Source organism: Lissotriton helveticus, chromosome 5_1 (genome assembly GCF_964261635.1).
Source record: "Lissotriton helveticus chromosome 5_1, aLisHel1.1, whole genome shotgun sequence".
Taxonomy (NCBI): domain Eukaryota; kingdom Metazoa; phylum Chordata; class Amphibia; order Caudata; family Salamandridae; genus Lissotriton; species Lissotriton helveticus.
Window position 1 is genome coordinate 1,757,206,179 of NC_136065.1, and position 72,089 is coordinate 1,757,278,267.

Here is a 72,089-nt window from a genome sequence, read left to right on the forward strand (position 1 = left end):
TCTCCTTTCTGTCTTCACTTAGATGGTGAAAGCACTGCCTACTCACGGCATGAAAACACCCAGATCCAAAATCCTAGAATGTAGACATTACACACGTTACCAGGCATCTACACGTGTGCAGATGTAGAGAGTGCACCAGCAGCCACTGATTAATGGTGAACTCCTAGTAATGAACACGTGTTACCATTTACATGTCAGTATACATAGAAGGTTCACCAGCAGCCACAGAGTAATGGTGAACTCCCTGTTCTGTGATTAAAAGGTTGGTTTACAAGTGAAAGCCAGGCCCCTGACACCTCAGCTGACCTTGGGCGCACAGATATCTTAGTGATTGAGGCCTCAAGAGTGTCGGCTGCCCTGGAAACAGTTAATCTGCATAAAGTAAACATTCCCAATTTTCATTTTTATTTTATAGTGCAATTCATAATGGTATTGTCTTGAATACGTGATCCACCTGAGGTGGATTGGCCTGCATGGAAATCAAAATATTTAGTGATAGATCAAAACGGAATAAGACAGAAAAACTGTGACAAAGAAAAAAAGTAGACCTGAGAAGGAACCTGCAAGAGTGATATAAAGTGGCAGGGAGAGTTTTAGGGGTGAATTGAAAAGGCATGAGGTGGATTCAAGAATATGCAGCCTTAATAGAAACAGCCAAAAAAAGACCCACACACTTGACCTGTCAGACCATCCCATTGGTCACTACCTAATTGCCCTGTAGGTCATTCCAACCCTTGTATCTTTGTCATTCTGCACGTCGACATTCAGTAGCACTGGCCATTCTATTCTAAGTAAAACTTTGAGACTTGGCACTTACAGTTTCAAACATTAAGACAGGGTCTCTGGGGCTAGAGAAGTCTGGGTCTGTGGATAAGTAAGCGGTCCAAGGACCTTGTGGTTACAGAGGACGATGGTGTATCAGGCACCTTGGGACAGTGAGTGTTATCAGAGGAGACCTATGGAAAAGAAATGTGCCACCTGCCCTTAACACAGAGGCAGGGCCGGACTGGCTATCGGGCGATTTGGCATGCTGCTGAACTGAGGGCTGATTTAGTTGATGGGGACCTGCGTGTGCTGAACAAAATTCATTTTGCTTTGTTTATTTCGAAGCACACGCAGGTCTCCATCAACAAAATTAGCCCCCACAGCAGTGACATCAGCCCCCAGCTCGTCAGCATGCCAAAACGCCTGGTAGCCAGTACGGCCTTACACAGAGGCCACCCACCTTCCTCAAATGCAGAGACGGTGTCAGCTGTCCTTACTGCACACATTGTGCTTCTTTTCCACAAAACCAAATGGTGGCAGACTACTCTTTGCTGCACAGAGTGAGCTACTTGTCCTTCATGTATAGACTGTGACACTTCCCTTTAGCACAGACTTCCATCTGTCCTTAATACTTGATCTACATTAAGGCAGTTGAAGCTGTACCGGGATGGGGGTGGGGGCACTTTTGTTGCGGCGCATTAGTTTTAAAAGCACTCCAGAGTTCTTTGTATATCGAAAGCACTGCAGAGTTTTTTGTATATGCAACAGTTTTCAGGCAACAATGAGCCATGATAGCTCTGGTAATTAATGTACCTGCCAGTGCCGGAGAGAGTTCAGAGTTTTGTCTAGTGACAGTTTTGACTCATCTATGGTAGTGCAGAGGGTTAATATGCCTGCTACAAAGAATGTGTACCATGCAGATTACAGAACAGTATTTCATGTGCATAGTTCAGTGGGATGCTGATTTTGCCACAGAGATCTTTTTGTTACTGTGCAATTCATATGTTACAATCATGATCTAGAGCGAAAAGTAACAACCAAGGCACTTGAAAGACAAATTGATAATATTGATGAAGGATTACACAAACGGAGGAAGGAATGTAGGTAGGTCTGAATACAAATTGTATTAATGATTCGATTAAAAAAGGGAATTCACATACAATAATACAAATTATATATAACACAAGGACTTTAAAAAGAAAGAAGAATTTTTTTTAATATAAAAAAACCAATGAAATCAGAAAAAGAAACATTCAAAACATATTCATAAAATCTCAAACAAATTGATTCTCAAACATAAAATGGGAAAACTTTATAAAACTGTGGCATTAGCTAATAATTTCTCTACGCGCGTTTCGGCGACCAGCGCCTTCTTCTGGAGTAGCCACTTGTATCCTGGTTAGTGAAAAACAAAATAAGGGGGAAGAAATAACCAGATTAAAAAATATAATACTAACCTATAACATATTCATAAAAGGTTATCATCTTTAAACAAATTAATAAACCCATTATGTAAATCGACCTACATTTTACATCACTTTCATATTGTCAAACATATACATTTTATTTGTGCCTCTTCGTTGAGGACCTTCATTTCTTTGTGCATTTCACACCCAACGTACCCGGAGTGGGCGGGGGGGGGGAGCGTGGGTGGGGGACGGTTTGTTTTGAGGCTTGATATTAAACTGGAAATTTCTTAGATGGTGTCCGTGTTACAGGAGGGTGGTTTTTTTTTTAAAGATGGGCACCTATTCTTAAGAACATACTTACATAAATAAAACACCCACGTCACAGGGTAAAGTCATCAAATGCAGACTCGTTTCTTTGTATGACAATGATCTAAATAAGAATATAAGGAATGAGATACCAAAATTCTATAATTTATAAATAAAATGTTTACAGACAAGATGTCAGAGAATGATTGTACTATGCAATTAATATTCTTTACCTAATGATAATTCAGTAAGGTTCTGAAGCCGTAGATAATTGCTTCAAATTTATAGCCAGGGAATTTGCGTTGCTATATTGAACAAGAGAAACATATTTTAGGCGGTTGGATGGACATTAATTAGGCTTCACTATTCACAAATTTATAGCCAGGGAATTTGCGTTGCTATATTGAACAACAGAAACATATTTTAGGCGGTTGGATGGGCATTAAATGGGCTTCACTACATTGAGCAGAGAGTCTAAGGCTGTATTTCTTTAAAAAAAATAGGCAGGTGATTAAGAAAGGGGCTAATACATATAGTAGTACCTTGATAAAACCACTATGTACCGCAGTTGACGGTTCATATAATTTTAAAAGATCAGTCAGATTCCTATGACAAAACATGACATAAGACTGATTAAACTCGGAGTTATTGGTAATCATAAGTCAGAAAAATATACAAGAATACTTTTAAATGAGTACCTGATCATGTATAAAAACTTGCAACACTCGCTCTTCAAAACATATTAGTGGAATCTATAAATAATGGAGCAGAAGATTACTCACAAGATCTCAATAATTGCTAGCTAAGTACCTGATTTTACCGTGTTTATAAGAGGCATAGAACATACCTCATAGAATTAAAGGATAGTTCCCAGTTCATATTTAGCAGAGGAGCCTTCTTGATAAAGAGATCTCCTGTTTGGCGGTGCAGTGCTGTGATTAGAAAAAAATATATACCAAACGTTCAAGAGTTTAGCTTAACACTATCCTTAGAAGCTTCTGATTAAAAAGCTGCAAAGACAGCAGGCGCTTACCGTGTAAATCTGTCCCAACCAACTGAAAGGTTTCAAGAGCGAGGCGCGGGTTCTCTGGCTTCTCCGATATGCAGCAGCAAGTAACTGATCTGCTCGCGGTAAATATACTGCGCGCGGCTCACTAATTACGGTGCAAATGCGTGCACCTGGGGATGAAAGGAGGTCCTAAACAGAATAGACGGACTGATGATCCCTACACATTTGTGTGCCTCTCAGTGGAAGACGCAGATAATGGACAGCGTCAAGGGGCAGGCGCTCCCTATACTAAACCTAAAAAGGGGGCAATTTCGTTCTGTATGTATTTGCTTTCAAAAGCAGCCATATAAATGTTGGCGACCGATGGAGCAACTGATGCCCCCATACTTACTCCTTTAGTTTGACGATAAATATGGGATCCAAAACCAAAAATATTTTCCGTAAGCACAATTTTTAGACATGCCAGTAAAAAGGTAGATGGACATTCTATACGATGTTCTTCAATGAACCAAGCGGTAGTTTCTAAGGCACCTGAAATTGGTATATTGCTATACAAGGACTCTACATCCATGGTGACCAATAAGTCACATGCAGAATTAAAAGTAAGGCCCTCTATTTTGGAGATCATATGACCAGTGTCTCGTACATATGATTTTATTTTAGGAATATGAGGGCGAAGATAATTGTCCACATATTTCGACAGCGGTTCTGTCACAGTTCCTATAGTAGAGACTATCGGACGATACGGAGGGTTGTTTGAATCCTTGTGTATTTTGGGTAGGCCATACACACAGGCTAATTTACCTTGATTGAAATATAGGTAGTCATATTCTTTATTTGAAATGTGACCATTGTCAAGGGCTTGGTCAGTCAAGACTCGTATATCTTTTGAGATTGTCAACGTGGAATATGATTGTACAGGGCTATAAAACAAAGGATCTTGTAGCATTTCTAGCATTTTTGTTTCATATAATTTGGAGTCAATGATAGCAATGCCTCCACCTTTATCGCAGCCTTTTATAGTAAGGTTTTTATTTTGTGCAAGGGAATTTAAGGCTTGATGTTCATCTTTACTTAAATTGTAAAGGGGTTTTGGTATAAAACGGAGGGCTTGATCTAGTTTCTTTAAAACTACCAATTCAAAGGTGGCTACCTCAGGACCCAATTGTTCAAGTGCAGGGCTAAAAGTGGAAGGGAGACTGAGACTAGTTTGTATATCAGCATCTGTATGCTCCTCTAAGGTACAAGAGGCAAAATATTTTTTCAAGCGAATCTTTCTGAAAAAGGAAATAACATCTCGATGTAATTCAAACAGATTGACTGATGAATGGGGCACAAAGGAAAGACCTTTTGATAGCAATTTAACACAAGAATCATCTAAATCAGACGTTGTTAAGTTGAAAACAGGGATTATACTCCCTGTTTCCAATATTGTCTGCTCCTCGTTTCGCGGACAAATTGGGGCTCCTCCTGTTGTTGATGGTGTTGGGGCTGATAACTCCCCCTGTTGTGAGGTTGAAAGTGAACTCTCGGACGTCCTCTGCCCATCCCGCGATTCCCTAAAAAAGGTTGCCGTAAATTACGCCTACCTTGATTGGGATTATAACCAACATCTGGTTCATAGTAAGGTTCATTATTCTCATTTTCAGAATCTGTGGTGTCTGAAAAGGTTTTGACACGCTGTTGTTGATTTTTATGTTCTTCTGAATAGTGATTATGCTGATAAAAATCAACATTCAGGTATGGGTAGGTATTTTCTATTGTGCCAAATCTCTTATCTTTTAGGAGCTTGTCATTCTTCCGTTTTTCTAAATAATTGGAGAAGGACTCGAGTTCCTTGTTGCATTCTTCTATCCCTTTCATTGCTTCATCTATGTCTCCTAACTTTTTAATTTTGTCTTCTAATTCATCTATTTCTAGTCTGACCTCTGCCGCTAATTCTTTTGCTGTCTCTATGATCAACATCATTAAATCACGTGAACATCTGCTGGCAATCATGCTCCACTTTTCTAGGAAGCTTCTATAATGTACAAATAGGCCAGGTATATTTCGTACACGTAGGCCCATTGGGATAATTCCTAATCGGAGGTATGCCAACATGAACTCTCCATGGGCCTCTATACGTTTCAATTTCTTTTTAAGATCTAAAAGATTCTTGATGTCATCATTATTGCGGCTTGAATTATTGGGACGGCTACCAAAGGGGACAGATATGCCTACTAATGTAGCAAAATCTTCATCACTGAAGCCAAAGGTTTTTTGCAAAGCCATTCTAGAGGTGATGGATCAAAAATGAGGGAGGGCGGGGGGCCGGTTGTCGGAGGGGGTCGCTAGAAGGAAGATGCACAAAGAAAATGAATTACAAAAAAGTGTTCAAACAATATTTTTACTGTGAATTAACAAGATTAAATGGCCCTACACAGACAAGCTGTGGGAAAATGGCGTAAAGGTATCAAGGACCCCCTGAACGAATTGATACTGTAAGTCCTAGGTCAGGGATTAACAGAGCGAAAAGTAACAACCAAGGCACTTGAAAGACAAATTGATAATATTGATGAAGGATTACACAAACGGAGGAAGGAATGTAGGTAGGTCTGAATACAAATTTTATTAATGATTCGATTAAAAAAGGGAATTCACATACAATAATACAAATTATATATAACACAAGGACTTTAAAAAGGAAGAAGAATTTTTTTTAATATAAAAAAACCAATGAAATCAGAAAAAGAAACATTCAAAACATATTCATAAAATCTCAAACAAATTGATTCTCAAACATAAAATGGGAAAACTTTATAAAACTGTGGCATTAGCTAATAATTTCTCTACGCGCGTTTCGGCGACCAGCGCCTTCTTCTGGAGTAGCCACTTGTATCCTGGTTAGTGAAAAACAAAATAAGGGGGAAGAAATAACCAGATTAAAAAATATAATACTAACCTATAACATATTCATAAAAGGTTATCATCTTTAAACAAATTAATAAACCCATTATGTAAATCGACCTACATTTTACATCACTTTCATATTGTCAAACATATACATTTTATTTGTGCCTCTTCGTTGAGGACCTTCATTTCTTTGTGCATTTCACACCCAACGTACCCGGAGTGGGCAGGGGGGGGGCGTGGGGGGGGGGTTTGTTTTGATGCTTGATATTAAACTGGAAATTTCTTAGATGGTGTCGGTGTTACAGGAGGGTGGGTTTTTTGAAAGATGGGCACCTATTCTTAAGAATATACTTACATAAATAAAACACCCACGTCACAGGGTAAAGTCATCAAATGCAGACTCGTTTCTTTGTATGACAATGATCTAAATAAGAATATAAGGAATGAGATACCAAAATTCTATAATTTATAAATAAAATGTTTACAGACAAGATGTCAGAGAATGATTGTACTATGCAATTAATATTCTTTACCTAATGATAATTCAGTAAGGTTCTGAAGCCGTAGATAATTGCTTCAAATTTATAGCCAGGGAATTTGCGTTGCTATGTTGAACAAGAGAAACATATTTTAGGCGGTTGGATGGACATTAATTAGGCTTCACTATTCACAAATTTATAGCCAGGCTATTTGCGTTGCTATATTGAACAAGAGAAACATATTTTAGGCGGTTGGATGGGCATTAAATGGGCTTCACTACATTGAGCAGAGAATCTAAGGCTGTATTTCTTTAAAAAAAATAGGCAGGTGATTAAGAAAGGGGCTAATACATATAGTAGTACCTTGATAAAACCACTATGTACCGCAGTTGACGGTTCATATAATTTTAAAAGATCAGTCAGATTCCTATGACAAAACATGACATAAGACTGATTAAACTCGGAGTTATTGGTAATCATAAGTCAGAAAAATATACAAGAATACTTTTAAATGAGTACCTGATCATGTATAAAAACTTGCAACACTCGCTCTTCAAAACATATTAGTGGAATCTATAAATAATGGAGCAGAAGATTACTCACAAGATCTCAATAATTGCTAGCTAAGTACCTGATTTTACCGTGTTTATAAGAGGCATAGAACATACCTCATAGAATTAAAGGATAGTTCCCAGTTCATATTTAGCAGAGGAGCCTTCTTGATAAAGAGATCTCCTGTTTGGCGGTGCAGTGCTGTGATTAGAAAAAAATATATACCAAACGTTCAAGAGTTTAGCTTAACACTATCCTTAGAAGCTTCTGATTAAAAAGCTGCAAAGACAGCAGGCGCTTACCGTGTAAATCTGTCCCAACCAACTGAAAGGTTTCAAGAGCGAGGCGCGGGTTCTCTGGCTTCTCCGATATGCAGCAGCAAGTAACTGATCTGCTCGCGGTAAATATACTGCGCGCGGCTCACTAATTACGGTGCAAATGCGTGCACCTGGGGATGAAAGGAGGTCCTAAACAGAATAGACGGACTGATGATCCCTACACATTTGTGTGCCTCTCAGTGGAAGACGCAGATAATGGACAGCGTCAAGGGGCAGGCGCTCCCTATACTAAACCTAAAAAACGGACTGTCAGATAAACAGACAGATTCCTAAGCACTTATGGATCGTAAGCGGTAGTAAACAAAATAAAAAGACCCACCCTCCTGTAACACCGACACCATCTAAGAAATTTCCAGTTTAATATCAAGCATCAAAACAAACCCCCCCCCACCCCCCCCCCCGCCCACTCCGGGTACGTTGGGTGTGAAATGCACAAAGAAATGAAGGTCCTCAACGAAGAGGCACAAATAAAATGTATATGTTTGACAATATGAAAGTGATGTAAAATGTAGGTCGATTTACATAATGGGTTTATTAATTTGTTTAAAGATGATAACCTTTTATGAATATGTTATAGGTTAGTATTATATTTTTTAATCTGGTTATTTCTTCCCCCTTATTTTGTTTTTCACTAACCAGGATACAAGTGGCTACTCTAGAAGAAGGCGCTGGTCGCCGAAACACGCGTAGAGAAATTATTAGCTAATGCCACGGTTTTATAAAGTTTTCCCATTTTATGTTTGAGAATCAATTTGTTTGAGATTTTATGAATATGTTTTGAATGTTTCTTTTTCTGATTTCATTGGTTTTTTTATATTAAAAAAAATTCTTCTTCCTTTTTAAAGTCCTTGTGTTATATATAATTTGTATTATTGTATGTGAATTCCCTTTTTTAATCGAATCATTAATAAAATTTGTATTCAGACCTACCTACATTCCTTCCTCCGTTTGTGTAATCCTTCATCAATATTATCAATTTGTCTTTCAAGTGCCTTGGTTGTTACTTTTCGCTCTGTTAATCCCTGACCTAGGACTTACAGTATCAATTCGTTCAGGGGGTCCTTGATACCTTTACGCCATTTTCCCACAGCTTGTCTGTGTAGGGCCGTTTAATCTTGTTAATTCACAGTAAAAATATTGTTTGAACACTTTTTTGTAATTCATTTTCTTTGTGCATCTTCCTTCTAGCGACCCCCTCCGACAACCGGCCCCCCCGCCCTCCCTCATTTTTGATCCATCACCTCTAGAATGGCCTTGCAAAAAACCTTTGGCTTCAGTGATGCAGATTTTGCTACATTAGTAGGCATATCTGTCCCCTTTGGTAGCCGTCCCAATAATTCAAGCCGCAATAATGATGACATCAAGAATCTTTTAGATCTTAAAAAGAAATTGAAACGTATAGAGGCCCATGGAGAGTTCATGTTGGCATACCTCCGATTAGGAATTATCCCAATGGGCCTACGTGTACGAAATATACCTGGCCTATTTGTACATTATAGAAGCTTCCTAGAAAAGTGGAGCATGATTGCCAGCAGATGTTCACGTGATTTAATGATGTTGATCATAGAGACAGCAAAAGAATTAGCGGCAGAGGTCAGACTAGAAATAGATGAATTAGAAGACAAAATTAAAAAGTTAGGAGACATAGATGAAGCAATGAAAGGGATAGAAGAATGCAACAAGGAACTCGAGTCCTTCTCCAATTATTTAGAAAAACGGAAGAATGACAAGCTCCTAAAAGATAAGAGATTTGGCACAATAGAAAATACCTACCCATACCTGAATGTTGATTTTTATCAGCATAATCACTATTCAGAAGAACATAAAAATCAACAACAGCGTATCAAAACCTTTTCAGACACCACAGATTCTGAAAATGAGAATAATGAACCTTACTATGAACCAGATGTTGGTTATAATCCCAATCAAGGTAGGCGTAATTTACGGCAACCTTTTTTAGGGAATCGCGGGATGGGCAGAGGACGTCCGAGAGTTCACTTTCAACCTCACAACAGGGGGAGTTATCAGCCCCAACACCATCAACAACAGGAGGAGCCCCAATTTGTCCGCGAAACGAGGAGCAGACAATATTGGAAACAGGGAATATAATCCCTGTTTTCAACTTAACAACGTCTGATTTAGATGATTCTTGTGTTAAATTGCTATCAAAAGGTCTTTCCTTTGTGCCCCATTCATCAGTCAATCTGTTTGAATTACATCGAGATGTTATTTCCTTTTTCAGAAAGATTCGCTTGAAAAAATATTTTGCCTCCTGTACCTTAGAGGAGCATACAGATGCTGATATACAAACTAGTCTCAGTCTCCCACCCACTTTTAGCCCTGCACTTGAACAATTGGGTCCTGAGGTAGCCACCTTTGAATTGGTAGTTTTAAAGAAACTAGATCAAGCCCTCCGTTTTATACCAAAACCCCTTTACAATTTAAGTAAAGATGAACATCAAGCCTTAAATTCCCTTGCACAAAATAAAAACCTTACTATAAAAGGCTGCGATAAAGGTGGAGGCATTGCTATCATTGACTCCAAATTATATGAAACAAAAATGCTAGAAATGCTACAAGATCCTTTGTTTTATAGCCCTGTACAATCATATTCCACGTTGACAATCTCAAAAGATATACGAGTCTTGACTGACCAAGCCCTTGACAATGGTCACATTTCAAATAAAGAATATGACTACCTAAATTTCAATCAAGGTAAATTAGCCTGTGTGTATGGCCTACCCAAAATACACAAGGATTCAAACAACCCTCCGTATCGTCCGATAGTCTCTACTATAGGAACTGTGACAGAACCGCTGTCGAAATATGTGGACAATTATCTTCGCCCTCATATTCCTAAAATAAAATCATATGTACGAGACACTGGTCATATGATCTCCAAAATAGAGGGCCTTACTTTTAATTCTGCATGTGACTTATTGGTCACCATGGATGTAGAGTCCTTGTATAGCAATATACCAATTTCAGGTGCCTTAGAAACTACCGCTTGGTTCATTGAAGAACATCGTATAGAATGTCCATCTACCTTTTTACTGGCATGTCTAAAAATTGTGCTTACGGAAAATATTTTTGGTTTTGGATCCCATATTTATCGTCAAACTAAAGGAGTAAGTATGGGGGCATCAGTTGCTCCATCGGTCGCCAACATTTATATGGCGGCTTTTGAAAGCAAATACATACAGAACGAAATTGCCCCTTTCTTTGAATCCATCTCCCATTGGTCCAGATATATAGACGACATCTTTTTTATCTGGACTGATGGGAGAGAATCCCTCAAGGAATTTATATCCTGGATCAATGAAGCAGACACTAATCTGCGATTTACCACACATGTGAGTTCAGATCAAGTCGAATTTCTGGACATATTGATAAAGATTAATCAAAATAAACTTAAAGTGGATCTCCATGTGAAACCAACGTCTAGGAACACACTCCTACATTATAGGAGTTTCCACCCTAGAACGCAAAAGGATAGTATTCCCTTCTCGCAATTTTTGCGAGTAAGACGTAATTGTACGGACCTTGCGGATTTTGACAAGCAGGCCGCAGTCATGAGATCCAAATTCTTGGAGAGAGGTTATCCTCACCGGCTGGTGAGGAACTCCTACAAGAGGGCCAGATATTATGACCGTGACCATCTTTTAAGAGAAAAATCTACTGACAATAACAAACAATTGGTTTGCATCACCAAGCATTCCACCATTAATGCAAAGGTGAAACAGATCATTAGCTCAAACTGGCACATACTCAATAGTAATTGCACAGCACAAACGAAACTTGAGAAGCCATTGTTCGCCTATAGAAGAAATAAAAACATTAAGGATTATGTTGTGCATTCCCGATTTCCCAATTGTCATGACCAATCGAAAACTGTACAAAGATCCATTCTAACAAATAACCCGATCAAAGGAACTTTTCCGTGCTCCACTTGCTTATCTTGTAAATGTATCATTACGGGCGAGGAATTTAGCTGTAATGGACATACCACCAAAGCACAAGAAATGTGGAACTGCAAAACCAGTAACGTCATTTATTTTATACAATGCCCCTGTCAACTAGGTTATATAGGGGAAACATCCAGAATGATACAAACGCGTCTGACCGAACATCGTTCTGCTATCAGAACAAAGAAAATGGTTGCACCAATGGTCAAGCATTTTTTAGACCTGAATCACAGCCCAGAAGATATAAGATGGCGTGTACTGGAAAAAATTCAAACACCGGATTCCAAGGGTGGATCTGCAATAAGAAAGAAAAGGGAGGTATACTGGATTTTTACTTTTGACACCTTTCGACGAGGTCTTAATAGTGACCTTCCTTGGGAAAATGCGATTTGCTAGTGTACCTATACTTGCATTAAGCCCCAAATATAGTAGGGATCATTCTGAATTCGGCACTAACTAAAAAACCTTGAGGTGAGAATACCCATATGATTTGCCTCCCTCTCACTTGAAGGTTAAGAAGAAATGTTTGAAGCTTGACAGTAGTAACATCTAGTTTGGAATAAATTAATTTGCGTTAAATTAATCTGTAATAGGGATAAATAAATAAAATATTAATTAACATGATTAATAATATTATGCGCTACATAATAATTGATTGGAGTAACATATTTCCCATAAATTCTTTGGTTATGCGAATATATAGATCCTCTCTTTACCAATACTTCAGATGGCCACGTAAATATATAGATGAGAAATGTTATTTGCCTCACAAGTTGCTCTATTTAATAACAAACAGTTTATCTCTCGATTTTAATAAAATTTCTATATGGCAGTCCTTTCAGGTTATGTATTACCCTGCTTTTACTTTTATTAATCAAGTTTGGTGTATCTGGCTTAAAACCAGCTCATGATTCTGACTGTTTACTTAACAGTCCGCCTTTCAGTTTTAATATAGGGAACGTTATTTCATTGACGCGGTCTATCACTTGCCTGTCCCCCTGTAAAGTGAATGGTACGTGTAGGGATTGCAAGTCTTTTTATTTTGTTTACTACCGCTTACGATCCATAAGTGCTTAGGAATCTGTCTGTTTATCTGACAGTCCGTTTTTTAGGTTTAGTATAGGGAGCGCCTGCCCCTTGACGCTGTCCATTATCTGCGTCTTCCACTGAGAGGCACACGAATGTGTAGGGATCGTCAGTCCGTCTATTCTGTTTAGGACCTCCTTTCATCCCCAGGTGCACGCATTTGCACCTTAATTAGTGAGCCGCGCGCAGTATATTTACCGCGAGCAGATCAGTTACTTGCTGCTGCATATCGGAGAAGCCAGAGAACCCGCGCCTCGCTCTTGAAACCTTTAAGTTGGTTGGGACAGATTTACACGGTAAGCGCCTGCTGTCTTTGCAGCTTTTTAATCAGAAGCTTCTAAGGATAGTGTTAAGCTAAACTCTTGAACGTTTGGTATATATTTTTTTCTAATCACAGCACTGCACCGCCAAACAGGAGATCTCTTTATCAAGAAGGCTCCTCTGCTAAATATGAACTGGGAACTATCCTTTAATTCTATGAGGTATGTTCTATGCCTCTTATAAACACGGTAAAATCAGGTACTTAGCTAGCAATTATTGAGATCTTGTGAGTAATCTTCTGCTCCATTATTTATAGATTCCACTAATATGTTTTGAAGAGCGAGTGTTGCAAGTTTTTATACATGATCAGGTACTCATTTAAAAGTATTCTTGTATATTTTTCTGACTTATGATTACCAATAACTCCGAGTTTAATCAGTCTTATGTCATGTTTTGTCATAGGAATCTGACTGATCTTTTAAAATTATATGAACCGTCAACTGCGGTACATAGTGGTTTTATCAAGGTACTACTATATGTATTAGCCCCTTTCTTAATCACCTGCCTATTTTTTTTAAAGAAATACAGCCTTAGACTCTCTGCTCAATGTAGTGAAGCCCATTTAATGCCCATCCAACCGCCTAAAATATGTTTCTCTTGTTCAATATAGCAACGCAAATTCCCTGGCTATAAATTTGTGAATAGTGAAGCCTAATTAATGTCCATCCAACCGCCTAAAATATGTTTCTCTTGTTCAATATAGCAACGCAAATTCCCTGGCTATAAATTTGAAGCAATTATCTACGGCTTCAGAACCTTACTGAATTATCATTAGGTAAAGAATATTAATTGCATAGTACAATCATTCTCTGACATCTTGTCTGTAAACATTTTATTTATAAATTATAGAATTTTGCTATCTCATTCCTTATATTCTTATTTAGATCATTGTCATACAAAGAAACAAGTCTGCATTTGATGACTTTACCCTGTGACGTGGGTGTTTTATTTATGTAAGTATATTCTTAAGAATAGGTGCCCATCTTTCAAAAAAAAACCACCCTCCTGTAACACCGACACCATTTAAGAAATTTCCAGTTTAATATCAAGCATCAAAACAAACCCCCCCCCATCCCCCCCCCACCCCACCCCCCCGCCCACTCCGGGTACGTTGGGTGTGAAATGCACAAAGAAATGAAGGTCCTCAACGAAGAGGCACAAATAAAATGTATATGTTTGACAATATGAAAGTGATGTAAAATGTAGGTCGATTTACATAATGGGTTTATTAATTTGTTTAAAGATGATAACCTTTTATGAATATGTTATAGGTTAGTATTATATTTTTTAATCTGGTTATTTCTTCCCCCTTATTTTGTTTTTCACTAACCAGGATACAAGTGGCTACTCCAGAAGAAGGCGCTGGTCGCCGAAACGCGCGTAGAGAAATTATTAGCTAATGCCACAGTTTTATAAAGTTTTCCCATTTTATGTTTGAGAATCAATTTGTTTGAGATTTTATGAATATGTTTTGAATGTTTCTTTTTCTGATTTCATTGGTTTTTTTATATTAACAAAAATTCTTCTTCCTTTTTAAAGTCCTTGTGTTATATATAATTTGTATTATTGTATGTGAATTCCCTTTTTTAATCGAATCATTAATAAAATTTGTATTCAGACCTACCTACATTCCTTCCTCCGTTTGTGTAATCCTTCATCAATATTATCAATTTGTCTTTCAAGTGCCTTGGTTGTTACTTTTCGCTCTGTTAATCCCTGACCTAGGACTTACAGTATCAATTCGTTCAGGGGGTCCTTGATACCTTTACGACAATCATGATCTAGTACAGTGAGCTATAAACTACTATCCATCAAGGTGCTAGATGCAAACAGCATGGTACAGGTTAGAGTTATGTTTTTCCCCAGTCTTTGACTATCCTAATTTTTCTAAAAAAGTGTTTGTTTCGGTAGAAATACATTGTTATTAGTTAATTCAACCTTCACCACTGTGTTATGTTGCAGAAGTTGCATTAGTAATTACAGCTAATGTATTCCAAAATTGTGCTTTGAATGCCCTTTTCTTTTCCTTTTTTTCAACATTTTCTTGGGTGGCAGAACCACCTATTAGAAACTTACTGGAGGAGGTTTCCCTTGTTGTAATTCAGATTGGGTATTACACCTGGCTTTCAGCAGTGCCAGTTGAGGATGTGGGTGGAGCCAATAGAGTAAGAGGGTGGAACCTTTGCAGGAAGTGTGTGGAGCTGGCGAGAACTAGGTATGCCTTCAAAACAAAAATTGGGCACCTGGACTTAATATTTTACAAATTAAGCACTGTGCCTATATATTGAATATATATTGATCATATATTAATGCTGATCGATTTATGTTATTTGATTCTGTAGGAATGGGCCTCTTTTGTGTGGATACGTGTAACATACCAACCCCACCCCCGAAAATAAATGAAATAAAGGGAAAAAAACAAGAACAGTGGGGTGTTTGAACTCTTCTGTGAAGTCCTCATTAGGATGGGAAGTCGTGTATTGGAATTATCTCTGTTCCGTTCACATTCGGATTCCTGCATGCATAATGAGCCTTAGTTTGTTTACAGCGTGGTAGTTCGGTTGTTCTTGTTCCTAGACAAAGCCATAGCAAAGCCAACACAGAATAACAATATTTATAACCCCGCAATAAAGGAATCTGATGTGGGCTGTCGGAGCTTCTTCTGTGCCAAGATGAAATGCGTTTTCAAATCAGTCCGTTCAAGCTGACATTCTTGGGTTCTGAAGAGTTGTGAAAGATTATTAGCTTGGTGTTACTGAAATGCAACTGTACCATGCAAGTTCGGACGAAGATCTGAAATTGACCCAGGTATCAAAATAAAAACCCCCATTAGTGAATCAGAGAGCTAAAAAAAGTGACTCATGTTTGCGAGTTGGGGCATTTTTTAACGTGTAGAGGGGTTTTGCAGATGGGAGACTGTGCTTTTGTGCTTGCTGCCAGGCAGTGTTTGTGTTAATATCGGCGAAGTCTGCAGTAAAATGCAGCCACCAGACCATAAAACTAGACCACTTAATAGCCAAAAATAGCTGCCAGCACCAAGACCTGTCAGACCAGAACTTCTAACATGTACTATAGGCCAGTCCGATCTTGGTACTGTGTGTGAGCCTTCCTGTTGATAATGATTTGAATATCACACAGCATTTTGGGATCTCACTTTTATAAGAATATAGGGGCATAATATTAAGAACAGCGTTAAAATTATCGCTGATTTAGCGGCAGGAAACTGCCGCTAAAGCGGCAATAATGGGCTTGATAACATGCCCTTGAGAATTCCAATAGAAGTCCATGTTCACACCAGAACATGGGCTTTTATGGGAATTCACGAGGGCATATTATCAAGCCCATTATCGCCGCTTTAGCAGCAGTTTTCTGCCGCTAATGAGGGGATTCTTTTAACGCCGTTTCTTGATAATATGCCCCATATTTCCATTTCGGAAAGAGGATAAGCGCATTGTCAAACAACAGACAACAGTTTCAAGAATGAAAAATCATAACAGCCTCCATATTGTAGTTAATGAAGCAGACCCAGGCATGGAAAATGTGCTTTAGTAGGACTTCTACTAATCGGATGGACCTCCTGATGTACTGAAGACGCAGCCTATCGTGAATACCAAAATGGTAGTAAGGTTAGGATTTTGTCTTAAGTTAGTTTTGTGAATCGGGCCCCGAATTGGCATCATCAAACCTATATTCTTTGTGGTCCAGAATTTGCATGCTAGGCCATCGAGATAAATTGTTCATGCCACCAGACCCTTGTTGTCCAAACCTTTGGGAAACCTTTGAGATTATCAGGTTTGGAAGTAACTGTATTTGAAATGAATGCAGAGAATTGTTCTTGGGAATTCAATTGTGTTGTATTTGGCAAGTTACGGCTTTCAACGACATTAAATTAGTGTAAATTGTTATTTGGATTCAAATTTGCATTTCCACACTTTGTCTACATGAGTAATATAGTTTCTTCATTTCTTGAAATGATTTCAGAATTTTTCTCCAGGTACATAATACATTGTTTTAACATCACTTCTACTAACAAGGTTGGCTGCAGATTGTGGAACTCTTAACACTATCTCTGTATAACCAATCCTTAGAGATCTGGCAGCATTGATGCTTGAAAACCAAAACTCATTTTGAGAGGTCCAGCTGCAGTAAAGTTACAGAAAAAATTGTGGACAAAATTGGGAGTATTAGTGGATAAACTAGCAGTGATACCAACCCTAATGTCAGAACTGCTAGGGGCAGTAAGGGATCCTCCATCAAAGACCAAAATGACAAACGGCCCCGAACAAGAGGAACTAAGAGGAGAAGATCGAGCATGCTTCCAGAACCCCAGGGGGCAAAGCCCAAGGGAAAGGAAGACTCAAGACACACCAGTGCAGGAAAGCCAATCCATACACGATGTATCGATTGACTACGGACAAGCAGGTGCACTAGACGCGTTGCTCATGCACTCAGCAGTGGAAGCAAACCCCAAACAGAAACCAGGTACATCCTCCCTGATGAAGAGGGAAGGAAAACACTTGAGGAAAGCTATGAAAAGTAAACCTATTGGTCAGGGGCAAAACACAATCATTCCAATTATTGAGTTCGACAGGAAACCAGACAAGGACAACAAAACAAATCGAATGAAGCAAGTTCTCAGGATTGCTCCACTTCACACCTCAACCAGTCTCAAATAAAACAAAAGTTAAAAATCCCCACAAAAGAAAATATAGAGTATATTTAATCATTTGGATGGGCGAGAACTAAATAAACCAACCACTCAAGTCAGTCAAATAATTAATACCATACAATCATGTACATTCCGCTCACAGGAGGCTGTCAGCAACAGGTCAGCTGAGGTGCAACAACGATGTAGCCAAGATACAAGCACACTACCTAGGAGGAGAGGAGGCCAACACCGTGCCAAATCCCTGATGCACTCAATAAAACAGAGCAAGAGTCTACTCAAATCCAATTTCAGACCACATACCGCCCACTGAGGCTACAACAGAGACCCCAAAAGGCCTAGCCAAATAAGAACAAATTGATCCTCCATGCAAAGGCTACAACAAGATAGATCAGGTCCCACATTATGTCTCAAGGGGAGCACATGATATTTTAAATAGAAGTACTTTATTAAAACTACTCTAGGCTCTTCCAACTCTGAGCCATATCAAAACTAGAGATCTGGAAAGCATAGAGATGTAACCAATCCCAACGAAAATGACTACAAAATTACAACAGCAATATGGATGGATCACTCCATTGTCGAACAAATCTGGCGGCATAAGGAGTTCTTCTCCGAATGGGGTATCAAGCTAAAAAAGGCGGAATACCTCTGCTACTCAAGTCCGCTACAACAACACAAATGGACAGTTGGCATCCTAAAAGGTGCAAAAAATCCGGAAGAGCGATCGCTGAACAGCAAGGAAAATTACTATCACCTTTGCTCACTCTGAAGCAGCTATACCCTGAGATATTCGGCAGATGGCCGCCCGAACAACTAATTATGGAACAGGATGATCAAAACCACACAAGGACTGCACATCAATCCTGGGATGTGAGTTCTGCTCATGAAATGTGAACGGACTAAGTACAACACCTGAAGAGGCTGACTTTGCAGAATTCATTCTACAGCACAACATACTTCTATTTCAAGAAACATGGCAGATGACAAATTCATCAATAGGAGGATATAAAGAATATGAGAACCCAACCACAAGAGACACAAAGTTTGGAAGGGCAAAAGGCAGCCTTTCTGTTTTCATCTCTACGGACATTCTATAGAAAGTCTCTGCCATTGACCTTGACTCACAGTCAACCAGTTTGCTAATCCGGAACATTTACTTTCGCCATGCTGCCAAACAAAAGGGGTCAACATTAAAATTCATCCACCCACATGTTAGTATAATATAGTTTGGGACTTTAATATGAACTTACTCCAAGACGGGGGAAAAAACGCTTCAGGCCCCATACAGGGAAGACAATATAATATAAGAAGACATAACACTCAGAGCAAGAGATGTGCAACTCGTCTGGACCATCTTTCATTATACACGCTTAATGAATGAGGTCAGTTGGATAGCTCAGCAGCATTCACCAGAGTGACAAACAAATCCGGAACAACTATCGATTACACCCTGACGGACCCAGATCTCCTGCCTCTGATCCCCTTCTATCAAATAAAGGAAAGAGCGGAAAGCGACCATTATCTTTAAACTTTTACACAGACCACAACTTGAACAAGGCCAGGCAAAGCCACGGCCTTGTTACTATCAATTCAATCATACAACTTAAAATGCCTCAACTGGATTAAGAACAACATAGAAAGCATCCTGGGGTCATGCCCCACAATATTGGTGCCACCAGAAGCAGAACCCCAGTGCATAGATGGCTGGGAGACATTTATCATTGACCTAAATAAAAAAATGTCCTACCAAGCTAAGGGTCACAAAGACCACAGTCCAACTGGGGCAGCTTGTTCACAAATAGTGTGAGGACAAAAAAAACTATTCAATAAACAATTAAGACTACTGCGACCCAAAGGTCCAGAATTGTCACAGCAAACTCTCATGTCAATAGCTCGAAAAAAAAGACCTAAAAACAGAAATCAGGGTACACAAGCAAGAAAAAAAAGAACAATTCTGGATGAAACTACTCCACACCAGCAAGCAAAGAGACTCCAAACTCTTTTGGGAAAACATTAACCTTTTATCTAATGGCAAAACCTGACACTTCAACTCGAACCTAATGGACGACACTTGGACAGCCCACATTGAATTAACATAAAATATGATCTCACTCTCAGGAGAGATAAAAACACCTAAATCTGCAAGCTAACAGGGACGGACACAAGGGCAAAAACAACTCACAAGGCTGGAAAACCATTTGCCACTGAGAAAACTGAGACCAAAATTGGCACCCAACAATTTAAGAATCCACTCCAACACTGGAATAATCAAAAAGAGGACAATTCTCAAACAGCAGCCTGGGAGGTAACTAGGCAACAACCATCAGAATACTCCCAACAAATCACACAAGAGCAGGTATTTAAAACCACCACAGATCTGAGGCCAGACAGAGCACCAGGGCCAAATGGACTGCCAAATGCATTATTCAGACAAAATCCATATTTTGTTTAGGCCATCTCACTCCTCTGTTAACAAACATCTTTGTGTCCAGCACGATTCAAGACTCCTGTGGTCAGAAAGTATCCTACGACCTATACACAAATTAGGGGCATGCTCCGACCCATCCCATTATAGATTGATAGCACTTATCAATGCTGGAGGCAAACATCTATGCATCAAACTTGCTGGTAGACCTGGAGGATTGGGTCAGCCACATATCCCTTATCCCAAACACACGAATTTCAGACAGGGATGGGCAACCTAAAGAATATATCTCTAGTTACCCTTCTAGCTAACCAAGCCATTGCAAAATCGAACTTCCTAGACCTCAAAGTAGCCTTCGACACAGTCCATAGACTTAAGCTGTGGGGGAAAATTAAAAGATGGGGAGCTCCAACCAAACTACCAGAGGCACTCATCAATCTTTATTCACAAACATGGGTTCAAATAAAAAAAGGATACTGGCAAAGCCTTACAAATAAAGTTCGAACAAGTAACGGCCTAAAACAGGGGTGCATGTTGGCCCCTTGTTTATTCAACATCTACACAGTCGATTTGGAGAAAAAGTTCTTCGTTCAACACAAGGCGATCCCCCACAATTGGGGAACACATCAATAGTAAGTCTACAATATGCAGATGATATCTAGGTTTGCAGCAGTTGAGCTCCCAACTTGGAGCATACACCAACCCGCCCAACTAGTAATCAACAATCAAAAATTGAAGGTGGTGTGCTTTTCCAACTGCCCCAAAAAACACCCTAAATTCATCTGGACGTTAAATGATAACCTACCATCTAGACCGACACATTACCAAGGGCTAACGAAAGCCAAACAACTATGATATGCATTTAAAACCCTGCAGAAAAAGCTTAGCAGCGGTTCAACAAACCATTTGCTTAAGGTAATCACAGCAAAGTTCTTCCCATCCATATCGTACGGATCCAAATTGATAAATGCATAGGACACAAAAGTTTAATCCAGTCTCTTCAAGAAATTGTTCTCTATTCCACATCATATTTCACAAGCACAGATAAGGCTAGAATGTGGTCTAAAAAACAGATACCTGCAAGACAAGGAGCCTTGGTTAAATACTACTGGAGGATGAGGGCAGCTGAAGATAACACTTTAGCCCATTATTGAAGCAGGAGATCGAAAAACAATCCAGGCTAAGCAAATCTGTATTCCTAGCTTTAAAGGAATCGCTTTCCACATTAAATCTAGACATGGTTTGGCACACACAATGACCTTCTCTGAGTTTAAAAATGCAGCAAACAAAACCATCAAGCATCACTTATTGTTAATAGACAAAGACGCCCTGGCCCAGAAACTACACGCGTGGGCCGTGATACAATTCTACAAAATGCTGAAACCCCGACCATACCTATAAGAACACTTTTCATACCAAAAAAAGCAGACCTGACCCTACTAAGGCTGGGCTCATTCCCTTCGAAATAACTCACTCCAAAATGGAAACAGATATGGATGACAAAGGAATGCCACCTCTGCGGACAAGGAAACAAGTCATTATTTCACTTCCTATGTATTTGTCTTGCACTGCTAGAAGTTCGGACATCACTCCTTTGAGAAACACTGAGGAGAAAACAACTAAGGACCTGCAGAGCGGCGGCCATAAAATGTCTTGGAGACTTGTCATTTCAAATGGCCTGTAAAGCAATACAAATTTGGACTATAGCGGCAAAAGAACTAGACAAGATCGAATGCTGAACTGAAATATACAGAGGGGACTGTTTGCACAATCACTTTAGTAATTTCGTCATTCATTCTGTATAGCGCTTGCAGCACATTACTTCCTGGGGGAAGCAAGCAAGTCCGTTTTTAATGTATCTATCTAGAATGTTTGTTCTTCTCCACACATACGAATTCTGACGTAGTTACACCTTTTACTGCCTTTTGACTGGACTAATAATTTTGATGTCTTATATATCTTGGTGGTATGTTCCACCCTTTTATGATTTAAAAAAAAATGTAATAATAGTCTTTTCTAGTGGAGGGGAGTGGGGACCCACATCAAATAATAATCGTAATTCTTCTTAGGTTAAACCATAAAATGTACTAACTGAATCAGTGTTTAACCGTATTGTAACTTGGTAAAAAAGAAGCCAGGCTTAAGTTAGAGGCACTGTGTAAAGTATTTATGCATTACTCAAACACAGCACCCAAATAAATCCTAAACAAATTCAGAAATATAGTCAATATTTCAATAAATAAAATATCACAAAAATGACACAGAAATCTGATAAGCAGAACCAGAGTTATGATTTTTTAAGTTTATAGTTCAAAATAGTGCCTAAATGGTAAGCTTCAACCCGCTTGACCAGGACAAGGGTAAGGTCTAAGGCCAATCAAGATGGTGCAAGGGTCCTATACAGGGACCAGGTTTGACCAGATGAAAAGTTTTATCTTTTTATTTAGTCTCTGGGATGGAAGTGAAAAATCCTCCACAGGTGAGGCAGCAGGCTGTGGCTGTAGAGGGCTTCAAGTCAATGGTTGCCCAGCAGTGACTAAGTTTGGAATTGCTTGGCATGTTGCTCCTGTCACTAGTTGGTTCACAAAGCAAAAATTTGGCAAAATATTTCTGAGACCCAGGTGTCAGAAAACGTTGGCAGGAGGGCATGTTAACACCATCCAAGAGTTCAGGAGCTTTGGGACAGCACTTGGGAGTCAAGACTCACTCCAGCAGAGGCCAGCAGCAGGGTCCAGGACAGGCCAAGTTGGAGCTGGTCAGCTGGGCAATTGCATGAAAGGCCTTTTGAAACATGATGTGTCCCTGCAGCTCAAATAGATCGTCAGCCAACTGAATCTTAGGGTCACTTCTTGGGTCCTGTGCTCAAGGCAAATAGCACCAGTCTGCCATTAGTTAGCATTTTAGTACTACTGATTCCTCAGAGGGCCAGGACGTTTCTGAGGAGTGTATAGGAATACCACAGTTATGCCCAGTACCAGTATTGTCCGTGGGGGAAACTGCTTAGTCCATAAACAAGGGAGTAAAATTTTCCAGGGGTGACCTAACCACTTATCTATCACTTCCTATCTGTTTTACTGTAAGCTTTCCTACGGTACCTCTCCCTACCTAAATACAATACAGCTTTTACCACCCAGAGGTGTGGCTAGGTTAAAGGACAAACCCTCCATTGTGATCACTCCAAACAAGTTCTGGGGCAGCTTCCACCTCCCACTGGGTTTGGAGTCAAGCGGACTAGGAAGACAAAAGGATACCGGACTAGGCATGGGCAACACTTGCCAGTGACAGTGGTGGCACCCTTTGAAGCTTAAGATGGGGCTAGGCACAGCCTCCAGCTATCCTGTTCAAGGAGCAAAAACACCTCTCCGAGCCAATGCCTTTTGTCCACTGTCTGGCAGCAAATTAAATCTCACCAAAGGAGAGCCATTCAACAGTCAGGTGCCACTAGGAACTAGCAGAAAGGCACATTTGTATTAGGCAGGAAAATTAAAGCTTTCTAAAAGTGTAATTTTCAGAATAGTAATATAAAATCCAACTATAATTAAGGTGGATTTTAATTTACTATTAAAAGGAATCCTTGGATCCCAAAATTGCATTAATCATTGCACATTTTAAAAATGCAACCTAATGTTTTCCTATGGGAGAACTAGCCTTGCTAATGTGAAAAATTACTTGGGGAGTTTTTCACTTCCAGGACATGGAAAACAGAGACTATATATGTCCTACTTTTTAAATATTGTGCACACCCCCATTCACATTTAGGGCCTACTTAAGGATGATCTATTGTGATGTATTCCTATAGGTTCTGAATCGATCCCCCTATTCCTGACCCTATTCTGGTTAGCAAACTAACAAGTTAACTAAGTAATCAGCCCATGAGGCAGAAAAACCCCATGATGCAGATAACGTTATCTGACGCAGTCACACTACGGCACAGGAACGTGTTATCTGATTAGGTCATAACGCTTGCGATCTAATTAGACAAGCGATATTCCTCCAGCCCCTGATAAGGCATACGGAGTTCTCATAACAAATCAAACCTATGACAACCTGGGCAAAACCCTGCGGCCATTGTTTTGATTTCACCGAGAACTTCAGCAAAAGAATGTGCTAACGAGCAAGTCGTATGACATCCTTATTGACGTATCTATGTCCATCCTTACGTCAATCTCGGCACCTTAAAGGTATAAATATTACCGATGTTGCCCTATGCAAACACACGCGTGGTGACGAGACGGAGCAGCCATACTTGCCGAAGCCCAAAGGCAGAGCAGAACCCGCTGGCAGCAGCCCCGCCTTTCTGACGCGCTGAGAACGAGAAGCTCCTTTCTCCTGCTGAGAAACCAAGCACCGGCGCTTCCGGGTAGCCCTCGCAGGCAGCCTGGAATATCGAGACCAGAGAAAGAGATACCATTCCTCATTCATCCTAACTTCCAGGTACAGAACTGAATAACCCCTCACAGAGAATTCTTAAGTTATTTCACTTGGCAAAAACAAACTTAACTTAAACTGTAACTTTCTATTCCCGCCCTCGTATTAGACTTAGGTCAGGTACACGGGGTAGGCGTATCTAGAAACACCAGTTGAGTACGTTTAGTCAAATGTATATGTGTATGTAATATATTTTATTCATTTTAAACATCTTATGGCTTAGAAACCATATCAATGTTTTTACAGTATTATTTTATACTGCTGCTTTTAATGTATGCACTTTACTTAACTATAAGTATTGCAATAATATCGATCCATTTCTCTTGTATGAGAAAAGAGACTGATCAATAAATAACACCTTTTATTGAACACGCCCGTCTCTTCCTTTTCTCTACAATCTGATGAGACTAAGAATGCACGTACTGACTGAGTAAAATAAATTGCCTTTTGTTCACACGACTCTCGAGATGTACTCTTGATTAGGGGAGAGCAAAGTTGTCATGTTCTGTGGTTGTCAGAAACTAAATCCCTTCTTGTCTAATCAGGGAAGTTTATTCTTTCCTGAACATTCGAGAAAGTTTCTAGTGAACTCTGAGCTAAGCTGGCAAACCCAAAACTTTAAGTCTAATATCGACAGTAGTAGACCTAGTTAACGTCTGGTCTAGGCCTTTACTATTGTAGGTATTATTCCAATGCGCAGAGCCTATTGGGATGATAGGAGCTACACTACACTATAAGTATTAAAAAGGATGTTTAGGCCTGGTATAAGGTTTAATTTGCCAGGTCAAAATGGCAGTTTAAAACTGCATGCACAGGTTACAAGGGCAGGCCTGGTGATGTGCTTCACAGTGCTACATTAGTGGGTGGCAAAATGAGTGCTGCAACCTTTCTGTGTATTTTTTTTATGAAGACCGTAGGTTTATGTAGTACGCTAGGGTCCTATAAGTAAATTAAATGTGCCAAATAGTAATATGTCAATTTTATCATGTTTAGATAGTATAGTGCTTTACCATTGGGTAGCAGAAGTAAAGTGTGAAGAGTCCTATGGCCAACAAAAGTGGGGTTAATTATAGAAGGCAAACATCTAGAAGGCATACTATGCAAAATATGTTCAGTTCCAACAAATCACCAAGCACAACAAAGGATGTTATACCTGAAGATCAAAGATGGCTGCTGTTTCACCAGATGTGCCAGAGTTTGGGTGTTACTAGAAATGTAGTTAACTGTACTGCTCAGCGTGTTTTCAATCTCAATTCATCTGTGGCTTGAATTCAGTCAGCGCCCACACACTGTGCAGACTGCAAGCCTTTCCTTTGATGGAGGTGTAGACTGTAGACAATTGCAGAGTAAAGCTTTCTTGCACATTAAGCTGACAGTGTTCACAAAAAGCTTCACTGCCGTCATTGGGACTCCAGTTTCTAAGCTTATTCGGATTTCTTCCATACAAGTTTGCTTAATCGTGAAGCCTGAAGTCTGGAACCAGATACTCATGATCTTTCTTCAGTACCATGAACTATCCAATCTTCCAAATATCATCATCAGATTTAAACAAAACTGGCATAGGATGTGAAGCCAGACCTGATTATGCAAAATAAGGCTTTATTAGAGGCACATAAATACCTTGATGGGTTTTCATAGACTTATAATTTCAAACTTACTGTAACTGGATTCACAATTCACTTTATTACACATTTTTGCCAAACTAAGGCTGTAATTTAGAGGGTTTTTCTAATGCAAGATCTTTCAATGTAACCAGCTTACAAGCGTTCTCCCCAGCAACATACTGGGGGTGCATGACTTCTCTTCTGATGTGCAAACAACTTACAAGTGTCTTTTTCTTCTTTCAAAGTGTCTTGTGTAGATTTCTGGATCTTTGTTAACTCATTTAAATTTTCTTGCACAGAGGGAACAAAGGTTTGCACATATTGATTCAATGGAAAAATACAAGGAAGGTGATCATAAATATAAATGAAGAGTGATATCCCAGTGAATGATAATCTGTTTTATTGCATGTTAATTACGCCAACCACAATACCTTACCCCCAATCATCCCCGACTGCTAAAGCTTGATATTTGTGATACTGTTCAAAACACTGATTCAATCTTACAGTCTGTCCATCAATGTGAGAATGATATCTGATGCACGCTTTAAGCAAAGCAGGCCAAAACTTTGAAAATAATAGTGATCCTCTGTTGATAATTACTACATGTGTAACGCCTCTAAACAAACAATATGTTGTAAAATAATTGTGCTGATTTTTTAATGTAGACTAGCCAAAGATGTAAAATGAACCATGCTAATTACTTGATCCATAAGCATGAGCATCACCACACAACCTTGGTTATTGGGCAATTCTACAATTAAATCAATTGCCACTATATGCCATATTCAAGTTGCAACAAATAAAGGGCTCAAGAATCCATTTAGTTTTATGTGTGAGCTTTTGACTAAGGCACAAATTGAACATATTTGTACATGGGTTTTAACATCAGCCAGGTCTGACCAACAAAAATATTGTCTTACTGCTGCCAAGGCCTTAGCAATTTCAGAAAGCCAACCCATAGACTGGTGTCTTAACTGACCTGATGATAAATGCATACCTTTACATGATACAATACTCCATATTTTTCATCTTAATTTATGTATATATCTTACCAGCCATCTTTATCTAGGAATGTACATGCTGCTTGTATGTAACTGTTCCTTTATCTAGAACTTTGTTCATTAAATTTAGGTTTGGAATCTTGTCAATTGCTTTATTTATACACGCTTGGAACAAAAAAGATAAAGCGACCAAATATTGTCCCCGGGTATGCCATGCTGTTTAAAGTGAGGAACCTAACTATTCTTTTACTTAAACAACGCAGCACACGTAATGGATAGCTCCCCTCTGTCAGCTTCTTGGAATTGCAGACCTGTATAATGAACAAATGATATGTAAGCCAGAGAACAGGAGTTGGATAGTTTATTCCATCTCCAGCTACTTATGCTCAATTTGGTACATTAGGGCAAGGTCTGTTGGGGAACACATACCACCATAAGGGCTCTTATTCAAGTTGGTATGTTTTTAAATTTATATCCTCTTTTTAATTGCATTGTGCAATTTAAGCTTAATTATAAGTTAATGCTTTAAGCTACCTTCAATATGTAAATAACTTCGACTTCCTGATGGCATAACAGACCCTTTTTGGGCCCATTCAAAGGACTTTCTTGGAGATTTTTGTCTCTCTGGTTTCAGTCTTAGCATGGAGGTATCCTTTTGGATTACTCTTGTCAATATGTGATATTACCTAAATAAAAATATTTGCATTACTAAGATCTGTAATTCAATTCCATCATGTCTTTTGTGCATCTTATAACGTGTTTGTACTGTGTACTTTTATGGTTAAACAGACGTAAATAAAGTTGATTTGAAGATTGAAGACTTTCTGCTTGTAATTTAACCAAAAATCAGCCAACATTAATCAATGCAGCAGAATGATCACACAATCCCTTTGGAAATAAAATCAGTGTAGGATTCTCCATCACTTCATTTTATTCTCTAAATGATCCTTTCTTGATAAAACATCTGGCTGCTCATTCTTAGGATCTGTTCGAAAACTAATAAACAAATCATAGTCCTAGAGAAACAAAGTCCATCTGAATTGCCTAGGAATATATGCTCTATAGATTACTTAAACAACTTCAGCCAACCCAAGGGATTGAAATACTACCTTGTCTCAATTCTTTGATATAGTAACAAAGTTACAATTGGAAGTTACTTCAGTAAGGTCTGAGAATAAGAACTTGCTTGCAGAAATAACTGAAGATAGACAAGAAATTTGGCAGTCATGCAAGAGATAGAAAAGAAGGATGCCGGACAAGTGTCAATAGCTTTAGACTTTAGGAGCAAAGATCCTTGAACCTAACCTCCTCTGTTAAGTGATTCTAGGTTCAATTCACATCGGTATCCACTGGTAACCCTCATTGTAACTTTAGCACCACCAAAGAGATTACTTGGGAACCAAAATGTTAGCATAGGTTATTAGTGTCTGTTTAATTTCCTATGTTACGCTGTGTTTCCAGATAATCAAATTAAAATGACCCTTGTTCTGTCATACGTACGTAGAAATTCTGCTAACTGGAGAATTTAATTGCAGGGAAAAACCCCCATTGCATGCATTGTTCTGCGTGAAAGGAGCATATTTTCACAAGGCCATGAAATGCCACGTAAAGAGGCTTTGCATGGCCTTGTAAATATGCTGCGGCACATTGCGCCACCGGAGCATCAAACTAGTGAATTCCCGGTAGCACAAAAGTTCTGCAAGGGGTCTTGTAAATGAAGCCCAAAGTTTTGAAACTGGCATTTTTACATGCAAAATAAACTTTTTGTCATCACAAACCTTCCTATTTAATACATATAGGTCACCCTTAGGGTAGGCCCTGAACATCCCAGAGGGCAGGGTGCAGTGGTTTTAAAAAGTAGGACATGTCCCTTTAAGTTTAACATGTCCTGGTAGTGAAAAACTCCTAAAATCGTATTTCACCACTACAAGGCATACCACTGCCTTAGGATAACATTTGATTTACCATAATACATTTTGTAAGTTGTTGCTCCCCATTGGGAGCAGGTAGACAGCTTGAGTTTTGGGTGGCCAAAGCATTGTAACTAAAACACTCTTTAATGGCATATTAAAATTTTAAGTCATAATTGTAAAAAGGCCATTTAAAGAATGTTGACATTTTCTTCTCCTTAACTATTTGGTCCCTGCAGCCTGATCCTGGGTCATATGAATAGGAGTAGCTGGAAGTTGTTCTTTGTGTATTGCTCCTAGAAATTGAGACAAAGATAGGTGTTGGAGGTGTGGTCTACTCTGAGTTAAGGAGGAGGAGGAGCTGTCGCCAACCACTCTTGCACATCACAAAGGCTCTGCCTGAACACTCTCATAAGGGGTTTGTCACTGGTCTTTTGAGAACCCTAAACGAGCTGGGGCCAGGAAAAGGAGGATGCCTGATACCTCGGGGGTAGAAAGCTCTAGAAGCTTCATCCACTTTAAAGTGAGCACCAGATATAAATATTGTACAATTCTGGATACTCTGCCAGAAAGAAAGATTGCTGTGCTGCTGAAAGGACTGCTACTCCGCTGGGCTGCTGCTGTAAATGACTACTGCCCTGCAGCCCTTTTGCTTGGGTAAGAAGGACTGGATCTGCATCTCTAAACCAGGACTCCAGAGTGACTCCAACAGCTGGTTGGATGGCCTTATGTTCAAAAGCCTCAAGGAAATAACAGTTTAGTTGAGTCTAGTCTAGTCTTGAGGTTTTATAAATCGCATGGCTACCCAAAGGCCAGTCTACCGGCGCTAAAACAGATATCGCAAGTTCTCAGATCACTGTGAAAGGAGGATTCACTCCTGAACAGCCAAGTCTTTGGGGCTTTGCAGATGGGAAGTTCATGCTCCAGTAGGTGTAACTCTAAAGGTAAAGTATTCCAGAGTTTAGGAGCTAGAAAGGACTTGAACAGCCACCCCATCTGGATTTGTGGATCTTGGGGACAGTCAATAAATGTTCAGAGGAAGATCTCAGTGTCTCTCAGGCATATATGGGAGGCTAGAGGTTATAGCAGTGAGGGGCCATTTTGTTGAATGCCCTTTGCATAATGCATAAGATCTTAAATTGAACTCACCATCACACCCAAAAGCCAGTGAAAATCTGTCAGAGCCATTGTAGCAGACTAATGTCTTGAGATTTTCATCAAATGTAGGGCAGCAGAATTCTACACAATCTGCAGCCTGCAGACCACATACCAGGGCGAGCTTAGGTACAAGGCATTCCCATAGTCAAGACACAATAACTCAGGGCATGAACAATCAGTCTTCCAGCTGTGAAAGGAAGAAGATTATAGATCTTCCTTAACAACCTAAACTCTTCCCTACATCACCTGCTGAGAAATGATTATTTTCAGCATCATGCTCCATTGGGACACAGCTCCTCTAGGGATTCAGCTATGTGTATATCTGACCCTGGGCTTCAGGCTAGCATAGACCCTAAAAAATAGAAAAAAGCTTGCAATGCCTATCAATTCTTGCGTGTCAATACCCATCCTGTCCAAGTAACATCAGAACGTAAAACATCCTTTACAACGCAACCATTACATCGCACTACACTTACAACGCAGTCATTACATCACAACATTCTTTACAACGCATGTCACTACAACACAGGCATTACAACGCATACCATTACAACACATGACACTACATCGCATGTCAATACAACGCAGGCATTACAACGCCTACCATTACAAAGCATACCATTGGAGTTAGAATAGTAATTTTTAACCCCTACACCATCCAACATTTACCCTACTGTTGCACCCCCTGGAGTTAGAATAGTAATTTTTACCCCTACACTATCCAATACTTACCTTAAATGCAATGTAATGGGATGCATTGTAATGATATGCGTTGTAAAGGTAGTATGCGATGAAATGGAATGCGTTGTAAAGGTAAATTTTTAAAATGTGACGTAGTGTCATGCGATGTAATGGAATGCGTTGTAGTGGATGTTGCGATGTAAAAACTGCGTTGTAAATGCATGCGTTGTAAATGTATGCGTTGTAACGTCATACATTCCATCAGAACGTATGTGCTACTGCAGGGCTCACTCAGACACATCAAATCCGGGCTTTGTGGCTAACTATAAACCTAACAGTTCTATACGCATGCTCAATAAATCTCTATTTGCTTACACCCATCATGCCCAGTTTACAGCAGATTGCAAAACTAACTGCAGGGTTCACTCAGGACAGAAACATTTGACTTCCCTGACTTCCAGCAGCAAGCAAAACACTTTTGCAAAACCCATAGCGATGATCAACATTCCTAACTGTCTCCCCATTTTTGGCCTTGAAGGGGAAAATTCACTTAAGAATAAATGGATCAATTAGATCCAACTTGTCAGAGGCTGTTGCTTTGTAATTCTTGCTGATATCATCAGAGCCATGAGGAAGCCTGCAAATAATCCTAAGCACGACATGATAGAGCTGATTTTTAGCAATAAGATCATGGATGACGATTTAGTGGCCCTTGACATTAGATCTTGCCCTCCATGCAACTCCAAAAATACAGTTCAAATGTTTAGGGTTCTTTGTTTCTCCCAATCTTGTCCCTCCCTCTAGTGTGCATACCCCCCCCCCAAGTAGTTCAAGCTTTGGTTATATTGACTGACTTGTGGGTCCACTGAGTACATGCCTACTAAAGTCATTTTTGCTATTTTTAATCGATCTGTTGCTGGCATGTTAAAACCAGATAGCATAATAATGCATCCCTCTCCTGCTCAACGCTCGCTCCCATCCTTTGCAGACTATCGCCCAAAATAATCAGTCCACAAACATTATCACTGTAGCAAAAAAGGCCACTTTATTTAGATCAGGTAACTCTCAGAACTAGAAATACTCTGTATTTCATTATGTATACACAATTCGGTAAACTGGGCCAAAACCATTCACTTCTTACTTAAACTGTTTAACTTTCTGACCAAAACCATCAATGTATATATAATTTGTACCTTTTTTCCAACAACCTTGTTTTATTACATTACTTTCAGCTTGTATCCAACAGGATGGGTAAGCCCGCTGCAGACATACCCACCCCCAAAATCGCCTCTCAAACCTGTCTCCCAGAGTAACCTGTCTAATAGAGGCATGAACATTTTTTTATTTTTTTTAAATGTATTTATTTTTTTTGGGTGGGAGGGTGGGATTCCGCCGACTGAAAAAAACGCTCCCGCCTCCCTGACGACTTCAAAAATATCATCTCTCGCGCTTCAGCGTTCAGTTTAGAACGCTGACAGCGCGCGCCTGCCTGCAGCCCCTTCCGCCAATCACCAAAGCCTAGCCTGATCCATTTAGGCGAAAAGCCCCAGGGGGAGACTACTTGCGCTACGCTCCCCCTGGGGCCCCCATCGCCCAAAATAATCAGACCACAAACATTATCACTGTAGCAAAAAAGGCCACTTTATTTAGATCAGGTAACTCTCTGAACTAGAAATACTCTTTATTTCATTATGTATACACAATGTGGTAAACTGAGCCAAAACCATTCACTTCTTACTTAAACTGTTTAACTTTCTGACCAAAACCATAAATGTATATATAATTTGTACCTTTTTTCCAACAACCTTGTTTTATTACATTACTTTCAGCTTGTATCCAAGTGGATAGGTAAGCCCGCTCCAGACATACCCACCCCCAAAATCACCACCCAGGAAAACCAACAAGGTTTCCTGGTCCCAACCCGTCCTCTGAAACACATAATTGCATGTTTATATGTATTGTACACTGCACCATAGGCCTCTGAAACACATAATTGGATGTTTATATGTATTGTACACTGCACCATAGGTTCACCTTAAACGGCTTAGCTAGGAAATCACAGAGCTCCAATAATTAGTATGCAAGGCCCCATTGTGAGAGGTGCACTCCATCACTCCTGAATAAGTGGCCTTCTTTGCCAGCGATATTCTCATGTGAAATTTAACCAATACCCATTGCTGCACAAAAAACGTTCATCTCCCTATTGAGCTTTCTGCGAGCTTTGTCCAGTGCAGAGTGGTCTCGTGCATGCTTCCACTGCTGCCTGTAAATAAATTCCGCCTGCTGTTTTCCAAGGACATTATCTTGGATGTCACCTAAATAGGAAAAAACAATTAGCAACAAAAGAATAGCTCAAACAGGAAAAACAGAATCTTTATTTGCGCACATATCTGGCACAACAACTGGATTTACATCGTCCTATTCCCCGAATAGTCTCCGAGCCCATCCCCTATCTTGCCGCCTCTGTGGCTGCCCCATTTCTAAAAGAATGAGTTGCAAAAGCTGCAGGGTTTCCCCCCCTCAAAAGCAAAGCTTTTCTTCAGCACAGTTAACACCTGGGAACTGGTAACCATATCCCCTGATGCATGCAGAAATATGGCACCGTGCGGAAAATTGGACACTGAAATGAAGTGTGCTCACTCCAATATCAGGAACCACTACTGTAAGAAAAAACAAACAAAAGAAAAACCCTTCCCTAACTGATCCAATTTGTACCGTTGTAACAATATCCTAATTTTGTTACCTATTAAGAAACATCTTCATAACAAAGGCCAACCTTATCCCTCAAACCCAAAACGTCAGAGTTCCGAAATGCTCCAAAAACAACCAGATGATGCATAACCTGAAACTGGCTCCCTCTGCTTCACTGTAACAAAAAACGGACAACTGAGATAAAATCCTCAACAAGAGTTGAAAAGTGATGGGGGCACGGGGCTGCAACCCCATAACGTTTTCCCTCCTTAAATCCCTCAACATTTTCTTAACAAGGATATTGTCCACCGGGTTGAAACTCCAAAATAGCTGGCCATAAAAAAGACACCCCAGCCAGTTAACCCCCTATTATGGAGTATGATAAACCTTTATTATCCAAAAACAATACAAAATCTAACATCAGGGGGAGTAATGTCTTACATATTTCTGTTGCAACAAAAAACCTATTCATAACTTAAAACTTCCCACCATGCTTGTCTGTACGTCCGCCTGGTGGATTCAGCTAAGGAATTCTCTATGATCTGCTCAATTCTCAGTCCTCTAGGGCCCAAATGCTCGGCAAAATGGAAGCCTAAGCTCCAACTTTATATCACAGTTTGCCAATTCTGTGCCTTCTCCCAGGAACTGTATCATTCGCAATGCGTCATCCACAGACGTGTATGACCCCACTGTATCTGTAGGAGAAATGGAATCATTGATTGAGTTGCCTTCCGTCCAAGACAAATGCTGTATCATCCTGAAATCCCTGGTGTCTTTTCTGAAATGACCCCCAGCGCAGAGACAATCAAGTTAGGCAAAGGGCAATGCAAAAAAGGAGCCTACTGTTCTACCCAGAGCTACCTCTTCCGCCAACTTTGCCATTACAATCTACGGTAATTCCTTAGCTGATCGGAGGTCATCTGCCCAAACGCCTGGCTCGGGGCCCGGTTAACTGATCTTGAAGCCCTCCCTAAATCCCCAAAAACAATTTACTTGCAGCTTGCTTGTCATGGTAGCTTTCTAACCAGTGAGCCAATCACTCCAGCTTAATTGGGGTATGAGTCTGTTGCCATAGAGGGAAAGCCGCTCCACGACCTGTAGCACTAAAAACCCTGCTCCTGTGGTCTTTGTCCCCCTGCTCCTGAACCCCCTGTCAAACATTGGATGATGTCATGTCGTCCCCCACATTGCGAACATTCATGTCAGAAATAACACGCTGGTCTATCACAGAATCCCCGATTAAAATTCCAGAACGCTCCCCATCCCGCCGCCTGACCTCTACCTGTTCCCTCCCGTCCCTTGTTGGGCTGGGCGCTGCTGAAAGGGCCGATATACCACAGGCAGGCCACTTGCCGTGTGCATTGTCGCAGGCGAATGTGCAGATGACATCCATTGCAGCCAAGCTCTGCGTCAACTTCCCCCAAGGTTTCTCATTCCCAATGTTCATCCTGGCTCATCCTCACTATGTCCATATATTTGAAAAGAGGCACTGCCCTATCAGGGTAATTTTTAGCATATATACTCACGAAAATGAGGAAGGCCGATGTCAATTTTCAATGTTACGAGGAACTCTTGGGCACTTACCCAAGTCCCACTCTTCCTCTTTCGACCCGTCCCTTGCCTGCACTTTACTATGTAATGACTTAAAAAACATAAACAAATTTGTGGTCCCAAATTCGACGCTTCGTTATGACTGATAAATGGGAACCCAATGGCACAGCCTACCCCATGTATGGAAGTTGTTTGTTAAAAACTTGACCAAACACTTCCTTGGTTATCTTTGTAACTAGACTTAGCCTGTTTTCCTATTTTACCTCCACCTGCAGCATACGTGTCCACAACGTCTGTGTCAATCCTCACAGAATCGTCCTCCCTAACCCGCCTGTGTAAGGACGCACCATCACAATCCCTAATATTACCAGAAAATTGTATCATTATATTCACATACTCCCCCGCAGTTCTGCTTACCACATGTGAGCTGCCCAGCTCTTTCTTGAAATTCCGAGCGAACCATCTTCGCTTGTTCTCTGTTTTGCGACCTCTTCCTTGTAGTTGCCAGGTCCGCTCTTGACTGCAACGAGTGAAAATAGGAAGTTGACCCTTTCCCGCCCCCCAACATCCACCTCCCCCCGCTCCGTATCAGAAACCCATCTCTCTATTACCTGCCTATCGCAAATTTCTCCCCCCTCCATTCCCACAAATCTTTCTTGCACACCTTCATCAGTGCTCTCATTGCCATAACTGGCCTTACTGCTACCCGGACGCTCACCATCACTGACTCCTCCATTAAATTATCGCCAATCAATGACAGGTCCTCACTCTACAGACCTGCCGGCACTTCCAGAATCCGCACCAGACCCGTCAGTAACTGAAATAAAATTAGTGGCAACGGCTAATTGTGCCGCTGGACGAGCAGAATGTGATCTAAGCACAGCTCCTAGATCCGCACAAAATTGCACCTCCAGGTCGCTCAAACTAAAAAGGGGGGGCTTGCAACCGCTGAACATCCTTTGTCTTCCTCATCTTCTGCATAGAATCTATCTCCCGTTCCGAACCCTCATTGTTATGAGATACCCACACCCATTGCCCCCCAGCCTCGCCCCTACCAACGGGCGAAGGGAGGTTAGCACTCTCTTGGGGAGGGGGGGGCCGAGCCCACGGAAATATGTACTCGGTGTTGAAAACGGCTTGTTGCCCGGCCAGTAACCATTGCCTGTCGCCCAACGCCTAATTGCTGCGCAAGTTGAGGAGCACACACCTCTTCTAAATCCAACTCAAGTTCAGTGCCTCAACCACGAGGACTAGCACCGCCTCAGAAAAGACCTGCTGTGTGTGTTCTTTTCTTCTTACCGTCTGGGGGAAGGTTGAGGGGGTATCCAAAGACCGCAAAACCCCACATATACACACATACCTACATACACACACATGTATACACACACACATATATATACAAGTATTCATACACATACACATACACACACACACAATATACTAGTGGCTTCAAGGATAAATCTCGAACAAATAGGGGCAGGCCACAGCAGTGGTAGCAGACAAATGCGCGTTCTAGGCCCAATATGTAAAATAGAACCACTGCAAAGGTAGGCTCGGCCAAAACACTCAATCACCCAACGTCCCGTGCAGTTCCTCAACTCCTCCATTCGAAGCAATGAACGGACCACAATATAAAGGGCGCAGCAGGTTCAACATGCATATAATCCAAAAGTAATTCACGCCCTCTCTATTATCTGAAGGAAGACCTCCCATTACTGAAAACTCTATTCTCCAGGACTATGGAAGTACCATCCCAGTGTTTTTGTGTGGTTGGAGTGTATGCCAATTATTGCAGTATTATCCTTGTACCTGTGTTTGGTACTCTTTTGTAACATGCACACGCCACTTTTCTATTGAAACACACTGTTTGCTACCTCTCACATTTTGTTTGCTTTTGATACTTGCACAAGTGCCACCATTGCCTACGTAACGTTTGTTCTTGTGCCTCAGTGTCTATAATATATTGCAGTATATTACCTCTAATTGTATTTTGTTTTCTCTTGTAACCTGCACACTTGTCACTCTTTCCTCCTGTAATGCACTGTTTGATACCTAATGTATTTTGTTTGCTCACAATTGTCACTTTTACCTCATGTAACTTATCGTCTGCTTTTGTAATTTGTTCATTTGTAATTTTTTGTTCCTATTGTGAAGCGCTCTAACGCCTTCGGGTAAAGTCTGCGCTATATAAAAACGCATAAATAAATAAATAAAAACAAATACAAGCGTGTCGGAACAGCAAAACACTCCCCAGAATGTTCAAGTGACAACGTCCATGGTAACAAATAGAATGCATGCGCACACACACACACAAAGAAAAACAACATGCAGAAAAGTTCAAAGAGCAACCAAGAATTTGCAGAGGGAAGGAGGGGGTGGGTGGGGTTCCAGCTCACTCTCCTTGCCCACAACATTCGTCCTCTCGAAGCAAGCAACAAAGAAGAGTTTGCAGAAAAGCGAGCACCGCACCTGTCCAGAAAATATCCCAATGCGTCGCTGACCGAAAAAACGCTCCCGCCTCCCTGACGACTTCAAAAATATCATCTCTTGCGCTTCAGCGTTCAGTTTAGAATGCTGACAGCGCGCGCCTGCCTGCAGCCCCCTCCGCCAATCACCAAAGCCTACCCTGATCCATTTGGGCGAAAAACCCCAAGGGGAGACTGTTTGCGCTACGCTCTCCCTAGGGCCCCCATTGGCCTTGGGGCTTCACATCATTCTGGTTGACCCCCCATTCGGATGATCTCGCTGGTTCTTGCCTTTCTATACAATTCGCTTCCATGTTTCTTCCATTTCCTGGAATGTAAGTGACCTTAAGCCCAAGTTGCATGTACCAGACTGGAACATATTTATTGAAGGACATGACATCTGTATGTTCCAGCAGACTTGGTCACCAGACTCTATATTTTTACCTGGTTATTTTAGGACAGATTTATCTTTAATGACAACCCCTTCTCGGGTAATATCAAGCAGTGGCTGCGATACATTGATGATGTCTGGTGCCTGTGGTCTGGCCCCGAGGAGGTCCTGGCGAACTTCTTTGGGTGGCTTAACTGCAGGCATCCAGACATCAAATTCAGTTACACAAAAAGTACAGAAAGATTGACATTCTTAGATGTGGAAGTGGTCCCTAAAGAAGGGTTTCTAACAGTCACATTGCACCAAAAAGCTACTGATAAAAATTCTATTTTACATTACAACAGTGCGCATCCAAAAAGTTTGAGGGATAATTTGCCCTACGGGCAATTGCTACGAATCCGTAGGAATTGTTCCGATAAAAAGGACTATGAATACCACTCAAACAATTTTTGCCAACAGATGACAGAGAGAGGCTACCCGAAAAAAATGTTGAAACATGCGAAAAAAAAGAGCATGGTCTACACCCCGTGAAACATTGCTACAGAAGAAGACTAAACCTCCATTGGAGAGATTAGTTTGTGTCTCAACTTTTGGACCAAACACAAATAAATTCAAAAAGATTGTCTCTAAAAACTGGCACTTGTTGGAGAACTTAGAGTGTGGTTTCCCAAGACCCTTATTTGCTATGAAAAAAAATAGAAGTATTGGGCAAGAAATTGTACGATCTGACGTTTCAGTGAAGGAAACCAGAACTGATTTACGCAGCCAGCTGGGACTCAAATAAGCATGGGCTTAAAATCCGCTCCGCTCGCGGATTTTTTTGATTTTCGGCAAATTCGCAATCCGCGAACTCTCGCCAATTTGTCGAAAATCCGTGAATCCGCTCGCGGCGGATTTTTTGCTTGATTGCGGCGCGCGGCGTGGTGCACGGCGTTCACTTTCCGTCATTAAGCGTTTGCCGAGTTGTTTTTCTCGATCATATTTTTCTAGTGCCGCGCCATTTTAGATCTTGCTGCGTGATCCCGCGGGAGTTTGGCGCCCGCGAATACGTAATCGCGGCTTGCCACCTTGCACAGCACACCTCGCGAGAGTTCGCAATTGCGAACACGTAGTTGCGGCGGAAAGGAACAATCTCGCACTCGCGAAATAGAGATTTTGCAATTCTGCACAAGAAAATCACCAGCAAACAGGATAAACCTTCAGAAAATTATGATTTTTATCAGAATCACTCCTCAGGTTGACATTTGCATGGCCTTTTTTTTTGCAAGGAGTCCATTTTTTGGGGGGGGGGGGGAGGAAGGAAGTGCCCCACAGTCTCCAACTTCCTGTTCCTGTCCAGCAGGCTCCTCCCAGTGCTTTGTCCATCTCCTGGTCACTTTCATTTGGATCTGGAGCTGGAAGGATTACTTTTTGTGGGTGCTGCTGGATATTTGGATTTGAGGCCTTTTTGACTGTCTTTGGATCACTTTTGGATTAGAAATCAACTTTCACAAGTAAGTTTGTTTGGGGCATTACAGTTGCTGCAAGTACAATTTTGGAACTTTTTCAGAGCATTAAATAAATTATATTGTGGGTAGCCACAGTATCCAGTAGGACCAGGGTTGGTTAGGGGTGCATGATACAACTGTTTTGTTGAATTTAAACACCATTGAGGCCATGGATGGGCTGGGATTGTGCTGATTTTTGTCGTTTTTTTGGGCCTGCTGGTGTGGCCCTTTGCCCAGGGGTGGTGAGTGTTGCATGTGCCTAGTCTTTCTGTGGGGTGTCTTCTTGAATTTAAACATCATTGAGGCCATGGATGGGCTGGGATTGTGCTGATTTTATTGTTTTTTGTCGTTTTTTTGGGGCTGCTGGTGTGGCCTTTTGCCCAGGGGTGGTGGTGCATGGACTGAGTGTGCCTGTGGTGTGGTCTCACTCTCTTTAATGTAAACATCATGGATGGCATTGGATTGTGGTGATTTCTGGCTGGTTTTCTGTTTTTTGGGGGTGTACTGTTGATGTGGACTGGCCATGTGGGTGGTGGTGGTGGCCATCTTGAGTGCTGGCTGGTACAGGCAACATGTGCTTGGGGTGTAAGGGGCCATTTTGAAGAGAGGCAGTGTCTGAGGCCTGCACTTATTTTGCCTACTTTTCATCCATTATGCCCAGGGGTAGTGAGTGTTGCATGGGCCTAGTGTTTCTGAGGGGTGTCTTCTTGAATTTAAACACCATTGAGGCCATGGATGGGCTGGGATTGTGCTGATTTTATTGGTTTTTGTCGTTTTTTTGGGGCTGCTGGTGGGGCCCTTTGCCCAGGGGTGGTGACTTGCATGGGCCTAGTCTTTCTGTGGGGTGTCCTCTTGAATGTAAACACCATTGAGACCATGGATGGGCTGGGATTGTGGTGTTTTTTGTTGTTTTTGTCGTTTTTTTGGGGCTGCTGGTGTGGCCTTTTGCCCAGGGGTAGTGGTGCATGGACTGAGTGTGCCTGTAGTGTGGTCTCACTCTCTTTAATGTAAACATCCTGGATGGCATTGGATTGTGGTGATTTTTGGCTGTTTTTCTGTTTTTTTGGGGTGTACTGTTGATGTGGACTGGCTTGGGGTGTAAGGGGCCATTTTGAAGAGAGGCAGTGTCTGAGGCCTGCACTTATTTTGCCTACTTTTCATCCATTATGCCCAGGGGTAGTGAGTGTTGCATGGGCCTAGTGTTTCTGAGGGGTGTCTTCTTGAATTTAAACACCATTGAGGCCATGGATGGGCTGGGATTGTGCTGAATTTTGTGTTTTTGTCGTTTTTTTGGGGCTGCTGGTGGGGCCTTTTGCCAAGGGGTAGTGGTGCATGGACTGAGTGTGCCTGTGGTGTGGTCTCACTCTCTTTAATGTAAACATCCTGGATGGCATTGGATTGTGGTGATTTTTGGCTGGTTTTCTGTTTTTTTGGGGTGTACTGTTGATGTGGACTGGCTTGGGGTGTAAGGGGCCATTTTGAAGAGAGGCAGTGTCTGAGGCCTGCACTTATTTTGCCTACTTTTCATCCATTATGCCCAGGGGTAGTGAGTGTTGCATGGGCCTAGTCTTTCTGAGGGGTGTCTTCTTGAATTTAAACACCATTGAGGCCATGGATGGGCTGGGATTGTGCTGAATTTTGTGTTTTTGTCGTTTTTTGGGGGCTGTTGGTGGGGCCTTTTGCCAAGGGGTAGTGGTGCATGGACTGAGTGTGCCTGTGGTGTGGTCTCACTCTCTTTAATGTAAACATCATGGATGGCATTGGATTGTGGTGATTTCTGGCTGGTTTTCTGTTTTTTGGGGGTGTACTGTTTATGTGGACTGGCCATGTGGGTGGTGGTGGTGGCCATCTTGAGTGCTGGCTGGTACAGGCAACATGTGCTTGGGGTGTAAGGGGCCATTTTGAAGAGAGGCAGTGTCTGAGGCCTGCACTTATTTTGCCTACTTTTCATCCATTATGCCCAGGGGTAGTGAGTGTTGCATGGGCCTAGTGTTTCTGAGGGGTGTCTTCTTGAATTTAAACACCATTGAGGCCATGGATGGGCTGGGATTGTGCTGAATTTTGTGTTTTTTGTCGCTTTTTTGGGGCTGCTGGTGGGGCCTTTTGCCAAGGGGTAGTGGTGCATGGACTGAGTGTGCCTGTGGTGTGGTCTCACTCTCTTTAATGTAAACATCATGGATGGCATTGGATTGTGGTGATTTCTGGCTGGTTTTCTGTTTTTTGGGGGTGTACTGTTGATGTGGACTGGCCATGTGGGTGGTGGTGGTGGCCATCTTGAGTGCTGGCTGGTACAGGCAACATGTGCTTGGGGTGTAAGGGGCCATTTTGAAGAGAGGCAGTGTCTGAGGCCTGCACTTATTTTGCCTACTTTTCATCCATTATGCCCAGGGGTAGTGAGTGTTGCATGGGCCTAGTGTTTCTGAGGGGTGTCTTCTTGAATTTAAACACCATTGAGGCCATGTATGGGCTGGGATTGTGCTGATTTTATTGTTTTTTGTCGTTTTTTTGGGGCTGCTGGTGGGGCCTTTTGCCCAGGGGTAGTAGTGCATGGACTGAGTGTGCATGTAGTGTGGTCTCACTCTCTTTAATGTAAACATCCTGGATGGCATTGGATTGTGGTGATTTTGGGCTGTTTTTCTGTTTTTTTGGGGTGTACTGTTGATGTGGACTGGCTTGGGGTGTAAGGGGCCATTTTGAAGAGAGGCAGTGTCTGAGGCCTGCACTTATTTTGCCTACTTTTCATCCATTATGCCCAGGGGTAGTGAGTGTTGCATACTTGCATGGCCCTAGTCTTTCTGTGGGGTGTCTTCAATGTAACCATAGCAAGTGCCTCCAATAACCATCAGAGGCATCCCTTGGCGCTCCACTCTCAAAATAAGTTTAACACGATTCCAAGAATCAATCTTCAAGTAATATTCTGATTTAATGTTTTTCTTATCACATATTTGTTGTATTTTTTTCAAATTTCATTCATCACAAATAAACAGTATATTCGACGGTATCATTATGCACAAATCATAGTCCAATGCATTTCGGGCTATGTGCCCTTCATCCGGGACAAACGCTAGAAGCAAGATGAAAATAAAATCTATAAGTTTCACAAATTCAATAAACAAACTCCGTACCAAACAATCATAAATCATAGTCTCATAGATAATACATGTAATACGCGTGCAGTGCTCCCCTTTGTAATGTGTACATGCAACAAAAAAATCACATATATCTCACTTGTTGTGCGTGTAATCCTATCGCCAGGACATTTATCTGAAAAAGTTAAAACGAACATGAAACCACTGTTCTTTTCCCATCACACCCATAATTGACAAAATATCTGGCGCTGTCATTTATTATTTCAACTTACTTGAAATACGCAAAATGCGTTTCTATGCTGTTCGTTCAACAGTTTGCTCTCAGCTCTGGCGCGAAAAGTGTTCAGAAGTGTGTGAGCCAATCACGCTAGGTTTAATAAAAACAGTCTAGATCTAATAGTATGGCTGGTTTCAATACGTTCCGACTAACTGTCACATGCTTCCCAACCGGCCAATCAATGGCAGGCATGGGTTGTTTACATATTTCATTACGAAGGCTTATCTTACCTGTATTATATGCATACATAACGGTATTAAAGTTCGGATATTGAAAAATAATAAATGTGGAACGCTTGGCTCAGGCAACATGACCAATATGACTAAATAATGTTTCACAGATAACATAAAAATTCAATGCGCTCATTAAGCCCAAAGGGCTTACTCGAGTTCAATAGATAAATCCAATGATTTTCTCTTTGTAGAAGAAAACGATTGTTGTTTCTTCCTTCTATTTTTTCTACAGTTTCAAGTACCACAAATTGTAGTTGAGAGATATTGTGGTTGGCCTCTATGAAATGCGTAGCAATGGTAGACTTTAAGCTCTTGGTACGAATATTTGATTTATGTTCATTCAATCTCGTTTTAATTTTCCGTTCAGTTTTTCCGACATATGTTTTGCCACACGGGCACTTCAGCATGTAGATCAAATTCATACTATCACATGTGGCATTCACTTTCAACCTGATTTTGTGTCCTTTCGTGGGATGGGTTATATAATTGCCTCTTATGATACTGTTACAATTCCCACATTGTAAACAAGGGCGGGTGCCTCTGTATTGTTTTTGAACCATTGTGGTATGTTTCAACATTTCCCCAAAGTTTTTGTTTCTAGTGAATGCAAAGATGGGTGGGTTTTGCAAGGATTGTTGGAAATCCGGTTCTGCCTTAAGTATTTTCCAATGATTAATGATAATCTTTTTGAATTTGAAGCTTGAGGTGGAATATTTAGAAACGATTGTCATTCTGTCTTGTACTGTCTTCTGTTTGACTGTTAATAAGTCTTTCCTTTGCATGGTCTCCACTTTGTGTGTAGCTTGCAGTATCAAAGGTTCCGGGTAACCCCTGTTAAGAAATCTCTCTCCCATGTCCTTGATGTTCACTGTGGCTTTTTGGGGGTCTGAAGTAATGCGTTTGGCTCGCATCATTTGTGATACAGGTAAATTTCTTTTCAGTGATTCCTGATGAAAACTGTGATAGTGAAGGGTGTTATTCTTGTCTGTTACTTTCCGGAACATTTCAGTTTCAATTTTTCCATTATTCAGAGTAATTCGAACATCCAGAAAGGTCACTGATTTGGATGAGATCTCCCAGGTGAATTGAATTCTTTCTTCTTGTGTATTCAGCTCGTTTAGAGCTAGTTCCAATAGTTCTGAACTGGCCTTCCATAAAATAAACACATCATCAATATAGCGTACAAATAACTTCAGATTGTCATGCCATTCTGCTTTGCTCAGGATATGTTGGGTTTCGTACATTCTCATGAACAGATTCGCGTAGACCGGGGCTGCGCTGTTTCCCATGCTCGTTCCAATTAACTGTTGGTACCAAGTGTTCTCGTATTTAAAGTAACTGTGATAGAGCGTAAAAATTGTAAGTTCCATTAAGAAAGATTGAAGTCTCCCATCATATTCAGTGGATAAGATAGCCTCTTCCATCGCCTCAATCCCTAGATTGTGCGGGATAGATGTATACAGTGATTTGACATCTGCTGTGCATAATATCAGGGATTCATGTTCATCCAGATCTAGAGCACTCAATTTCGACAAAAAATCCGTGGTATCTCGGATATATGTGGCCATTTTTTGAACTGTCGGTTGCATTAGTCTGTCAATGAACTTACCGATGGGTTCATGAAAGCTTTGTCTAGTCGATACAATAGGGCGTAATGGAGGATCAAGTTGGTTCTTGTGTATTTTTGGCGTCATATAGAATGCAGGACTTTTTGGATAAGGAGTTTTCAAAAATTTACTTGTTCTGTCAGTGATAATGCCTTCGTTGACAGCTTTGTCAATCAATTTTGTAAGAATCATATGATATTCATTGGTGGGGTTATATTCAAGTCGTGCATATGTATTAGAATCACTGATATGTTCCTGCACTTTTTGTTTGTACATAGATGTGTTCATAATCACAATTCCTCCTCCTTTGTCAGCTTTGATAAGCATGATGTCTTTATTCATTGACAGTTTTTTCAGAATATTCAGATCTTTTTTCGTCACATTATTTCTTTGTTTTGTCTGGCAATTGATCTTCAATAAATCTTGTCTCACTAAAGTCTCGAACAGATCGAGTGCTTTGTGGCTCGTAGGTGCCATGAAAGTGCTTCTAGGCCTTAAACCTTTGAGTTGATCTTCATCTTCATTTGGTTGTTTGTCAGGTATTTGACTGAAAAAGTGTCGTAGTCTCAACTTACGCATTAGTTTAAAGAAACTAATTTCTAGTTCTAAAGCATTAGTTCTGGTGGTTGGAACATAGGAAGTACCCTTCTGTAGTAACTTGCGTTCCTGCTCTGTCAGAGTATAGTCAGAGATATTTATGACTAGTTGGTTTTCAGTTGTTTTTTCTTCTCTTTCTCTTTCGTGATCGCTTTTCCCTGTTCTTTGGAGGTCACGCTTCTGGTGCGTGGTCCTTCTTTTTCCCCTCCTGAGTCTTCGAGTTCTTGGTGACCCTGTTCTAAAAAAGAAACTTCCGAAACATTAGATGTGATTGATGTTGACGGTTCACTCCCTCTAAGGGGTTCAGTTTGGGGATTCGGTTGTTTCTTCATGCCTTGTTATTGGTGAAACTTGGTCTGTTAGACATATCACTCCCTGATGAGGATGTATCTGTGTGTGACGCATATGGACGGTTTCTTCTTCGTTGGGCGTACACATCTGCCCATGTGTACACCTCTCCAAGCTTGTAGTCAAGCGTATCACGTCTGAATTTGCGGATCTTTCTTTCATTTATCTCTTGTATATGTTTTTCAATTTGATCTTTTGCATCTTGTAGGAGAGTATCTAGTTCTTCTGTTGTTAGCATAGATGATAACTCTTCTGTAGTTTCATCTATTTCCTTTTGTAGTTCATTCAGGATTTCCGATAGTTCTACAATGATTAGTAGAATTAAGTCCAGCGAACATTTATTCAGAATAGCATACCATTTATCTCTGAACTTCTGAGAATTTTTACACAGAGAAGGTTTCAAAGCAATGCGTAGTCCCCTAGGTATACGCTGAAGTCTGTGGTACTTGATTAACGTGTTGGCATGTAGTTTTTGGTTAACATGTCTCTTGGATAAATATAAAAGTTGTTTCAGATTCTGTTCTTTAGTCTTATTGGATGATGTCGAGTCAACCTGTTCCCCTATGAGAGAATAGATTTTAGATGCTTCATCTTCTTTAAAGGCGAATGTTTCCGCCCTTGCTTCCGTGCTTTTGGCTATTTCATCATACTGCATTGTGAAAATTTAACTAATGTCAATTCTTCAAATAAGAATAAATGTGTACTTTTAATCAATATAGCGTGCCGACTGGTCGAAGACAAGAAGAAAGGTATACCAAAAGATAGTTGACTTGTCGCACAGCAAGTTTCAATTTCAGTTCAATGTACGTTAATGATAAGTTTGTCTAGGTAAATGAGGTTTGCAGCCCAGGTGTCGCCTCTCGTCTGGGACGACCGATTAAATGAAACCATAGCAAGTGCCTCCAATAACCATCAGAGGCATCCCTTGGCGCTCCACTCTCAAAATAAGTTTAACACGATTCCAAGAATCAATCTTCAAGTAATATTCTGATTTAATGTTTTTCTTATCACATATTTGTTGTATTTTTTTCAAATTTCATTCATCACAAATAAACAGTATATTCGACGGTATCATTATGCACAAATCATAGTCCAATGCATTTCGGGCTATGTGCCCTTCATCCGGGACAAACGCTAGAAGCAAGATGAAAATAAAATCTATAAGTTTCACAAATTCAATAAACAAACTCCGTACCAAACAATCATAAATCATAGTCTCATAGATAATACATGTAATACGCGTGCAGTGCTCCCCTTTGTAATGTGTACATGCAACAAAAAAATCACATATATCTCACTTGTTGTGCGTGTAATCCTATCGCCAGGACATTTATCTGAAAAAGTTAAAACGAACATGAAACCACTGTTCTTTTCCCATCACACCCATAATTGACAAAATATCTGGCGCTGTCATTTATTATTTCAACTTACTTGAAATACGCAAAATGCGTTTCTATGCTGTTCGTTCAACAGTTTGCTCTCAGCTCTGGCGCGAAAAGTGTTCAGAAGTGTGTGAGCCAATCACGCTAGGTTTAATAAAAACAGTCTAGATCTAATAGTATGGCTGGTTTCAATACGTTCCGACTAACTGTCACATGCTTCCCAACCGGCCAATCAATGGCAGGCATGGGTTGTTTACATATTTCATTACGAAGGCTTATCTTACCTGTATTATATGCATACATAACGGTATTAAAGTTCGGATATTGAAAAATAATAAATGTGGAACGCTTGGCTCAGGCAACATGACCAATATGACTAAATAATGTTTCACAGATAACATAAAAATTCAATGCGCTCATTAAGCCCAAAGGGCTTACTCGAGTTCAATAGATAAATCCAATGATTTTCTCTTTGTAGAAGAAAACGATTGTTGTTTCTTCCTTCTATTTTTTCTACAGTTTCAAGTACCACAAATTGTAGTTGAGAGATATTGTGGTTGGCCTCTATGAAATGCGTAGCAATGGTAGACTTTAAGCTCTTGGTACGAATATTTGATTTATGTTCATTCAATCTCGTTTTAATTTTCCGTTCAGTTTTTCCGACATATGTTTTGCCACACGGGCACTTCAGCATGTAGATCAAATTCATACTATCACATGTGGCATTCACTTTCAACCTGATTTTGTGTCCTTTCGTGGGATGGGTTATATAATTGCCTCTTATGATACTGTTACAATTCCCACATTGTAAACAAGGGCGGGTGCCTCTGTATTGTTTTTGAACCATTGTGGTATGTTTCAACATTTCCCCAAAGTTTTTGTTTCTAGTGAATGCAAAGATGGGTGGGTTTTGCAAGGATTGTTGGAAATCCGGTTCTGCCTTAAGTATTTTCCAATGATTAATGATAATCTTTTTGAATTTGAAGCTTGAGGTGGAATATTTAGAAACGATTGTCATTCTGTCTTGTACTGTCTTCTGTTTGACTGTTAATAAGTCTTTCCTTTGCATGGTCTCCACTTTGTGTGTAGCTTGCAGTATCAAAGGTTCCGGGTAACCCCTGTTAAGAAATCTCTCTCCCATGTCCTTGATGTTCACTGTGGCTTTTTGGGGGTCTGAAGTAATGCGTTTGGCTCGCATCATTTGTGATACAGGTAAATTTCTTTTCAGTGATTCCTGATGAAAACTGTGATAGTGAAGGGTGTTATTCTTGTCTGTTACTTTCCGGAGCATTTCAGTTTCAATTTTTCCATTATTCAGAGTAATTCGAACATCCAGAAAGGTCACTGATTTGGATGAGATCTCCCAGGTGAATTGAATTCTTTCTTCTTGTGTATTCAGCTCGTTTAGAGCTAGTTCCAATAGTTCTGAACTGGCCTTCCATAAAATAAACACATCATCAATATAGCGTACAAATAACTTCAGATTGTCATGCCATTCTGCTTTGCTCAGGATATGTTGGGTTTCGTACATTCTCATGAACAGATTCGCGTAGACCGGGGCTGCGCTGTTTCCCATGCTCGTTCCAATTAACTGTTGGTACCAAGTGTTCTCGTATTTAAAGTAACTGTGATAGAGCGTAAAAATTGTAAGTTCCATTAAGAAAGATTGAAGTCTCCCATCATATTCAGTGGATAAGATAGCCTCTTCCATCGCCTCAATCCCTAGATTGTGCGGGATAGATGTATACAGTGATTTGACATCTGCTGTGCATAATATCAGGGATTCATGTTCATCCAGATCTAGAGCACTCAATTTCGACAAAAAATCCGTGGTATCTCGGATATATGTGGCCATTTTTTGAACTGTCGGTTGCATTAGTCTGTCAATGAACTTACCGATGGGTTCATGAAAGCTTTGTCTAGTCGATACAATAGGGCGTAATGGAGGATCAAGTTGGTTCTTGTGTATTTTTGGCGTCATATAGAATGCAGGACTTTTTGGATAAGGAGTTTTCAAAAATTTACTTGTTCACCAGAACCAGAACTAATGCTTTAGAACTAGAAATTAGTTTCTTTAAACTAATGCGTAAGTTGAGACTACGACACTTTTTCAGTCAAATACCTGACAAACAACCAAATGAAGATGAAGATCAACTCAAAGGTTTAAGGCCTAGAAGCACTTTCATGGCACCTACGAGCCACAAAGCACTCGATCTGTTCGAGACTTTAGTGAGACAAGATTTATTGAAGATCAATTGCCAGACAAAACAAAGAAATAATGTGACGAAAAAAGATCTGAATATTCTGAAAAAACTGTCAATGAATAAAGACATCATGCTTATCAAAGCTGACAAAGGAGGAGGAATTGTGATTATGAACACATCTATGTACAAACAAAAAGTGCAGGAACATATCAGTGATTCTAATACATATGCACGACTTGAATATAACCCCACCAATGAATATCATATGATTCTTACAAAATTGATTGACAAAGCTGTCAACGAAGGCATTATCACTGACAGAACAAGTAAATTTTTGAAAACTCCTTATCCAAAAAGTCCTGCATTCTATATGACGCCAAAAATACACAAGAACCAACTTGATCCTCCATTACGCCCTATTGTATCGACTAGACAAAGCTTTCATGAACCCATCGGTAAGTTCATTGACAGACTAATGCAACCGACAGTTCAAAAAATGGCCACATATATCCGAGATACCACGGATTTTTTGTCGAAATTGAGTGCTCTAGATCTGGATGAACATGAATCCCTGATATTATGCACAGCAGATGTCAAATCACTGTATACATCTATCCCGCACAATCTAGGGATTGAGGCGATGGAAGAGGCTATCTTATCCACTGAATATGATGGGAGACTTCAATCTTTCTTAATGGAACTTACAATTTTTACGCTCTATCACAGTTACTTTAAATACGAGAACACTTGGTACCAACAGTTAATTGGAACGAGCATGGGAAACAGCGCAGCCCCGGTCTACGCGAATCTGTTCATGAGAATGTACGAAACCCAACATATCCTGAGCAAAGCAGAATGGCATGACAATCTGAAGTTATTTGTACGCTATATTGATGATGTGTTTATTTTATGGAAGGCCAGTTCAGAACTATTGGAACTAGCTCTAAACGAGCTGAATACACAAGAAGAAAGAATTCAATTCACCTGGGAGATCTCATCCAAATCAGTGACCTTTCTGGATGTTCGAATTACTCTGAATAATGGAAAAATTGAAACTGAAATGTTCCGGAAAGTAACAGACAAGAATAACACCCTTCACTATCACAGTTTTCATCAGGAATCACTGAAAAGAAATTTACCTGTATCACAAATGATGCGAGCCAAACGCATTACTTCAGACCCCCAAAAAGCCACAGTGAACATCAAGGACATGGGAGAGAGATTTCTTAACAGGGGTTACCCGGAACCTTTGATACTGCAAGCTACACACAAAGTGGAGACCATGCAAAGGAAAGACTTATTAACAGTCAAACAGAAGACAGTACAAGACAGAATGACAATTGTTTCTAAATATTCCACCTCAAGCTTCAAATTCAAAAAGATTATCATTAATCATTGGAAAATACTTAAGGCAGAACCGGATTTCCAACAATCCTTGCAAAACCCACCCATCTTTGCATTCACTAGAAACAAAAACTTTGGGGAAATGTTGAAACATACCACAATGGTTCAAAAACAATACAGAGGCACCCGCCCTTGTTTACAATGTGGGAATTGTAACAGTATCATAAGAGGCAATTATATAACCCATCCCACGAAAGGACACAAAATCAGGTTGAAAGTGAATGCCACATGTGATAGTATGAATTTGATCTACATGCTGAAGTGCCCGTGTGGCAAAACATATGTCGGAAAAACTGAACGGAAAATTAAAACGAGATTGAATGAACATAAATCAAATATTCGTACCAAGAGCTTAAAGTCTACCATTGCTACGCATTTCATAGAGGCCAACCACAATATCTCTCAACTACAATTTGTGGTACTTGAAACTGTAGAAAAAATAGAAGGAAGAAACAACAATCGTTTTCTTCTACAAAGAGAAAATCATTGGATTTATCTATTGAACTCGAGTAAGCCCTTTGGGCTTAATGAGCGCATTGAATTTTTATGTTATCTGTGAAACATTATTTAGTCATATTGGTCATGTTGCCTGAGCCAAGCGTTCCACATTTATTATTTTTCAATATCCGAACTTTAATACCGTTATGTATGCATATAATACAGGTAAGATAAGCCTTCGTAATGAAATATGTAAACAACCCATGCCTGCCATTGATTGGCCGGTTGGGAAGCATGTGACAGTTAGTCGGAACGTATTGAAACCAGCCATACTATTAGATCTAGACTGTTTTTATTAAACCTAGCGTGATTGGCTCACACACTTCTGAACACTTTTCGCGCCAGAGCTGAGAGCAAACTGTTGAATGAACAGCATAGAAACGCATTTTGCGTATTTCAAGTAAGTTGAAATAATAAATGACAGCGCCAGATATTTTGTCAATTATGGGTGTGATGGGAAAAGAACAGTGGTTTCATGTTCGTTTTAACTTTTTCAGATAAATGTCCTGGCGATAGGATTACACGCACAACAAGTGAGATATATGTGATTTTTTTGTTGCATGTACACATTACAAAGGGGAGCACTGCACGCGTATTACATGTATTATCTATGAGACTATGATTTATGATTGTTTGGTACGGAGTTTGTTTATTGAATTTGTGAAACTTATAGATTTTATTTTCATCTTGCTTCTAGCGTTTGTCCCGGATGAAGGGCACATAGCCCGAAATGCATTGGACTATGATTTGTGCATAATGATACCGTCGAATATACTGTTTATTTGTGATGAATGAAATTTGAAAAAAATACAACAAATATGTGATAAGAAAAACATTAAATCAGAATATTACTTGAAGATTGATTCTTGGAATCGTGTTAAACTTATTTTGAGAGTGGAGCGCCAAGGGATGCCTCTGATGGTTATTGGAGGCACTTGCTATGGTTTCATTTAATCGGTCGTCCCAGACGAGAGGCGACACCTGGGCTGCAAACCTCATTTACCTAGACAAACTTATCATTAACGTACATTGAACTGAAATTGAAACTTGCTGTGCGACAAGTCAACTATCTTTTGGTGTCTTCAATGTAAACATCATGGATGGCATGGGATTGTGCTGATTTTTCTGTGTTTTGTCGATTTTTTGGGGTGTATAACTGAACTGATGTTCCTCTGTCTTCCATTGCTTTTAGGTGCACAAGACTCAAGAGAACCACCAGTGCCAGGAAGAAGTCCTGCAGCGGTGTGTGTGTGCAGCATAACGTCACGCGACGTCACGTCTGGACACAGACAACTCTGCAACTCGTGCAACTGCTGCCTGCTGTTCTGACCTGCTCTGAAGAAGATGGCCCCCAAAAAAGTTACCCGTAGCTCCTCTAGCAAGAAAGGTGCCAGTAAGGAGCAGAAGAAGCAAGTTACCAAGGAGACTGGTGTGCCGCCCGCCCCTTTTTTTGGGAGTAAAAAAAAAAGTATGCCTGCAGCAGCAGCGGGATCTGCTGGGGACCAAGCTGGCAGCAGCACCCCCGCTCCATTGGGCTCAGTGCCACCACCACCACCACGCCAACTTAAGTCCAAGCCCTTGAGTGCTGCAGAGGCAGCCAATCTACTTGTTCAATCACCATCGACCAGTGATGTTGGCTCATCGCAAGAAAGCAGCAGCAATGTCCCTCAATCAACACAGGTTGTTGTAGCTCATCTGACGAGTGTTGAACAACCACAGCCGCAACAACAATCACATGTGCAAGTACAAGCCCAAGTACATGTGGAAGGAGAGGCAGCGCAAGGAGATGCGCAAGGAGATGCGCAAGCAGAGGTGCATGGAGGGTCACAAGTGCCCACAATCGTTGTTCCTCCCGAAGTAGGGGCACATCAGGAAATCGACAATCAAGGCGAGGTATCATTTGAGGAAGCCACTCCTCCTGATGATCATTCATTGTCTTCCACACCCCTAGCAAGGAAGAGATCAAGGGTGGTGTCTACATCTTCTTCAAGCACACCTCCTTCTGATGATATGGATCAAACTTGGGAACCAGCACCACTGCCGTCTGAGAGTGAGGCACACCATGATCTGACAAAGGTAGTTAAGCGTAAAAGGAAGCTCGTCCAATGTCTCAGAGTTATGGAGTGTGATGAGGCTCAACAAGAAGTGGCGGATACTGCTGCTGATGAAGACTCTGACAACGACGACCCAGTCATCATAAAGGTCACTGCAGCCCCAGCGGGCATGCAGCAAACAGACATTTTCACCCTAGCCCGAAGAGCTGCTGAGCGTGATGATGATGATGTTGTCGATGAGGAGGCAGTGGAAACACCACAATCATTGGAGTTAAGTAGTACACCAACTCGTCCCGCTTCCATATTTCTTTCTGGCAAGAAGGGACCTCCATCCACCTCGACCTTAATTAGTGGCGGTGAAAGTACACAACGTACAAAAGTTGGGCAATCCAGATCCTCCACTTCATCTGGCATTAGCTTCATGACCACCACCACCAGTATCGCCGCCTCCTCCAGGCCCCACAGACACTTCAAGTCCCCAGTTTGGGACTTCTTTACTGTTTGGCAAAAAAATCCAAAGTTTGCCATTTGTACCCTTTGTAAGCTTGCAGTTAGTCGTGGTAAGTCAGGTACCAACTATGGTACCGGAGGCCAGAGAGGTCATCTTGAGAGAAAGCACACTGTCAAATGGTTTGCGCACCTAGATGCGATCAAGGAAGCCCGAATTGGAAGTCAAGAAAACGTTGATGTTGCATCTGATGATGACGAGGAGGAAGAAGACGTGTCAAACACTTCCCTTACACCCAGTACCCCTGTCAGCAGCACACCCAATGTGAGGCACACTAAGAGTGTTGGAGCGAGTGAGACACCAACGCACAAAAGTTCACCAGCGAGCAAAATTGGGTCAACGAAGTCATTATCAGCCCGTAAATGCTTGGTCCAGGGCAACATTAGAACCATGTTTTCTTCAGACGTGCCATATGAACGCAACCACCCACTGACGCGTCTGTATAACACTAAGCTGGCTAAAATGCTAGCTGTGGACCTTATCCCTTTTTCTTTTGTAGAAGCGGTAGGTTTTCTAGAATTAGTGGCAACGCTCTGCCCTATATGGAAGGTTCCTAGCCGGTTCTATTTTGCCAGAATTGCGGTTCCAGCACTACATGAAGATGTGCTGGAGGCGATTGGGGCAGCTTTGCAGAAGAGTGCTGTTCACACAATACATCTGACAACAGACATGTGGACCAGTGGCGCAGGCGCTGATTACATGTGCATCACTGCACACTGGGTCTCTTTTTCAGGTGTTAAAGCAAAGCTAAACGCAGGTGTTGACCCGGACCAAGTTTTCAAAGCTGCTCGGAAACATGCAACACTAGCCATGTTTGGCTTGGAGAAAAGTCACACATCCGAAAACATTTTGGACGAGTTTAACAAAAAGGTCTCGAAAATGCTATCCCCAAAAAAACGCCAGATTGGTTATGTTTCCACGGATAATGGCGCCAATGTAGGTAAGGCCATGTCGCTGGGTGGCTATTTCAGAGTGCCGTGTTTGGCGCACTGTATCAACCTGGTAGTTCAAAAATTCTTGAGTGATAGAGACAGTGCAGCGTTCGCGGTAATGGCCACCTGCCGCAAAATGTGCAACCATTTCAGCCATTCTTTTAAGGCCCGGAAGCATCTGAGGAGGCTGCTACTTGAACGTCGAATGCCAGTGAAAGCACTCATCCAGGAGGTGGCAACACGTTGGAACTCAACCTTCTACATGCTTGAGCGTCTGTATGAGCAGTATACGGTACTCGATCACTATTTCTTAACAGAGGGTACATCTCAGAAGGAGGACCTGCGGATGGGTGCGGCGCAATGGGACATAGTTAAAAGCCTGACAGACATGCTTCGTCCTTTTGAGTTCTTCACGCGTGCAGTCAGCCAGGTGGACTGTAATTTGGGAAAAGCTATCCCATTGTTGTGCATGCTGGAGCACCAACTGATGGCGGTGTCTTCTGAGTTTGAAAAAGATGTAAAAAAAAAAGACCCTTTTATTTTGTCTGAGAAATTATTAGAGCGCCTACGTGGTGATGAACGTCTTCAAAAGATCAAGTCAGAACAGCATTACATTTGTGCTACTATTCTGGATCCACGCTACAAAAAGGCGCTGGCAGGCGAAGCATTCTTTCCTTTTACTGATGAAGATGTTCAAAAGTACAAACATTGGCTAGCCTGGTCAGCCAAGAGGTTTGAAAAAGAACGGCAGGTTATTGAAGGAGAAGGCAGTACATCAGCATCAGCATCAGCAGGCCATCCCCAGTCACAAGAATCCACTTCTGCACCTGTGGCTGGGGCACAAGTGACCTCTCAGCCGTTAAAGACACCGGCAACTGGATCATCTGCACCACACACAACAGTAACAGTGGCTGCTGTAGAGGATTGGCTAAGTTTGCTTGGGTATGGTTCTCGAAAAAAAGTCACAGGCACAGCAAAAAGTAAGCAAAGTGGAGGAACCGTTGATGACCTTGAGTCGATGGTGCAGGACTATCTGAATGACTCAACAGAGGTCTTTCTTAATGATGAGCCATTGCAGTATTGGCATGGCAAAAAACAATTGTGGCCAAAGCTCTCCAACCTGGCTATAAACTATTTGTCTTGCCCACTCGCAAGTGTGTCTTCTGAACGTGTTTTCAGTGCTGCTGGTGGCATTGTAACTCCCAAACGGAGCCGCCTCTCGCCCAAAAATGTGGAGCGGCTGACAATGATCAAGATGAATCAGCACCTCATACCACCAGATTACAAAGTACGAGAAAGCACGCCGCATGAAGACGAGGAGGACGGCAACGTAGATGAGGGGATTTGTTCTCTGTTCGGTGGCACTGACCTCATCCTGCCTGAATTCGCAGAGTATGATGACGAAATCTTCTTCTTATTCCCTGACACCGAGCCCTGAAAATGAGACAATGAATCAATAACTTTCTTTTTCGTCCTTATTCACTTTTATTCCTGTGTGTCTCTCTTTCTTTGTTTTGCACAGTTAATTTAATTCAAACTTTAATCACCTAATCCCAAAAACAAGACCATCAGCAGAACTGTCTTCACTTGTTTGCTTATTGATTTGAAGGTGCCGCAGTCTACATTCCTCAGGTTCACTGAAGAACATGAAGAACATGCTCCTCTATCCTCCGCCTCCAGACTGCGATTTCCCTCAAAGCAGAGTGCTGGATTACGCCCAATAAAGAAAGACTCAGCACTTGTGGGGGTGTTCTACTTCTTTGCGGATGAGTTGACGGCTTTAGGCCCATTGCTGTCAAGCTCTAATAATGGATAAAAGTGTTTTGGACCAAATATGAGGTGGAAATTTCTTGCCGTTTTTGCTGACTTGCTTGCCTTTGAGGTGCTCTTTGGCCGGGTTCCGGGTGTTTGTGGGTGAGTTTTGGGGTCTGGGAGCACTGCTGCGACAGTCTCATCTTGATTGCATTTGCTTTTCAGGAAATCCGTGGTGGAAAACAGGAGTTATGATGATTGGTGACCTAGCTGCACAGCGCGGTTGGACGGAAGGCCGAGAGATATTGTAAGTATGAGATTTAGCTTTTTTGCTGTTTGGGGGTGTTGTCGCGTGCTTTTTTGCGGGTGGGTTGGCGGGTCTTGGCTGGGGCATTCCTGGGAAGGTCTAATACTGGATAGAAGTGTTTTGGACAAAAACCTTAAGGAAAAGCGTTTTTTTTGCTATTTCTTCTGACATCTTGCTCAATGTAGCGTTTTGGGGGACTTCCTGCTGTTCGTGGGTGGGTTGCGGCCGGGGTCTCTGTCGAAGCACTGCTGCGACAGTCTAATCTTGATTGCATTTGCTTTTCAGGAAATCCGTGGTGGAAAACAGGAGTTATGATGATTGGTGACCTAGCTGCACAGCGCGTTTGGACCAAAGGCCGAGAGATATAGTAGGTATGAGATTTAGCTTTTTCGCTGTTTGGGGGTGTTGTCGCGTGCTTTTTTGCGGGTGGGTTGGCGGGTCTTGGCTGGGGCATTCCTGGGAAGGTCTAATACCGGATAGAAGTGTTTTGGACAAAATCCTTAAGGAAAAGCGTTTTTCTTGCTATTTCTTCTGACATCTTGCTCAATGTAGCGTTTTGGGGGGCTTCCTGCTGTTCGTGGGTGGGTTGCGGCCGGGGTCTCTGTCGAAGCACTGCTGCGACAGTCTACTCTTGATTGCATTTGCTTTTCAGGAAATCCGTGGTGGAAAACAGGAGTTATGATGATGACCTAGCTGCACAGCGCGTTTGGACCGAAGGCCGAGAGATATAGTAAGTATGAGATTTAGCTTTTTCGCTGTTTGGGGGTGTTGTCGCGTGCTTTTTTGCGGGTGGGTTGGCGGGTCTTGGCTGGGGCATTCCTGGGAAGGTCTAATAACGGATAGAAGTGTTTTGGACAAAATCCATAAGGAAACACCTTTTGGCACTTTTTGTAAGTTAGGGTTCGTTAGGGTTAGCACTAGCAGCAGGATTGCATGTGTTTCGGGGTGTTCTATTGCAACGCAGTTCTGGGGTTTTAGAGCACTGTTGGAGCGATGCTGGCTATGGATACTTTTGCTTGCTTGCAAGTGGTTTGAATACAATCCACGGTCGGTAAGGGTGTATTTGGGCCTACTGTTACTTTCAAAGTACGTTTTGTCACCATTTTTCTGCTAGGCATCGTTTTTGGAGATCTGATTGGGGGTCTTCTACATTTTTGCGACTGGCTTTAGTAAGGGTCTTGGTGGGAGCATTGCTGGGAAGGTCAAATTGTGTTCTAAAACACAGTTTACAGTACACCTACCTTGAGGGGAAAGATCCGCTATAATATTTTGGCCATACTTATTTATCCTTAAAAAGGTGACTCAGACAGAGCACGCAATTTCAAAAATATTGTACTGTCTATTAGGGAAATCAAAGTGTGACTTTTTGCACCACACAGCGTACATACCTTTTATTTATTTATCAGTGGTATTGTAATAGCACTTCCTGTTTTCCGTTCAATAATTACAGGCCGGGTTTCAGTCAACATCCACCAGGCAGGCAGTGGACAGGGTGTCTTCTGTCAGTGGTCACCAACATTGATGGACGAAGCGTCAGCTGGAATGGAGGAGTGCCGCTAATAAGAGGAATTGTTTGCTTACTTACCAAATTCAACAGGACAACTCCAACAACATACAGAATACAGATACAGTATCCATTGTTTTCTTCTATGAGTGTGACTGCATGTGCTTAGCTTTAGTTTGTACCAAAAGATTTCTTTATCTTCAATTATTGTTTGTCCAGGCTGTGCATTTTTTTCTTCTCTCCACAACACCTACCCAAAAAGAAACCCCCATTCCCATCCATTTTCCAAACCCTAACCCTCTTCCCCCGGGCTGTGTTGTTTTGCTTGATGTCTGACTAAAATGACATCAATAATTCCACACACTTGCTGGGGAGGATAAGGTCATAGCAACAGGCTGGCGAAGGAATACGAGGATATCTTCTAGACTTACTCAGCTTCAGTACTATTTCTTCTAGTAGTAGGAGCCAATGTCAAATAAATTCAACGCAAGTACTAGTTATACTTGCAAGCAAATACTTTACCATTTGTTAGGCTACATTATGGCACTGTTCTAGTGTACTGTCACCTGCTATATTCTCGATCGTACCGTAACTGTTGTAATGCTACAGTAAGGACAAACCAGGAAACGTTTTCTTTTTTTCCATAGGCATGCAACTGCCACTGTGTCACACCACTAGTACCACCGCAATGAGGAAATTTCACCCGCCCAGGATTGCCAACGTTAATCCCCATTTCACATGGAGCCAGCCCTGGGCCTAGCCCTAATTTCTAACACAAATTACAGGTAAGATAAGCGTTTGGTGGGAGGTAGTATAATGGAGTATTAGGACTAGACGAGAGATTGACGGTAGTACTACTAAAGTCCTACGACTGTTCAGGAAAACAAACTTACTGTTACACCCCCGTCCCCCACCCACCAGACTGAAAAGCAGTAAAAAACAGGTATGGTCAGATAAAGTTCAAAGAAGTATATTTATGTAGCCCTAACAAAATAATCTCCCTCAAGACCCTCCCTAACCCCAACGATTGTCTTTGAAAAGTCCCAAAAAGAACCCAACTCCCAAATCCCACCCCCCAAAAGTCTCTAAAAAAAGGGCAAGGGACACTCCACTACTGGAGGGTGCTGGTGAATTTTGCGGCCAGGGCATCATACTCCTTGCGGAGGGTGGCAAGGTCGAAGCGGAGGCCCTCCACCAAGTTCTTGTACCTAAGGACCTCCTGCTCCAGGTAGGACATTCGGACTCCTAGGCGGCGCTGGCGTGCCTTGCAGCTCCTGTGGGGGGCAGCTGGTCTTTCTGCTGCTTGGCGGTGGCGGTTGGCTTTCTTAGCCCGGCTCCGTACCGCTGGAGCACTGCGCATGCTGGCGGCCCGTGGGGTCATCACGGAGGAGGATGCAGCTGTCCCAGTCGAGGATGTTGTGGTTGCACCGGTCGACTGCGTGTCCTCCTCCTCCTCCAGGGCCACCAGCCGCCGATATTTGGCGACAGTGGCATCCAGCCTCCGTTGCCGGGCCATTCGAGCCTGCTCCCTCCGTGATGTCGATTTTGAAGGAGCAACTATATGAAGAAAGAAAGACATAGTCTGTAACCAATGCTCCTTAGCATTAATAACACAAAGTGATTGAGCCGAAAGTTGGGTCACAGTACAAGTAGCAAATTGAAAGCACAGTACATAACTATTGAGGACAGTATCTATGTAACCTCCCACTTCTGCATCCTTGCTCTAACATTAGTGGTAGTTTAATGAACAAATTCTACGACCACTATGGACTTCCATTACAGTCGACTATGACAGTACCCCAGTCTTATTCTTCTTCTTCTCTCTTGTTTAGGAAAATTGGTACGTTATCTTATGCAAGCTGGCAGAATGGCAGCACAGTGAACTTGCACCCGAGAAAAACAGTTGCACACCATGATGAGTGAGACACACTGGCGTTACTGTACCGGTCCAGTACATGCAGGTGGTGAAGCTATTACTTTTCTATTACGGGTGGCACTGAGAATACTCTGTTACAAGGGCTACTGCTTAATTAGTTTACCTTTCACCCTACAGTGCAAATGAGTACTAGAAAAGGAAAATGAAGAAGCTAAATAATTTGATTATCTATCACTTCACATGGGACGTATTTGATGACATATGGGATGACTTTAGGTGCTTTGCTTAATATTGAGTGAACAGTGATACACCCACACATGAATGACGTACTACAACTAAACTAAAGTTATTAAGAGAGGTACGGAGTGTCCACCGTAATAACCGGATATATGCTGTGCTTGCAGTTGCAATACAAAGTACTGCTACTATTCATGGTAGTATTGGACACATTTACAATTTCTTTTCCTTGCCTTCCCTACACAGGTTAACGGACGTGCGGGTGCGGTGGTACATGCTCTTCAAGGTAACACTTAGTTCATCCAGCGACCATCTACTCTCTCTAGATACACATGTGCTATCTAAGAGTCAGAGAATACCATGCTCCAGGCATCCATTCATTCAAAGTATACGCACACATACAGTTTCTGTTTCACCCACCCAGGCTGCTGTCCTTCCACCCATCCTTGCTTCATCATTGACCCAGCCATGCACCATACCATATTCTTTCCTTCCCAGCCACCTCGGGGGCCAAGCAAACACATATCGTTCTTCTTTGCCAGCCATCATAAAATTTCGCGTCCCACTTACTTACACCCTTCTTTCGCTTTTCGTTCATCCCATCCATCACGTTCATCTAAGATCTTATTGGGATTCTTCTCACCAAAAACTTCACAGATAAGTCGGAGTACATTTCGAGGAGGCTACTACCTGGTTGATTTGTAATACACCCGTGCAGAAAGCACACTATGCAGTCTTCAATCTCAATAAGTAAGGAATATATAGCTTACCTGTTCCCGCCGCCACCGTGGGAACCCCCACAGGACCGTCTGCCGGCTCTTGCACCGCTTCCTCCCCAGAGTCCTCCGAGTCCTCGCCCAACACCGCCACCTCCGCGCTGGCCCCACCACCAGATGTTCCACCTACAAAGTACATTTAAGAATGTTAGAATACACCACTCACTACTATATAATATTTGGTCTAGGAGTAATAAAGAAATGTTAAAAAAACAGAATACAATGTAATAATTTGTGACTGTCTACTCTAAAGTAAAAATGTCCCTTTTTCCAGGGAAGGCTGTTGTCTTGCTGCACTTTTATGCACAACTGATGAATGCTTGCTTTTTATTTTTAACACGCACCACTTTTTCTCCTGACAGACAGAAGCTTGACTTCTAAGAACACGAGTCCAGGATCAAGTTCAAACCAGGTGAGAGCTCGGCTCGACCACAAGAAATGTGTCCAATTAATCGTCAGCACTAAGCACTTTTCCGTTTTCAGTTAAATAGTTTTATGACAAAGTTGATTTTAATAAATGTGTTTACCTTTAATAAAGCTTTTAAACTTAAATAGACTCTGTGGTTTTTGGTCCTCCAGACTAGAGTGGATGAGCTAAAGGTTTTGGAATTTTTGCAAGCATGAGTGCCTCTGACACTTCTTGACTGTGACTCCGTACTCTTGTCCTGCGTAGGATAATCTAAAGATCATTGGGGATCAATCATCGGTGACTTCGGGAGCTAAATGACTCTGCCACACTATCTATTCAGTAAGGAGACAGTGCATAGAGCTATTGCTGAATAGAATGGGAGTACAATGGAATTGCCAAATGTCCAATCTTAGTTAGCTACACAGACAGACTAATAAGAATAATCTAGTAATACCACATGGAGTCATATTCGAGGCAGGATAAGAATTTATATCCAGTCTACAAGAAGATCAAAGACGATTTAGAAAAAATCGAATGAGGAACGCTAGGAAAAAATAGGTACTCTTTATTAAAATTTAAACTTACTGGGGCCAGCAAAGGAGCCCTCGCCTGCCCGATCCTGGCCTGCATCCTCCTGAACAGCACCCTCCTCCTCCTCCTGTGTCCGACTCCTCTTGCCCTTGGGGGGAGCTGATGTACAACATGAAAGAAAGAAAGACCAGAAAACATGGATGAGATTTGTCAACCAAATCAAACATTTCAAAAGAACAATAACAAAATATTTTGGAGAAATAGCAAATAGATAGACAACTATTCCACGGGATCTATCTCATGTGGTATACTACGTTATTCGTATTGCCTGATTTGCGGACCGTTGACTTAGAAAGTTCCTATGTAACTCAATAAACAGACTACTAAAGAGGTTTGCCTAGGCCTGGCAGGCAGCAGTCCGCAGCACGCGAAGTGACAGACAAAGTCCATCCTGCTTGCAGATCAGTGAATACTCAAACTATCAATCCACCGACCACCGCCACTATTTCTTCTTATAGCCATGTGTCTAAAGGAAGGACTGGACTTCAGTCTGTTGGGGCTGATTTAGAAGTCCCTTGCGGCTCATTTTCCTCCATTGTTGCGTGACTTTTGTGACGCAGCGGCAGAACAAAAGACTCGCCATGGTGTTGGTGCGGCGTATATATGCATCACGTTGTAAAGCCCTGCGCCATCAGGGGGCGTTCCGGCGCAAGGGAGGGCGTACCTGCGCAGGAACGAATCCTAAAAGTGGCTGAGGGAAATCTACAAGATGTCAATCAGTCACTTTTAGGACAATGATGCATGACTCAAACCCTGCGCGCTTGAAGCCGACGTACGGCTTGATGCAGCATTGGGGAGATAGGGTAACCCAGAGCATTGCTGGAGCTGCGCCATCGTTGGCACGCAACTCCAGCAATGCGCCGCCTTTACGGCACAGATGCGTAAGGCTTCTGTGACGTTTTGGGCCAATGGGTGGTGGTGGCATGGCACACAATTACTGCCGCACCCCTGCTACTTTGCAGGGATGCGCCGGTAATTGAAAATATGACCCTTAGTGTCTAGCATTACGCAGTTCTTATCTTTACACTACACTCATACATAATTTCTCAGGCCAATGAAATGAACACAAAATAAAAAACAAATAAGCATAGTAGCAAGCAAGGCTACTGAGAAGGAGAGCAGTGCACCTGAAATGCATAGAAGATTTTGAAATATAATTTACCTACAATGTAATCGGCAGCATTATTGCTCTTGGTAAAGAACAAAGATTTGCAAATGACAGAGCCGGATAAAACAGAGTAGTGATGAATAGCTACTACTACTCACCAAGCCCGGGGACCTCTACGCCGAGCGCGTCCAGCAAGTCCCGTTCCCAGTCCATGACATCTGTCCAGCGGTGGGTGGCCTGGTTATATGTGCGCTGGACCCCAGAGAGCTTAAACATGGCCCGGCACACCTTCTCCCACCGCTTCCGGCGCTCCCGGATGCCATAGCCGGTTGCGATCTTGCCGCCTCCCAGGATCGTCTTGGGGAGGCGGCGCTGGACGTGGAAGATGAGTGCGGCCACCTCCTCCGCGCTAAAGATCTCCCGTGGCACCACTTGCTCCCCCCTCAAACGCCCGCACGGGAGCCGGGCACGGGGTGCGGGACCCTTCCCCTTCTCAGGGTGCTTTCCGGCTCCTTTTACCATGGTCTGGGCAAAAATAAAGTTAAATGATAAAGAAGAAATAGAATAGTGAAGAAGAAAAGAAAAGAGTTTAAAAAAGTAGTTTAAAAGTAACTAAAAGCAGCAGAAAACACAAAAATATAGAGCTAGAAAAATAGAGGGATAGATAATAAGTAAAATAGATCAAATAAACTTCAAACAAGCAAAGGATGGCAGAGATTCAGAGAGGATACAGAAAGCATGCCCAGAACCATAGCAATGAATGAGAAACAAGATGGCCGCGCCCGTTCACGACCGCGTGGGTAAGTTCGCGCAAGATTTTCCTCGCGAGCACGCGCGAAATTGTACTAGCGAGCAGCACAGTTTGCGAGATTACACATAGCGGCCAGAAACGGAATTATGTCACGCAAACAAGATGGCCGCGCCCGTGTACGACCGCTAGGGTAACTTGGCAAACGTATAGCTACAAGCGCCTCGCGAACATGCACAAAATCACGCGAACATACACGTCGCAAAGAAAAATTTAGTGTATTCGCAAGCATTCGCGGCTTCCGAAATCGATCTCGCACTGATTCGCGCCCCAAAAAACACGCGAAATTGCAGAAAAAACGATTTTTGCTAAACTGAAAGCAATGAGCAGGTGCAAAAGTTCAAACTTAACATTAGTAACATTCACTCTAGTGCTTCCTGAGGGGCCCCTCCAGAGTTTGCAACAATTCTATGACCCTGCTATGACCCAAACAGCAGGCTCATAGAATAGCTACAAGTAGACCATAAAGGTCCTGTGAAAAAAAATTGCACTGCAACAGAAAGCAAATTACAGATAAGGAAGGAAGCAGGTGCCAGCCAGACTGGAACTTTCAAAATAACTGACACATTAATCAACCCCAAATTAATTCATGGCAGTTGAAGTAGGGGAGGTGTGCTTGCTTTTTTCAACCCCCATAAACTACAGTGATAAACAAACCTAATGGGTGGCAGTGAGGATGTACCAGAGGGTGGCATGGGTGTCCCAGAGGGTGGCAGTGGTGAAACAGAGGGTGCTGTGGACCTGTGATGATAAACCAGACGTAGAAACAACATAGTCGCGGCCGTTGCGAGCCGAAAAGTAAGTTCGCAATTGCGAAATTGTCCCAAAATCCGCGCCAACGCTCGCCAACACAAAAAAATGGGAAAATCCGCAAATCCGCGAGAGTTCGCGTATTGTCGCGTATTGCGGATCTGTAAATACGCAAATTCGCGTACGCGAGATCCGCTAAATCCGCCCATGCTTAGACTCAAGCCAATTGAGGGCCACCACAAATGTGGGAACTGTGTTGCATGCGACTCTACAATTGAGGGTAATGTCTTCATCCACAAAGAGGTGAAATGGAAACACACTACATTTAGCAACTGTAAAACCAAGAGAGTTGTATATGCCATAATTTGCCCTTGTGGCAAGGTATATATAGGAAAGACTTCACAGCAGATCAACCAGAGAATAACGCAACACCGGTCCAGAATTAAGAAAAAGGTGTTGACTGCGCCGTTAGTTGAGCATTCTGTACATGTAGGCCATTCTGAAAAGGACCTCAGGTGGACTGTGTTATTGGTCCTTAAAACATCCAAAAGAGTTACTGACATCGATTCACTGTTGTTGCAGAAAGAAGCTTATTTGATTATGAAGTTCAACAGTGTACAAACAGGGTTGAATGAAATGACTGAAATTTCCAGGATTTAGAAGATGGCATTAATGTCCATGCAGGCCAACTGTCCTTCATAGCGTTGGGCTGCACACTCGATCTATTTACAGAGACTGCGCATCAAAAATGTCAAGCTTTAAGCCACACATTAGTTCACTACCAAATAGTATGGTTTCACTCCCCTCCCTTTAGTTAATCATAATTTCCAAAAGTTACCGCAAAGCCCTGAGTTATAAACGAGTTACGTCACATGGTGGCAGAAAGAATCACAAGCCCCATTAACGCCCGAGGTACAGTAAGGTGCCGTCCTCTTGTAAACTACAATTCCCAATAGCTATCCGCGAAGTCCCGTTTTTTCAAAAAAACTAGTTAGATCACGTGGTGGTAGATTGAACTACAAGCCCCAGCAACGCCTGAGTAGTCGCTCCGCGTCTATATACCCGCGACGCTTGTCCACCCTGCACACACGGAGGTGGAGGAGAATAGTTGAAGCCGAGTTAATCCACAGGTTTAGGTAAGGAAAGCCCGGGTTGTGACACACATTACGAGCACACGCGTGTGTCTAATAGGTTAGACTTAACGGCATGCTTTCCGTTCCAGGAAACGATGCCGCTAAGAGGTCGTGACAGCAAGTTAAGGAAGTAGGCGTATATGCACACACGAACGCCAAAGGTAGGAGTCATTTTCTCCCTGTGTAAATGCTTAACGTTGATTTTGATAAATATCTGAAACTCATCAGGGCTTGCGCTTTCTGTTTGTTTTTAGAGTAGAACGGTACAGAAGTGAATATTTTCTGACCTGCCCCAAAAAAAAGTATCCAGGTACGTTCACGGTCTGGTATAAGAAGGATTAAGTGTAGGGTTTGCGAGGTCCCTGTCCCTAAAACGAACTTTACTGTTTTCAGATAGCGGAACAGGATCGAGTGTGTATGCTTTTCGCCCATTTTTCAGAAAGAGAGAAGGCTTCTACAGTTTTTTTTTGCCACATTGGCAGGTTTGTACAAAGAAGTGCCATAAGAAAGAATGGGTTGTACTCAAGGGGACAGCACTCATGAGTGACAGGTGTCTTAATTTTTGTTCATAGACAAAAGCCAATGTGGGAGATTCAGATGCCCTGATGAGAGTCCCTAAATACGTCAGAGAGGCTCGAAACACGTCGGCTAGTAGCTATTGATCTAGCTGGATGAAATAAAGCATCACATTTTATTTAACTTGATGAACTTGAATTCTGAGGTTTAAAAACAGAACAATTTCTTTCTTTATTAAAGAAACAGTTGCAGTAATTTCTCTTGCATGAAAAGAGTGGAATAAATTGTTCTACATTGGTTTATATGTAATTAAGCACTATAACTGTCTGATAAATTGATGTAATATTTTTGTTCATGGTTTGTTTGTATTAGGTATGTGATAATTGTATATTTGTATATTGTATATTTGGTATTTGTGATATTTGTGTTGAAAACCTTTTGTGTTCCACTGTGAAGGCCAAAGTCCTTCATTTTCTCAAAAAAAAGAGTAGTAAATAAAAAGGTTATTAATAACCGGACCACTAAAGGAATATAGTGTGGTCTCTGTATGAGTAATTACTACGAGTGACAAGGGTACCAAGTTCTTCATTGTTTACATTGAACGAAATAACTACATTTTCACAGGTTTGGTGAAGTAGTTTCAGACTGTTGGTAAGTTCCCTATGCTATTTTCTGCAGTCAGTCCAAATACCCTCAACAGAACTACCTTGACATGTTTGTAATGTGTGCAATGTTTAGGGTCTGGAGTCAATATGACAGTTACCCTGACCAAATATAGGCTCCCCACATTCACTTCCCTCAGCGTTCCTCTCTAATCTGGTGCATGGAACAAACCAACTCAAAGGATGTGATCTATTTGCCATCTAGAGTGAGCTGCAGACGGCCTAACCCCAGCACTGCACCCCGTGGCCCTCTTGGCTTCAAGATACTCGTTCTCGTGCTTTCCTAATAATTGGATCTTTGCTACCAAATTGCTGGGTATCCCACTTAGGGTAAAGGTCGTGCTGTTGGATTTGGAGGGCACCGGAGAAGCAGGATATATTGTGTTATCTTAGGGATCCGGTCAGGTGTTAAAAGAAACCCAGTTCAATCTAGTTCTTTAAATGTGGCCATAAACTTGGCAAAGATTTGAATGTTTTGCTGCAAAGGCTTTTTGGTAGCTGCTGAACACATACAAGTACTGTTCATCCCACTGACTAACACGGTTGAGGAATGAAAGTGTTAGGCTAACAGGGACAAGCCTAGGTCTTGGTGAAACTGTGATTGACCTCCCACAAAACCACAAACATTGTAAACCATTTAGTAATTTCATTTCCAGGAGGAATCAATTGCTCACCCTTGATAGTTTAGCATGGCTGCAGGGCCATCGTCGGGGAAATGGCATGATTATGTTGTGATATTGTAGTGCTGTGTTTTTATTGTGTTGCAATTTAGTTGTGTTGTCATTCTGTTGGTGTTTGCTTTGTATTTCCATTGTCCTTTGATGCCTTGCTGTTAGTTTTGTTATCTTGTGCTGTATTGGTGAGATTCTGAGGTCTCTTGTATTATACTAATATAATAGATGTTGTATTAAATGTGAATTCGATTCCAGTCAGAAGCAGTGCATTCCAGTCTAAAAATTGTCACATGCCACATCTCATTATAGCACTACCTAAAACTCATGTGATCGGGCTGATACAAGCCAAGGAATATGAACAGTACACAATTGTAGTAAGGAATTGATCCCCAATAAAAAGCTGCGCAGGATTCACTTGATTACATTTCAACATTTGTTTACTCCTAGAACTGATCCTTTTGAGCAGCTGTTACTTTTCCCATAAGGGATTTTGGCATTTGCTTGAGGCGTGGATAGAATATCCATATAGAGTACATACAATTAATTACATGGTTAACTAATTCAATTATTTCGCTCTGGGAATATCTCAGCATTCCTTTCTGTTCCCTTGCAAACCAAACAAAAAAACTCTGGATGATCAAGTGTCCTGCTTAGATTTTATTCCCATAGCTTGAATTATGCAATGGTCTGTTACTAGAGACTCTACATAACCGATTCTTTTCAGGCCTCCACAATGCAGAATAAACAAGTAGATTGAATATTTAAATATAATTTGGAGCACAAGTGTTGATGTCTCTTAAATTTGCTGCAGCTTCATATGAAGTGATAGTTCTTGATTGGAAATGAGCTGGCTTGTTTTCGATCAGGCTCCAATTCGTAAACATATATATTTTATTTAAGCCGTGGTGCCTATTGTTGAGCTGTTATGCTCAGTAAATAATTTTGAAAAAAAAGTGTACTAAAGCTCTACTTTTCTAGGATTGGTCTAGCGACTGCTTTAACTCTCGTGCCAGCCTCATATTTTCTACAGAAAATAATATACAAATACACAATACATATATATGGGCTCCCAATCAGCACTCTTTCACCATTGGTCTGTTGAGATGTCACTCATATTATGCTCCCTTCCACCACATCACAAACTGTAGATCAGCACACCATGCATTGGAAGATAGTGACCCAAGAATAGAATGTGCGAAACGTTAGTACTTCCCAGTGAGTGCCTTGTCCTATGTACAGTCGAGATTCATCAGCTAGTTCCATAACTTTCAAACATTTATTGTAATTTGCAATGTTGATTTCTCATTCTAAACCAGCTTTGGTATATCTATTTTTCCGACAGAAAATGCACAGAAGTCATTGGAGTAGCAAGAGTGTATATGGAGATTCCTAGGTTGACACTGCACTGCCTCAGGTTTCTGAGTGACATTTCAAGCACTTGTATTTGACTTGAGAGAGGCCTCTAGTAACTGCTTTTACTCCTCCCTCCTTATAACTCATGACAGAGTGCAGCTACGGACATACCCTAGGGTAGTGAAGAGTAAAGTGTGTGATCAGGAAAACACCACTGTACACACCAAAAATAACATATTTAAAGATATGTGTATAACCAGTAAATGGTGGTTCCTACATATGGCATGATGTCATCAAGAAATGTAATAAAAACTATAATATTGACTCATTATTAAAAAATCAGCTTTGGCAAATTAATTTATCTTATGGAAAGCAAGCAAAAATCGATGCATAGCAACATGATGTATGTAAATTCATAAGTTAAAGCCAAAACCCCTCAGCTTGGTGAAGGTTATTTGAAGTAGTTGTATCTGACTTGAGAGGGACTTTAGTACTGACCAAAACAATCCTTAGAGGCATATTGTTATGTTATGTTATGTTATGTTAAATTTGTTTTATATAGCGCACGGCTACTCCATGGAGTGTCCCGGCGCTTTTATTGAAAGCCTGTAGCAGAATAACACAACACTACAAAATAAAAGAAGCCCAGCAAAAAAAGAAGAGAAACATACTAAAGGGAAAAGAGCCAAGTTTTAAGGCCTTTCCTGAAGGTCAACAGATTGGAGGTGCTGCGCAGTGCCAAGGGCAAAGTATTCCAGAGCTGTGGCGCCAACAGCCTGAAGGAACGACCTCCCACGCGGGCCCTTTTTACACGAGGAACCACAGCAAGGAGCAGTGATTCTGATCTCAAAGAACGGGCCGGGCGGTAGAAGGCAAGCCTTCTTTGCAGATATTTTGCTCCTGAGGCATGGAGAGCCTTGTGGGCCAAGGTCAAGGCCTTAAAAACTATCCGCTTCCGGATACGCAGCCAATGGAGCGACTGCAGCAGGCCGGAGACTCTGGCTTGCTTATAAAGGCCGAAAATGGCCCGTGCGGCCGCGTTCTGGACCACCTGCAATCGTTGCAGGAGATACTCCGGCAGGCCAAGATATAGGACGTTGGAGTAGTCCAATCTTGAACCGATTAGGGCCTGCACCGTAGTCCTCCTATGATCTTCTGAGAGCAGCGGAAGGAACTTACGGAGCATCCTAAGGAGGCCAAAGCATGTTCCCGTGAGACCGAGGATCTGAGATCTCAGCGTCAGATCATTATCGATCTTAACCCCCAGATTCTTTGTAACTGGGACGACTGCGCTGGAGGGAACATATTAACCGGCCACCATTCCTGCCAGTCTAGGTCCGATGGGCAGCCGAAGAAGAGTACCTCAGATTTCTCTGAGTTGCATTTGAGGCTGTTCAGCTGAAACCATTTGAAAACAGCCCCAAGGCACCCACGGATACTCTCTCCATCAAACTCTTCTCCTTTCCTGCACGTAAAGAGGAGCTGGGTATCGTCGGCATAAGATATGATCTGGGCCCCAAAAGACTCCACCAATGCCGCCAGAGGGGTCATAAAGATATTAAATAGAGTCGGGCTTAACACAGAACCCTGTGGGACTCCGACTCCCAAAGGCGGCATCACGGCAGAGCTAGGAGAGGCCCAGACCGTTTGCCGACGGTCAGCCAAAAATGATCTAAACCAGCTGAACACCCTCGCCCTCAGACCTATCTCATAAAGTCTGGCGAGGAGCCCCTCATGGGGGACGGTGTCAAAAGCCGCAGACAGATCAAGCATGACAAGCATAGCTTTACCTCCCAAATCCAGTGCCTCTTTGATGGCTTCAGACACCTCCAACAGCGCCGTCTCGGTGCTTAAATTGGGGCGGAAGCCAGATTGAGTGGAGTGCAGCAGATTATGGGATTCCAAAAAATTGGAAAGCACAGCATGCACATGCTTCTCAAGGATCTTAGCCATTGCAGGAAGGAGAGAAATGGGCCTGTAATTGGCCAAAGCCTCAGGATCTAGGCCCGGCTTCTTAAGAAGGGGAATAATCATCGCCTGCTTCCAGGCCTGCGGGACCACCCCACAGCTAAGGGAGAGATTCAAAAGTGGATTCGCCAACGGGTTTACAACTTCCGCCATTATCGCCAGAAATTTGGCCGGGCAAGGGTCAAGGGGCGACCCAGATTTAAGGCTGGCCATAAGTGCCAGTGACGAGGAAGCTGGTATTGGCGGAAAATCAACCAAGACTGAAAGCGAAAGAACCGGTAAAACTGATCCGCCCTCCGAGCTGGGAGGTACTGCAACCACTCTCCCGGGAAGCGAATCCTGGATCAGCTTTATCTTGGTGGTAAAGACGTTGGCAAGGGCCGACACCCACGTCTCGGACGGAGCAGCCTGAGTCGAATTAGAACGTGGGGCCGTAAATTCCCTAACAATCGTAAAAATCTCCTTACATGAGTTAGAAGCAGCCTCTATCCTCCTCACGAAGTAACCTTTTTTTTCAAGAAGGATCTCCCTCTGGTAAGCTTTCACCACTGTCCTATACGCAGTCTTGGCTGCGGAATCATACTGTGAGCGCCAAGCCCTTTCAGCCACCTTGCACTGCCGTCGAGAAGCCGACAGTGCTTCAGTAAGCCAGGGGGCAGACACCCGTTTGGATATAGTACTGGGGGCCATCACAGGGGCTAGATCATTCAGCCTGTCTGTCAGCCATGCGTGCAGAGACTCTAAATCCCTATCCAGGTCTCCTGAAAGAGGGCAGGGATGGCCCGCATTTCAGGAGTCACCTGGTGAAATGCCCTACGTGTGGGACCCTGCTGCCTAAGGACAGTACTTGACGATTTCTTTCTGCCAGGCACATAAAATTTGGCCAGCCTGTGATCGGCAGAAGAGCCATCACCTCTATAGGGGACGTGGAAAAGACCTGGTCCAGGGT